At 51.2% G+C, this 69,373-nt stretch overlaps 2 protein-coding genes and 1 long non-coding RNA gene across 7 annotated transcripts; 1 reads left to right on the forward strand and 2 right to left on the reverse strand.

Annotated features, from left to right (window-relative positions):
• Positions 1–19,230: 19,230 nt before the first annotated feature.
• LOC118632159 lies at positions 19,231–22,801 on the reverse strand. 2 transcript variants are annotated; one of them, XR_004959975.1, is made up of 5 exons: positions 22,688–22,801; positions 21,763–21,916; positions 21,279–21,383; positions 20,892–21,020; positions 19,231–19,323 (listed from the first exon to the last, which is right to left on the reverse strand). It is a non-coding gene; the product is annotated as an uncharacterized LOC118632159 (long non-coding RNA). The 2 variants fall into 2 exon arrangements; XR_004959976.1 differs by lacking the exon at positions 21,763–21,916.
• Positions 22,802–24,759: 1,958 nt separating this feature from the next.
• EDRF1 (erythroid differentiation regulatory factor 1) lies at positions 24,760–58,060 on the forward strand. Of its 4 annotated transcripts, none has more exons than XM_036264954.1 (25): positions 24,760–24,879; positions 25,748–25,956; positions 27,820–27,886; positions 28,485–28,610; positions 29,419–29,543; positions 30,070–30,226; positions 33,421–33,522; positions 33,783–33,904; positions 34,593–34,704; positions 37,161–37,308; positions 37,398–37,506; positions 37,730–37,841; positions 39,621–39,881; positions 41,780–41,851; positions 42,136–42,286; positions 44,123–44,311; positions 44,618–44,818; positions 46,578–46,796; positions 48,295–48,518; positions 50,469–50,627; positions 50,777–50,926; positions 52,319–52,472; positions 55,106–55,221; positions 56,567–56,718; positions 57,367–58,060. In XM_036264954.1, the coding sequence occupies exons 1-25, from the start codon at positions 24,775–24,777 to the stop codon at positions 57,521–57,523; spliced, it is 3,699 nt and encodes a 1,232-aa protein (XP_036120847.1). In that variant the 5' UTR covers positions 24,760–24,774; the 3' UTR covers positions 57,524–58,060. The 4 variants fall into 4 exon arrangements, with proteins under 4 accessions (XP_036120847.1, XP_036120848.1, XP_036120850.1 ...); XM_036264955.1 differs by having other exon boundaries at positions 46,578–46,784; XM_036264957.1 differs by lacking the exon at positions 33,421–33,522.
• A 1,599-nt stretch (positions 58,061–59,659) lies between these two features.
• Positions 59,660–65,488, reverse strand: MMP21 (matrix metallopeptidase 21). Its single transcript, XM_036265971.1, has 7 exons — positions 65,327–65,488; positions 64,464–65,040; positions 63,427–63,566; positions 63,082–63,223; positions 61,722–61,979; positions 60,403–60,575; positions 59,660–60,033 (listed from the first exon to the last, which is right to left on the reverse strand). Exons 1-7 carry the CDS (start codon positions 65,486–65,488, stop codon positions 59,734–59,736), a joined length of 1,752 nt encoding a protein of 583 aa, XP_036121864.1. The 3' UTR covers positions 59,660–59,733.
• Between the last annotated feature and the right edge of the window lie 3,885 nt (positions 65,489–69,373).

The raw sequence follows: 69,373 nt of genomic DNA on the forward strand, positions 1-69,373 counted from the left end.
ACACAGAGCGAGAGGCGCAATAGTGACCGATGTGGCTCGGAACAGGGTCGCCTGCACGGCAGGCGCCGGCCGCAGGCACCGGGAAGCAGGACGGAGGGGGGAGCAGGACGGAGGGGGGAGCAGGACGGAGGGGGGAGCAGGACGGGAGGGGGGAGCAGGACGGCAGAGGGGGGAGCAGGACGGAGGGGGGAGCAGGACAGGAGGGGGGAGCAGGACGGAGGGGGGAGCAGGACGGAGGGGGGAGCAGGACGGAGGGGGGAGCAGGACGGAGGGGGGAGCAGGACAGGAGGGGGGAGCAGGACGGCAGAGGGAACACGGTTTTCAGCTGAAGGGAAAACGGAGCAGCGTCTCGTCTCGGGACGTGATGGAAAGTTCACGCCACCCCACGCGGGGGGAGAGGCAGAGGGGGAGGGTCCCTGAAGGAAGAAGAAGGCTCGAAGCCGTATGAAGTCTCCCTTATCCTCTGGTTCGTTCTGTAAAACAGAGCGGAGGTTTCACCCACTGGGCAGGAGCCGGCAAAGCCAATGAAAGAGCCTCGTTACAAAGATAAGAAGAAGACACGTCGTAAAAGAGACTCGGGCTGCGTCCCGGCCTGGCTTCCTCTGGCTCTGCGGGGACCCAAGGTTCATCAACCCAGTTAATGGTGTGGATGACCACCAATTTGTCCTTCCTTGCTCCCTCCACGCTCCAGGGCAGTACTGCCGCAGGGACATCTGGAAAAGGCAAACAGAAAACACACACAGCGTCCAGTCTTGCTGGGTTGCTCGTGACACGTTTCCGCTGCCCCTTAGCTTGGCAACTGACACCCTGGCAGAAGAACCAGGTAGGACGCGGCACTGAAGCCAATCTCGGTGCCTCCCTTCGCTGGACCGAAGGCTGGCTGTTCCCTGGGGCCTCCAGCCCCCCCCCCCCCCCCCCCCCGGCTTCTAACTTACTTCTCACCAAACCCCCAGCTGTCTTCCCTGCCTACGCCCCTCTAATGTCTGCGCTGCGAGGTGAGGAACCCTCCCACCAGGGCCTCACTGCTCCAGGAGCTGTCCCTGGACCTGACCTCGGGCATCACTGGGGAGTTCATTAGAAATGCAGAGTCTCAGGCCCCCGCCCAAACCCTCTGGATCAGAACCAGCACCTTCACTCGCCTCCCAGGTGACTCAGTGCCCTGGAGAACCGGAGGCAGCGAGACCCACCTTGGCCCGGTTGCATACTTCCTCGGGGCGTCTAGGAAAGGACAGTGGACTCAGTGCCCTGTGGGCACTCTTGGCCTTGCACCTGCAGGTGACCACAGCAACCAAATCCTTGGAGAATGGTCGCAGTCCTACTAGACTGGTAAAGATTCGAAGCCAAAGTAGGAGGCTGAGTTCACACCGCACTCGCCTGGGAGGATTTTCCGCAGGGGCCCGAACCTTTCTGGACGGTGGGTCCCGCCCTCATGGGGAAGTGGGGAAGCGGGCGTTTCCCTGAGGGCCTGGACGCCTGCTGTTTCTCAGCACAGGTAGTAAACATGCTGCAGGGTAGGTGCTCAGAGCTGAATTCAGATTGCTGCCCCACGGATTCGGATTCGGGCAAATGGGAGGGAACCAAACCTGAGGTCCTGCAGGCCCACTGTCCATCCTCTCCCGGGAGGAGGAGGATGGCATTGGAGTGTGCACCTAATTATCACTTCGCCACCCACTCCCCAGGGCCAGGGCCAGGGCCACCGCATTATCACTGCGGGGAGCAGATCGAGCTGGGCAGTGAGTGTGAGTGATTCAAGCCGGGAGAACTCGCTTCAGGTGAGGGTGCATTGTGGGAACTGGGAGCTCAGAGTCGGTGAGGGACGTGGTGGTAGAGGGATGGGAACTGGGTCTCAGAGTCGGTGAGGGACGTGGTGGTAGGGGGATGGGAACTGGGGTGTCAGAGTCGGTGAGGGACGTGGTGGTAGAGGGATGGGAACTGGGGTGTCAGAGTCGGTGAGGGACGTGGTGGTAGAGGGATGGGAACTGGGGTGTCAGAGTCGGTGAGGGACGTGGTGGAGAAGGTGCTGTCCCTCCTTCCATGATCCCAATACCTTTCCAAAGGCCAGGCCAGGACTGAGTCTTTGGAGTCGGTGTAGAGCCAGCATCCCAGCACAGAAGTAGGTGCCTCCCCGAGGTGGGCTCAGCGATTTGGGGACAGACTCCGTCCTTGGTGTTCACACAGCTGGCCGCCGGCTGCGGCCGCTCCACCTTCTGTGCGGAGATGAGCACGGCTTCATCCGGAGTCTCAGGGCGGCGGGCTGCCGGCGGCCCTCACTGAGCCGCGCATCAGAGCTCTGTTAGGGGGATGTCGGCAGAGCCACCGGAGGGTGGAGAAACACGAAATCAAATGTCCCGCCTGACAATGGCTTGAAACTCTGATGGGTTTCTGCTTCCCCCGAGTGGGGCTGATAGGATCAGTGTGAGTCCAGCCAGCCTCCCCAGTGTGAACACATTTTAACATGTCGCCTGCTCCTCCTCCTCCAGAGAGAGGTCTGGCCCGGGCGGGTGCTTCCCTGAGCTCTCCAGCCTCTTCCCAGAGAAACCGTTTTCATAACATCCGAGCGTCCTAAGGCTTCAGATTGCGTTCTTTCATCAGCCATCTGCCAAAATGGATGCATTCGCAAGACATTTTCCTTCGCTGGCATAATTAAAAGAGATGCTCTCCTTCTGAACGTGGTGTTACATTTGCATTCAAAGTTGTTTTGCTCTCTCTTTGCCCTTGCCCTCAAGGAATTGTGGGAATTCAAGTTAATAGGCTTTTAATGGTTCTGTGATAACTGATTATAAACTGTGACTCAGATCAGGGAGCATGGAGGTTCAGCTGCATCTCAGGCAAAGACGCCACTGCTTTTGATCCTTGGTTAAAATTTGGTTTTCAGTTCAGATACTACCATCCTTAAAAAAAAAAAAAAAAAATGTAAAGGCATCTCATTTGCTTCACAATTACTTTGCGAACAATTTAAAAGCCTTTAACTATATATTTTCCTTTTGATATAGTAGGACTATTTAAAAACACATCCTGTTAAAAATTAAATTTCAAAGCCTGCGATTGTATTTCCTGCTTCCTTTTAGAGGGGAAGATGCTGGGTTTATTTAAAACACATGCAACATGTTGGACAGGCACGCGCGTGCACACACACCCGTGCACACACACACCCCACACATGTGCACACACACACGCGTGCACACGTGCACACACCTGCACCGCCTTCAACTTTTCACTGCCAAATATTTAGAAATAAATTTTTACTGGGTTTTCTGAACATATAATTACTGCTTGGAGGCTAGTTAATGAAAATACACTTTTCTTTGAAACATGTTGGCTCTATGAAATGAGCCCTTCCTTGTGAGTCCGTAGATGAACGGATCGTGAACCTCCTTGAAAACAGAGGCATTCTGGTCATTGTTGCCAGATGTCTCGAGCAAGCCTGCCAAACTGGGGCTAGAAACAGCCTTAAAATAGGCCCGGGATCACACCATCAGCCAATTAGGGACCTCAGAGCTAATTAGTTCTTGTTTCCCATTGGCCAGAGCAGCTGCGACCTGAGCATGGGCAGCCCGGGGACATTCCAGCGAACACCTCCTCCTCCGCTGATGGTTGCTGGCATCAGAAATGGCACGAGGAACGGCCAGCCTGCAGTTGCGACAGAAGGCCTGGCTGACACACCTCAGCTCGCTTTGCAGGAAAATCTCCTTGGTCACCCCCAGAGACCAGGGCAACCTCTAGGCAGATGCCCCCTGTGGTTGGAACCGTTCCGTAGGCAAAGCTCTCACTGAAGCTGGCCTCTAGAGAGGTCTTGTTCCCGGGTAGGGAGCCCCTACCTCCAGGCCCTGCTTGGAGGTGGGGTGTTCAGTGTGAAACCACGAGAATGAAAACTGAGTAGCTGAGCGACGGACGGCACAGCTCTACCCTTGAATAAGCACCATCTCGGTTTGGAGGTGACACTCAGCATCAATTTTAAAAGAGACATTTGGACAAGAAGCTGTGGGGAGCCTCGGACCCTGAAGCGCAGGTCACCCGTCAGGGACAAAGGGCCCCTGCAGGAGGAAGTCTCACCTCACAGCTCAGCTCTCGGCAGCTCGTGCCCCACTGGGCGGCCAGACACTGTCCAGGGGAGCTGCCGGGACTGGCGTCGGACCGAGAATCCAGAAATTACTATTGGCAGCAAAGAGTAATTTAATAGCAGTAGCTCCCCAAAAAGCCTTCAAAACAACCATATTTTATGACCCAGCAGTTCTACTTCTGAGAATTGACCCCAAGAAAATACCCATATATTTGCACAAAGATTTATCTCTAAGTAGGCTCATTACACAACTTAGCAGAGAAAAAAAATGGAAACAATATAAATGCAGTTGAATCCAATGCGGTCATGAGAAACATAGAACGATGCAGAAAAACACATGATATTGTTCAGCAAAAGAGGTAAATACATGTGTAGAATGATTCTTTTTTTTTTTAAATCCTCACCCGAGATATTTTGTTCAGATAGAGCGGGAGGGAGAGAGAGGGAGAGAGAGAGAGAAACATCGACGTGAAAGGGACACATCGAGTGGCTGCCACCCACACGACCCAACCAGGGCCGGGGACAAACTGCAACTGAGGTACATGCCCTTAGCGGGAACCGAACCCGGGTCTCTCTGGACCGCAGGCCGATGATCTAACCACTGAGACAAACTGGCCAGGGCTAGAATGAGTCTTTTAAAAATGTGTACACATGTTCACGGTAAAATGGAAGGTCACACCAAAACTTTAGAATTGCTCGAGTTTTTTTTTTTCCTTCTTCATTGGAATTTTCCAAACTTCCATAATGAGCATGTATGGCTGGTGTGGTCAGAAATAAAATAAAAAGATTTGTTTAAAAAGAAGGCATAACAACACAAGTAGCGTATGATCAGTGTCTTACCCCAGTTCGAGACCCAGGCAAGATGGAAGGCAGGGAGCTTAAGCTATCAAACCATCAGAATCAGTGATGGTCTGCAAAGAGCGTCTCTGCCTGGCATTGGGCACCGAAGGCGAAACGGCGCAGTGGGGGGCCCACTCCGGAGGCCACGGCCCGACGGAGGAACGAGTCCACACTCGGCGGAAGCTCTGCTGTGACCGGCAGAGACGGCCCCCGCCCTCCGGAAATCCACTTCAGTGAGCCCGTGTTCCGGAAGGTGGAATCCCATCCAGATGAAAGCCTGCTGAGGCACAACGCTTGGCCGTGACCCAGGCTTTCTAGACCTGAAGTCGAACAGTGAGGGATAACCCGGTTCCCAGTTCCAGCGGGATCCCTGCTGAGATCTGTAGGCAGAAAGGTTAGGACCTGCTCGCCTGGCCCCATGGGTGCCTCTGAACACGGTGGTGAAGCTCAAAGCTTCCAGCCTCGGGAATCAGCTGAGAAAAGGTAGATTGTGTTGATTTAGGGTACACACACTCTGCATTACTGGGAAGCTCTTGGCGTGACTTCTTTAATATCCAGTGCTACTTTTTACAATAAATAGACCATCTGGCAGAGTCAGCCTCAAAGGGATAAGGACAGGCCCCAAGGGCATTGGCCAAGTGATCAAGGCCAGGGTTCAGTCCTACCAGATCTTAATTTAAAGGGGTTGCTATGGGGGACTTGGGGACAGGAGGAACGGGGGGGCGGTACGGAGGGCACCTAAGGCTTGGCTTCCCAGCACCCCCTTCTTCCAGCAAAAACCCGATGTCTGTCTAACCCCCACTGTCATCCCACATGATTTCGGTGGGGTTGTTTCTGCCCTCTGCTCCAGCACTAGCCAATCAGAGCATCACGGTCCCTGGCAATACTGTTTGGGTCTGGAATGGGCACATGACCAAATCCGGCCAATCGGAGCGGAGAAAATCCAGTTCTAGGGCAGAGCAAGCACTGCCCTCTCCTGACAGATTGTAATGCGAGAGCGAGAGGCTGCCGCCCTGGCTGCCACCTTTCCACCCGCGGCCTCCGGACCGATGCCACCTCCTGGGAGACTGCGCAGAGGGGTGGAGGGGACCTGGGTCCTGGTCACACAGGCTGAACCTGCACCGGGAGCCAGCAGTAGCTCTGAACTTGTCCGCGCATGAGCCAATCAAGTGTGCGCTCTGTGAGAAGGGAATGGGGCTGAGGGAGAAGCTGGGAAAGAGAGGGGGCCTGGCCTCCCTGAGGGGAGGGAGGAGAAGAGACGGCCCCTGGCAGGTGGAGGGAGGGAGCCGAATCCACCCCCTCCAGGATCAGAGAGCCCTGCCGGAGGCCTGGCTGGTGCCCCAAAGCCTGGAAGCCTGCTGCCCAGACTGGGTCCCATTCCACTGGCCTCTCCCTCATCCACGCTCCTGGCCACTCCCCTCACCCGCGTGGCCACCGCCGCCCAGCATGTCTGTTCCCCACCACCCTCATCTTCTGGAAGACGTGGTCTCCGCACGGACTCTGCCCAGGAATGATACTGGTAGGAGGCTGAGCCCTGATGGGACGGGGGCAGGGAAAGAGGAATTCTAGCTCCCTAGTCTCTGTGGTCCCTCCGTGGACCTGATTCCAACCCCCTGCCCCCCTGTGTCTGAACTCACCCAAACCATCACCTTTCCGCAAATCCCAGTTCCAGGACCCACAGCTCGTCCTGTAACTAACTTCAGCCCTTCCAGCTGGCAGACACTCCTGGACACCCCCCTCCCAGGATCAAGTGCCCCCTTCTCACTCCAAGTGTGACTTCCTGCTTGGTAAAGGACCTGCTCACTTGGTACCCAAAGGGCCCAGTCTCTCCCTTTGGGTTAAGACAGCCAGGGAAGTCATCATGGAAACTGCAAAGGAGCCAAAGGCAGGAGGCCCACCAATTCAAGTCCACTGAATAAAGTTGGTGAGCTCCATATTTAATTCATTCCCTTAACGATCATATCAATCCATTAGTGGAAACATAGTTTTCTGTTAAAAAATGGGCATTTTCATGCCGCATCTTGGTCAACCATGTTTTCTGATTCAGTGCGGTTGGATTCTTTGGTCTGAAAAAAAAATCGCCAGCCTCTGTTTCAACCCAATTCAGTGGAGTCAACCAGAAGTTTTAAAAGTGTACCCGTAACAATCTGTTTTTCTGTTCTCTAGGTCATACTTGAAAGCAAAAGACACCTGGATGCTAATAACCCAATATTCCTCTGGACAGCAGGAATAATTCCCAACTTAGAGATGTATAAGCAGCTGCAAAAACCCTGGGAAAACCCCCTCGGGGTCGGGGAGGCTGTGGTCCCCTTTGGCAGTGGCCAGCTGGTCCGCACCCCTCACGGCCACCTACGAGATGTGTGATCTTGGGTAGGTTACCCACTCTCTGCATGTTTCCTCATCTATAAAATGGAGATGATAAAAGAATGCCTACATCTGTGGGCTGTTGTCAGGATGCAGCCACTGGTACAGGCAAAGTGCCTGGCATGTCGTTAGGTGAAGTGTTAGCTTTATTTACTGCAGATTATTACTGGTTCCCCAAAGTGCACCTACTCTGCCAAGGTGCCCGTGGGAACGCGGTGCTGGCTGAGAGCAGAAGGAAGGGGCTAGGACATCAGCTGGGCAGGACCAGAGCCGGGGACCTGCTCTGAGTCTCTGGAAGCCTATCCACAGAGCCAGGGACGTAAAGGAGGCTGGAGCAGAGGCGGACGCTCTCCACGCCAGTCCGGGGAGCCCCCGGGAGGGTGTCCTAAATCCCAAGGATGGCTCCTCCCAGACGCTGCCTCTCACGCTCATTCTCTGCTCTTCTCATCTCTTCTCTGCTCAGACACGTGGTCCCCTGCAGCTGTGTTGGCATCTGTCCTTATGACTTTGCAAGTGCGGGGTGGGTCTGGTGGGATGAGGACGAGGAGGAGGGGAGCCTCTAAGCACCAAACGGGGAGCCCGGCAGGCTCAGTGGCAACTGGGGATTCTGTGCAGCTTTGCTAAAGAAAAGCCTGGCTTCAGCCTGAATTCAGGTCTTCCGGAAAAATCCCCAGCAATGACAGGCTCTTCTGGGTTCTAGCCACAGGCCAGAAGGAGGAAAAGGATGACAGTCAAACATCTTTTTCCGCACAGACTGTCACCAGCTCTCCACAAGGTCATCCTGAACACCAAGGGCAGGCCAGACCCCTCCTGGCTCTCAGTAATGGACGGAGGCAATGGTGCAGATCATCCACCGAATGGTGGGCAATCCAAAAGCCATTTCCGTTTGGCCTTGGGAGAAGTGTCCACGCTCCTTCTGAGTGTGGGTGTACGCAGGCCTCCCTGCCAGACCTGGGGTGCGCGGGGGGCTCTGGGCACAGGCTGCACTCAGGGAAGGACCACTGGCGTGGCGTGGCTGCAGCAGAGCACGGACAACGGTGTGGGCCGTTCCGGAAGGGATGTGTGCAGAGCTTCTCCATTCATTTTCCCCCTGCCCTGGTCCACTCTCCATCCTTCTCAGCCGTGCCCTGGCTGGCCCCGCCCGTGGTTTCCCTGGGCTCCTTTGCTCTCTGACCTCCTGGCAGGTTTGAGCAATAGGAGACAGGAGCACAGGAAGGAGAGAAAACTAGGGTGTTTCTGCCCTGCTTCCTTCCTGCTCTGGCACTGTTTCTTCAGTGATCTCGGCTCCCCTCCACCTCCTCCCTGGACCCAGCTCTCGCCCCCTCGTCCCTCCGGTCCAGCGGTGGACACTGAGCCTCACTGTCCCACGTGGGCCCCCAACCTGCCCAAACCTCTACAGGCAGTGCCTTCATCAAGGCACCTTCATTAGACCGTCTTGGGCAAGCTCTGCTTTCCACCCAAACCCTGATGGATAGAGGTACGAGAGGATGGGCCTGAAGTTGAGGCTGGGGACCTAGAAGGGTTTAACCAGACAGGCAACTAGAGGCCAGCTCAGAGCATAGCCCCTCACTAGATCTGATGGAAGCCTGCCACCCCTATTCTGTTTCCCAGGCTGCGTGGCTCCGCCCCGCCTAGCCCCATTCCATACGGGTGGCATCAGGTACATCCACCTGGATCTTCAGCCAGAGTTGGAGGACATGTGGTCCTCTGGGATGATGGCATCCCCCAGAGATGGTCAGCTTCCCTTGGAAATGAAGATTTTATGTTTTAAAAGGAGTAGCTCACCCGACATCCTTGAATTTCCCTTCTCCTGGGCCCCCGTCTTCAATACTGTCTGCTTAGGACTGGGATTGGGATTTTACCAGAAGGACCTTTATTGATCGTTAGTTCCACGATCCTGACCCTGACCCCAGTTTGTAGAATCACGGCCCATGTTATTCCTCTTAGTCTGTTTGGCTTTCCGTTGGTTGAAGCCTTGGCTAATCCAACTCTGCCCCTGTAATAATCTGTGGGATCGTTCTTCTGCTGATGGAAGATTCGGTTGTTTCTGATAGTTCTGTTTTCAAGAATTTCCTGCCTTGTGATGGCACCACCATCCATCCAGTTCCACACACTAAAGACTTAGGTGTCATCCTTGTACCTTTCTCTCACCCTGTCCCAAAATCCAAGCCATCCCTCCTCCTGGCACATCCCTCACACCCAGTCATCTCTCTCCAACTCCCTTTCCAGCACCATCTAGTTCTCAACTGGATGACTGCCTCCTTCTGGGGATCCCTGCATCCACACTGCCCTCTCCACCCAAAGCGATTCTGCACCCCATAGTCTTTGATGGTGAGCATAAAGACACAACCCCTAGTGTGGGCCATAAACTCCTGGCTGCTCAGGCCCCTGCCTCTGTCTCTGGCTGCATCTAGAACTGTCTTTCCTCTCCCTTTCCACACTTTCTCCATGAACCACACTATGAGCTGCCCCACGGTCCTTGTACAGTGCTCTGCCCCACAATCCACCCTGCCCCTTTACCCACCCGACTCCTATTCATCCTTCAGATCTTAAACGTCACTTCCTCTGAAAACCCAGAATTCCTCCAGTAAGTGTAGAAACCTGAACCTTCCTGCAAAGCATCTGTCGCAGGAAAAAAGATTCTGAGTAGCATAAAAATCTCTGAGCAGCAACACTGAAAGCTAAAACCAAAAACAAGGCACCTGACCGGATATTAAGTAAAAGTGACTTGCAATCCAGATTTCTATTCCCAGCCAAACTGTCTACCAAGATAGCGAAGGTAGTAAAAATATATACATCTGTGCAAGAACTCAACACTTTTAACCTGTCATACACCTTTGCTGGGGAAGCAAGTGAAAGATGTGCTTTGAACAACAAAGGTGGGTGCAGGAAACAGCAGGAGGAAGAAGGGGAGTCTCAGGATGGTGGAAGAAGGAAGCCATGGGATTCAGGGGTACAAGGAGACACCCACTTTAGACTGGAGCAGGAGGAAAAAGAGAAACCATAGAAAAGGCTGAAACAAAACAAAAAAGAACTCCTGTGCCCGCTCACATGGAACTTATTGGTAAACATGCAGCAGAGCATTAAGGAAAATATAATGATGCACAGAAAACCTGCCAAACATAACTGAAGCCATTATTACCACCACCACCACCACCACCACCACCCACCCCCTGCAAATGACAAATATTCTAGAAAAGAGACAAGGGACTAGAACATATCTGGCTCAGCAGTTAACAATATTTGTAAAGTTACAATAAAAAAATGCTTTTTAAAAAAATTTAGCCAAAACTATGTGGCGGTGAGGGTGGGACATGTGTGTATAGAAAGGTAGGGAGTTGGTTATCATAAGCCCGCACCTGTTTCATTTACCATGTCTGGAAGGCAAAAAAAAAAAAAAAAATGTAAACAACTGATAACCCAAGAAAGATCTGCCCAAAGTGATTGAAAGCAGAGGCCCAGACAGACACCTGTGCACCCGTGTTCACAGCAGCATTGCTGACAAGAGCCAGGAGGTGAAAAACCCGCATGTCCACAGGTGAATGAGTAAACAGCATGTGGCATCCACATACAATGGAATATTATTCAGCGTTAAAAAAGGAAGGGAATTTTGACATATGCTACAACATGAATGAACCTTGAAGACGTTATGCACAGTGAGATGAGCCAGTCACAAAAGGACAAATGTTGTCATTCCAGTTATATGAGATACCTAGAATAGGCAAATCCTTAGAGGCAGAAAGGAGACTCGCGGTTACCAGGGCTGGGGAGCAGGAGTGGAGAGCTGTTGAACGTGCAGAGTTTCTGTCTGGGGCCATGAAAAGCTCCCGGAGATGCTGGGGATGGTGGGTGCACGGCACTGTGCCTGTGCCTAATGCCACCGAACAGTGCACCTCAAGGCGGATAGAATGGCTGGAAAGAAATGTCTGTGGATGAGCAATATCTAAAGTTATGGTGGTATATATACAATGGAATAGTATTCAGCCACAAAAAAGAAAGACATCCCGCCCTGGCTGATTTGGCTCAGAGGTTAGAGCGTCGGCCCGTGGACCAGAGAGTCCCGGGTTCAGTTCCCACTAAGGGCACTTACCTTGGTTGCAGTTTGTCCCCGGGTCCAGTGGGGGTCGTGTGGGTGGCAGCCAGTCAATGTGTCTCTCTCACAACAATGTTTGTCTCTCTCTCTTCCTTCCTCTCTTCCCTCCCACACTATCTGAAGATAAATGCAAAAATGTCTTCGGGTGAGGATAAAAAGTTTTAAAAAAAGAAGGACATCCTGCTATTTGGGACATGAATGGACCTTGAAGGTATTATGCTCCGTAAGTCAGACAAAGACGAAAACTGTGATATCACATATGTATGAAATCTAAATAAAAGCCTAATGTATGCAAAAAGAGAGCAAGAACTCACGGACATAGACAACAGCATGGTGGTTGCGGGGGGAAGAAAGTTACAGGGGGAATAAATGGGGAGGGATGGAGACTTGACTTGGGGTGGTGCACACACACTGCAGTGCACAGAGGATGAGTTGTGGACCTGTGCACCGAAAACCTGTATGCTTTTGTTAACCAGTGTCACCCCAGTACATTCAACAAAAAGGAAAACAAAATCAACTTATGGTGGCAACTAACAGGAGTTAGTGGTAACTGCCCCAGGAGGGGATACGGGGACATGGGAGGGACGTGGTGAGACGGCTGCTTTTTATTACAATCCTGTTTGCACTATTTCACTTTTTTTTTTTTAATTTTCACCCGAGGACATTTTTTTTTTTAAGCCTCACCTGAGGACATTTATCCATTTTTTGTTCAGATAGAGTGGAAGGAAGAGAGAGAGAGAAACATCGACGTGAAAGGGACACATCGAGTGGCTGCCACCCGTACAACCAACCAGGGCCGGGGACAAACTGCAACCGAGGTACATGCCCTTAGTGGGAACCAAACCCGGGTCTCTCTGGACCGCAGGCCGACGCTCTAACCACTGAGCCAAACCGGCCAGGGCTCACCTGAGGACATTTTCTCATTTTTTATTCAGATAGAGTGGGAGGAAGAGAGAGAGAGAGAGACATCGGTGTGAAAGGGACACATCGAGTGGCTGCCACCTGCACGACCCAACCAGGGCTGGGGACAAACTGCAACCAAGGTACGCGCCCTTAGCGGGAACCGAACCCGGGTCTCTCTGGACCGCAGGCCGATGCTCTAACCACTGAGCCAAACCGGCCAGGGCTCACTTTTTAAATGTAATTCACAGTCCCACAATGCTTACTGTGTGCCAGGCATTCTTTTTTTTTTTTTTTATCCTCACCCGAGGATATTTTTCTATTTTTTTGTACAGATAGAGTGGGAGGGAGAGAGAGAAACATTGACGTGAAGGGACACATCGAGTGGCTGCCACCCGCACGACCAACCAGGGCTGGGGACAAACTGCAACTGAAGTACGTGCCCTTAGCGGGAACCGAACCCAGGTCTCTCCGGACCGCAGGCCGACGCTCTAACCGCTGAGCCAAACTGGCCAGGGCCAGGCATTCTTTAAGTACCTCAGAGATGGCCATATTCCTTGTATCACTGTGAGGTGGGCGCCCATCAACTAGGGGCAAACAGGAGCAGGGAGGTGGGAAGGGCTGGCTGGCTGGCTGGCTGCAGAGCCCTATTCTCAGCCGCCTGTTTCTGCCTCTGCACGTGTTCTACAACGAATAAGGGAAACATTATTTTTTTAGAAAATGCCGTAGTGAATATCCATATGTGTGTGTGTGTATACATATATACGCTATATATCGTGTGCTGGTGTGAGATTATTGAGATCCCTAGGAGTGAAATACTCCCAACTCTTGGAAAAGACAAAACGCGACATGCAGTTCATCAGGTGGGCATGCACACTGGTAAAACAGTGTTGGCACCGTCACCACGCTCATTTTATTATGGAATCGAGGCACAGAAGCAAATGATTCTTCTTTGTTTGCATCAGTAACGGGTCTCCCAGTTTGGGTAGCCCCACCTCCTAATTTTCCTTCTCACCTCTCCTGTAACAATACTCTCCACAATGGTACCTGTGGAATGGAACATAAGGAAAATGAGCACTGAGCCCGGCTGGTGTGGTTCAGTGGTTGAGTGTTGACGCTGCACCAAGAGGTCGCTGGTTCGATTCCCGTTCAGGGCACACCACCGGGTTGTGGGCCCGATCTGCAGTGGGGGCCTGCAGGAGGCAGCCAATTGATGTTCTCTCTCATTGATGCCTCTCTCTCTCTCTCTCTCTCCCCCTCTCCCTTCCTCACTCTCTAAAATCAATACAGAAAATTTTTTAAAAAAGAAAAATGAGCACAGAGAGAATAGAGCTTCCCTTAGAAATAGAGAAAAATAATTTTGCAGCTGAGAAAACATGTTGAAATATTACTCTTACAGTGAAAATAGATACATCACAATTTTAAATTATATCTCCATTTGAAATGGAGTCAATTTGCACCACCTACTGGAATACACAGCTCTGTGTGGCCAGAGGTTCAAAGTCACGAAACCACTTCTGACGTTCGGGTTATGCTTCCCGTTCTTGATCAGAGGGCAGTCCCTTTGACGCGCTGAAAAGGCCAAATGCCCATTTACTTTAGGGACCTTTTTCTTATACAGACTCTCTTTTGAAGCCACATTTAATCATCTAGCTACATTAACAAATTGCACAACTGCTTATAAAAATAAAGCGATTAAGCCAGATACATCGACCAACGAGATAAAAATGTAAATTGGAAGCAAAACTGAAATCAATACACATTATCAGTTGCTAATTCACTATTAAAAAATGAAATTCAAGCAAACAACTGGAAAATGACAGGAAACATAAGCAAACAGAATCATAAACAGAATATAACTCAACATTAATTATGAAAGAACTCACCCAATGAAAATTTGATAGTGTTTATATCCAAAGTAATAACCATTGTCATGGCTTAATTACAGCTGAATATCAACACACAAAGTATTCATTTTTAAGTTCCTTGACATTTTTTAAGGAAACCTCAACAAAATTTTTCATTTTACATGACAAACTATGCCAAGCAATAAATTTCTGAATATATAGTAGCTACATTTATAATTGTGTAATTGACAGACTCAGAAAAAAATTGCTTCTACAATATCTACTATTCTAGATGAAATTGCTTTAGAAGAGAAGCCTAAATATATTACATTTTAATTTCTTGAAGCCTATTATAGCATTTCACTTATTTTATGGGTATTTTGTCTGAAAATTGATTTTATTTTTATATGTCAACTAAATTAGATGTCAACTAAATTAACTGAAGCATAAAATATGCCGGCAAGATGTATTTACAAACACACACTGTGCAAGTAGCAAGAACCTAATTTAAACTCACGAGCCCCAGAGGGCCTGTGGGACGGTGACCAACTCATCCGTAATCCTCTTTGTTGTCGCAGGTGAGGTGTGCGTCACAGGCCTGTTTGCAGTGACAAATGTCATATCCAAGGTTGCTGGGAGGTTTCCATTCTCATTCGAGTTCACTGCTCTGGTGATTTCATTCTTAGGGTTCTCGGCTGCACTGGGGGGGCTTGGGAGGTTTTGCTCCTGCCAGGTCAGTAGGTGGTCTTTCCCCAGGCACCGCACCCCTGATTTCTGGCTCACCACCTCATGGAGATGACTGTCACACGGAAATCTGTAGCCCCTGACCTCCATTGACAGCTAGAGTGGCCCATCCCCCTGCCTGCTGGCTTCCCTTTCAGACGTCCCAAAGGCACCTCGTGACCCACCACCCCTCCAACCTCACCCTCTCAGTGTTCCAACCTCACCCGTCCCCTGACCTCTAAGTCCCTTCCCACCCTCCTCAGGCTCCACGGGCCCTTCCTGGCCCCCCACCACCTTCACGCGTCCCGGCCCTGTGTGTTTGTCACCCCTGGGGACGTCCGCCACACCTAGTACTTTCCCTTTCTCGGTGATCGAATTCCGCTTTTATTACTGGGCACTTGCTGCGGCCCCTGTGCTGCTGACATCTGGAACCCAGCCCTGTGGCCAGGACTCAGGAAGAGTCTGTTGAGGCACTGAATGAAGACACTGCTTGGTCAATCCCAACATTCCTCCCAGAATCACTTCTGCCGAGAAATGAGTCTTTCCGTCGCCAACCCAGCAGACTGCCTCAGATGGTGATCGACAGGGCCGAGGGAAATGGCCAGAAACATGCGACAGGGAGGACTAAATTAAACACGATTAAGGATGAGCTGATTTCAAGAATAATACGAGGAAGGGGAGGAGGGGGAAGCAGACTGGATGGGAGCCGACTGTTCTGGGCGGTTGACGCGATGGTTGATGGAGTCTGTTTCACCGTTCTCTCTACTTAGGAATGCATTGCAGACTCTTGTGATGACAAGATCTGAGGAGGAAGGCAACGGAGGAGGAGCAGCAGCGGGTTTGCAAACCCAGAGGAGACCCAGGTAGAGGTATGAGGGCAGGGGCTGGGAGGTGGGTCTCCCTCCACTCGGGGGCCATCCTTCTCTGGGGCAGCCCTCCTGCCCGCCTCCCCCTTCTCCCCCTGCATCTGTACGCCCCGCTCACTGCTATGGCCCCGACCCCTGTTCCACAACATCCCAGACGGGAATGGAAGCTCCCCAGAACTCTACTTGAACTGATCGTCACACGTGCATGTTGGCAACCCCTCACCGCACATGTGACAAGGCACAGCGGAGATCTTCCGGGGCAGAGAGTCCTTGATGTTCCTGCAATCACACCAAGCAGGGGCCCTACAAGAAAGGATGTGCCCAGGTCACAGCCGCCGTCCTGGTGGAAGTTCCTCCACTCGGGGGTTCTTCCTGGGGGCAGTGGAGGCTGGGGCAGACCGCCCTCTGCCAGTCGGTCAATGATTCCTTACGACCCTCCCTACCACTTCGATTCTCCCGTGCGTCCCAGTGACCAGATAAACACTCACTGAAGCCAAGGTGCACAAGGCACTGTACTGACTTCATACTCAGGTCTTTCCAAAAAAAAACTCTAAACACCTACACAGGCTACGTCCAAGCAGTTTTAGGGAGAAACAAAGGAAGAGTTGAAGTTTCTCCCTCCACTCCTGGGCCCGCCCCTCCTTCCAGGCCATGAAAATAAGGGTCTTTGTAACGGAGACGAGGCCAGTCCTTTGGCACCACGGTGACAGACGAGGAAGATTCCAGAGAGACACCCCACAAGCAGCACGTGCGAAGGCGTGGCGCGTGTCCGCTTTCCGCCGGTGGCGTGCCGTGGGTTCCCGCAGCCCCAGGCTCTCCGGGAAGCAAGGGTTTGCCTGCACTGTCACTCAGGGCAAACGCCAGGGGCCAGAGCTCCTCAAGCCCTTTGTGATAAGAAGGAGCAAAAGTCCAGACACTCAGAAAATGCATTGCTCTTGCCTTCGGGGTGGGACACAAAAGTGTACACAGGGATAATGACATGTGTGGATTCTGTCTCCATTTCTTAGGCAGAAAAATAAATAAGTAAACAAATATGTAAAAGATGGTCCTGTGTGGATAAGACCCACAGTTCATCCGGCAGTTGTCATTCTGCCCAACGTTCGCACGCAATGGATTCTGTCACCAGGACCCTCGTGACTGCAGGACACTGAGAACTAGAGGTCTTCGATGCCCACGAGGAAGACGGACGTACAGAAATGTCTGGTAAAGAGGTGCAGGCCGTGGCCAGGACGCGACCCGCACGCAATCAGCGTCTCACGGGAACCCTCCTCTCGTAAATGCTCCATAGCTCAGTGGTTCATTCGGGTCTGCAAAGGCCGAGCCCTTGAGCGGAAAGGCAGAGGGAACCCACCAGCCGCACCTGCCTGGCATGGGCTGAAAGGTTCGCCTGGGAATCCCTCCCTCCGCAGGCTCCGCCAAAGGTGCTGGCACAGCAGGGGGCACCAACGGGGTACCTGAAGAGCTGCCGACTTTGAACCTTTCCTGGAATTCCTGTAGGGTAATTGTCAGCTTCGGAGGAGGCACCCCGTGAAAGGGACGCTCCACAGAGGTGACCTGTCCCTGCCCTCCTTGCGTCCTGTTCTGAAAGCCAATGCTAACAGCCAGCAAAGGCATTTTAGTTCATCCAGGTATCTAGAAAGGAAGCCCTTCCAACGCTGCCCAGATCATTTCCACATAGTTCCAAATACTTGACTTAAATGTTGTCAGTCTACCGAACAGCAATTACGTAACGATCACCTACTAATAAAACGAGACATCATGTGCCTGCAACCGAGAGTATCTTGCTATTGCCAGGTAAACTGAACATCAAGGTCTGTGTTGCCTTATACTTTAAAAGTCTTCCACTCTTATCGAATCAAAGTGTAAAAAGAAAAATAGAGATCCTTAACTTGATGGCTGTTCTTGACTGAGAGTAGCTAGCATTTGGTTTTTGATGCTGCGGTGTGTCCAAAGTAGTTCTTCTAAAAGCAATGGTTTATAAACCTTTTTTTTTAATCACACCATTATTAGGTTTAAAAAAATTCTGAACATGCAGCCCCAGTATATGGATATTTCTTTCTTTTTTTTTTTGGTACGTGCCCCTAGCGGGAACCGAACCCGGGACTCTCTGGTCCGCAGGCCGACACTCCAACCGCTGAGCCAAACCAGCTAGGGCTGGATATTTATTTCTTTATTAATGATATACTAGCAGTAATGCAGTCACATAAAATAGAAATGTAGAACATTTTAAAAGTCAAAGCAGCCCTGGCCGGTTTGGCTCAGCAGTTAGAGCATCGGCCTGCGATCCGGAGGGACCCGGGTTCGGTTCCCGCTAAGGGCATGTACCTCGGTTGCGGTTTGGCCCCGGCCCTGGTTGGTCGTGCGGGTGGCAGCCACTCGATGTGTCCCTTTCACATCGATGTTTCTCTCTCTCTCTCTTCCTCTCTCTCCCTCCCGCTCTATCTGAACAAAAAGTGGAAAAATGTCCTCGGGTGAGGATGATAAAAATAAATAAACAAAAGTCAAAGCAATCAATGTTTATAATATTTTAAGTGTGACTGCAAACTAGATCTGCTCTAACATTTTTAAAAAGAGATTAAAATGGTCAAATAGGTTTCTTTTATTTTTGAGACCCCGGTTGAAAACTTTGTGATATAACAATCCGAAGTGTCCTTTTAAGTTCAGTTTATTTTCAAACTTGTTTTTAATGGCTGTCACTGCTTAAAATATCTCAAAAGATAAGGACCTGCGGGAGAATCACATGGTCCTCAGAGCTCACCAAGTCCCACGACTCGTGTCCATTATACCCACAAACTATGCAAAGGTTTTCACCGAAATTTGGCTAAATTTCCATCTTCTTTGCAGCCCATCCGTCTTTCTTCCCAACCCATTAAATGGTGTTGAGGAATCATCCAGAGATTTAGCTTGTTGCTTGACATGCAACTTGTTTACTCTGTGCATGAGGAAGAAGGGCCAGTTGGCAGCTGTCACGGAACGAAATTTAAAAACAGGATGTATGAGAGAGAGGGGAGAGGAAGACCCTGCAGGCAGCCTGGGAACGGCGACTCTTGCAGACACATTTTTTGGGTAAACAAATCAGGTAGCAGCTGACAGAGATCAGTCTGGGCTCTGAGCAGGCCAGCGAGCAGATCAAAGGAAAAGTTACGGCGTGGACAGACGTTTCCAAAGCCCTGCGAGTGTGGCCGAGAGGCGCGGAGGCTGGCAGTCACGGGGTGCTGTCTGCTGAGCACCCCGCCTTAGGTGAGCTGATCTGCACCACCGGCCTCCTTGCGTTCCCCGGCATACGTAACGTGCAGACTCTCCATTGGGGAGGTTTGGAAACGTGGTTAGAAACTTCTGTTTCTAAGAGAAGTGTGCAAATAATGACTTTTTTTCCCCTTAAAATAAGCAATACACATCATTTTTAGCCACAAAATCACAATAACATTGGAGAAATGTCCAAACATATATTTTCAAAAATGCTCTTCCTAGTATAAGATTCTTCTGAAAACAAATGACTTTCTCGTTCATTGTTAAACCATCACCTTCATCTTGAAGGAACAGATTGAGTCTGTTTTTGTGAAGCTCCGTAAGTAGCATCCTAATGACAACTTCCATATCACAGCAAAGATGACAAGATGTGGAACACGTCTGAAAGAGAAAATACGGTAACTTGTTTTTTTTATCCTCACCCGAGGACATTTTTTCCATTTTTTTGTTCAGATAGAGTGGGAGGGAGAGAGAGGAAGAGAGAGAGAGAGAGAGAGAGAGAGAGAGAGAGAGAAACATTGATGTGAAAGGGACACAACCCAACCAGGGCTGGGGACAAACTGCAACCGAGGTACGTGCCCTTAGTGGGAACCGAACCTGGGTCTCTCTGGACCGCAGGCCAATGCTCTAACCGCTGAGCCAAATCAGCCAGGGCAAAGCTTGACATTTCTATAAAGTGCTTTGTTCCAAGATGATCTGTGATCTCTGTCGTACATGAGATTTTCAAGGTCACCACGCATCTTATCACAAAAGTCTGAAACCATTCCCCAAAGGCTTTGTCTTGTCACCAAATGTAACCACGTGGATGGCATCCAATAGCCCATCTATGCCACCGTGTGCTGTGGAAGACTCGGCGATGGTCCAGAGCCACGCAGTGCCCCTCCGGGGGGAGCACTGCTCTTCCCTGTCACACGTGCGCGAAGCTTGACCACACGTCTCATTGCAGACGAAAGTGTGCGGCAGGGGTGGTGTCATTCTGATCGGAAGCACTAGGCTCCAGTCCGCAGTCCCTCCGTCCTGTTCTCCACCCGCCGCTCCAGCTGGCAACACGCCCGATCAGGCTTCTGCGTCCGCTGGGTCCAGAGCAAAGACAGCAGGGACACACTTACACTGAATATCTCCGACTTTCTTATCCGGAACTTTTTTTACAGTTTATCAAAAGTTTCAGTTTACCAGAGCGTCCTGTATCTTGCCTGGCAACCCTAGTTGTGATGGCCTGGACACTTGGGGATTGTTTCAGCCACGTAACCCAGTCTATTTTTGTTTTAATTCTCACCTGAGGATACTTTTCCATTTGTCTTAGAGTGGGAGGGAGGGAGAGACAGAGAGAAACACTGATGTGAGAGAGACACACATCACATAGTATTGCCTCCCTCACGACCCCAAAGAGGGCTGGGGATCGAACCACAACATAGGTATGTGCCCTTGACTGGAATCGAACCTGCGACTACTTGGTCCATGGGCCAACACTCTAACTGCTGAGCCAAACCAGCCAGGGCCACATAACCCAATCTTATTTGACTAATACATCAGCTGACCGTGGCCCAAGGTCAATGTATACATTAAGTCTTAGCAAGGCTTAATTTTGCCCTTACTTTTCAGATTAAAAAAAAAAAGTTACAGTTCTATCTGCACCCTAGAAGATTGTCTTTGGAGATCACTGTCCCAAGGTGACCTCACTAAAAATAGACATTCCTTAACACTACCCCCAGGGATACTGATTTAGAATCTGGGGGTGGCTGGAGGTCTCCTCACTTAAGCTCCTCAGGTGATTCTGAAAGAAATGGAACTTCCACTAGCCTGTGTCTGCCACTTCCACTAGCCTGTGTCTGCCACTTCCACTAGCCTGTGTCTGCAATCCGACTTTTTAGGAGGCTACCTGGGAGCCCCGCCTGCGAGAGCGGGTTCTAGTCCTGCCTCTGTGCTCACTAGCTTCGTATGGTACTCACGCCAGTTCCGTTCTCTTCGCCGGACTGCGCGGCTCTCGCCTAAAGAAGGATGGCGTTGGCTCAGACGACCTCCAATCTCTCTTCCAGCTCTAAAAGTCCAGGAGTCAGGAACTCAGGGCCTTTCGAGGTCTAGCAAGCAGAGTAAACAAGTAAGGCTGTATGGGTGTAAGACGCTAGGTCCTAGAGGGGACTGTGGCAAACTGAAGGGCACAAGCCCCGGTCGAATTGTTCCCCGGCTGTCCCCCTCTCTGCCCACCGGGCTGTTTAGAAACTCCGAGGGCCCCGGGCACATCTGTCTTATAGATAACTGTCTTCCTGTACAGGTTTCTGAAAGGGTTTCTACTTGTGCTTTGGAAAATACTATGTGCTATGAAAAAATAAACTCACAATTACTGGGATTTCTCTGAAACTGTCATGCATGCTGGGAAGGTTTTTGTCATCAACGAAAGCCCAACCTGCACATTCTAGAAAGGAACGAACTGTGATACTAACCTGAAGAAAGATATCAACACTGAAATAATTGGAAGATACTTCATTAAACATTTTTAGCTTTGATTTTGCAGACTGAAAAAATATTTCAGAGCCAACAACATTGTTTTTATGTCTTGAACGTTTTGATGAGCATTTTAAAAGCCTGTTGGCACTAGTCATTTTCCCCACCTTGCCCAAAGGCTAACGCAGTGCCTGGTGCGGGGAAACAGAGGTGTGATCAGACAGGACACTATCCCTGAGGAGCGCAGTCCGCAAGGGAGGCAGATACAAACAGGTAGCTTTTCTATCAAGTAACAAGTGCAGGATGAAGCTACACACAAGCTTTGGAAACAAAGAAACAAAGAAAGGGACCCTAAGGGGGAAGGAGCGGGGCTGATACCTGAGACGCATCTAGACAACTTGTTCCATAAGCAGAAAACTATTAAGCAGTTTATTTATCCAACAAACATTTCGTAAGTAGTAAGGGCATCAGGCACTGGGGAGGCAGGTAACTGCGGACAGCGCAGATCGGTGACAAGAACCAGGATAACCACCTACAACGCAGAGCAGGCCACGGATGATCAAGTGCATCCTGAGGGGGCCTGGGAGCTGGGGGACGGGGAAGGAGGGGAGAGGCAGACACTGGTACAGTACAAACATGAACATAAATGTCTTAAAATGTGGAATTCTGGAAGTAATGATCCATGTTTCCCCACATTATATTTCAATCACTTACGTTAGAAGCAATGATAACTCTTTGAAAAACCCACAGCACATAAAGATTTTTGAATAAGGAAAAGAAACATTAATAAGAACTCAGAACAAAAAGGATTTATACACTTTCTGTAGCTCAGATGTGCCCAGTTTCTCCTGTTCTCGGGGATCACCCTCCTCTACTACCCAAATCTCCCTTGTCCGAGCCCTGTGCATGGCCCCAGGAAACCCAGCCCTTCTTAGGTTTCCCTCAACCTGAGAGCCCCTGAACCCCCAGCCTGACAAGCCCCTCTGCTCCCAGGATCCTCCCTGCTGCTGAATCCCCTTTTCCGTGCGGAGTTCCTGCCTCTCTGTTTCAGTCTTCCCTGCCTTTTTGGAGGCAGCCTCTAGCACACGTTCCCACTAAGCAGCATCAACAAGAGTTCAGGCACTTACTTCTCAAGAAGCCTGCAATCTATTTGAAAAAAGAAGTACTGCTAACTCAGGAAACCCTTCTCACAAAGAATGGTACAATAAAATAACAGAATTTAAAGATTAGAAGCTAAATTTTATATATGTATATGTTTAAACATGTAATAAAACTTACAGTTTACTATAAAATGCAGGCATACCTTGGAGAGATGGCGGGGTCCGTTCCAGACCACCATCACGATGCAAGAACAGCAATAAAGCGAGCTGTCATCATTGTGCCGGTGGAGGGTTTTGTCTTTAGTTTGTAAAAAATGCAACACCTGTGAAGTGCAATAAAGTTAAGCACAATAAAATGAGGTGCATCTGTAATGCATAACCAGAAAGAAAAAAATAGAAAAAAAGGGAAGCTTAAAAGAATAAAGTTTAAATCCCTCCATCTTACCACTCATGTTTTTATGGACATAAACACAGCAGTAGACACGTTTTTAAAATTAGGATCATGCCCTGATCGGTTTGGCTCAGCAGTTAGAGGGTTGGCTTGTGGATCAAAGAGTTGCAGGTTTGATTCTAGCCAAGGGCATGCACCTCGATTGCAATTCGATCCCCAGCCCTGGTTGGGGTCGTGTGGGAGGCAATCAATCGATGGGTTTCTCTCACATTGATGTTTCTCTCTGTCTCCCTCCCTCCCACTCTACCTGAAAATCAATGAAAAAATATCCTCAAGTGAGGATTAAAAAAATAGTAATAAAATTAAGATTATATTGCATATTTGCTTTTTAAAATATTTAACATCATGTCATGTACATGTTAAATGTTCTTGAAAAACAAGCTAATGGCATTATGTACCAAAAACAGACTCAACCAACCTCCTAATGTTGGCTACTATAGTTGTGTTCATTTTTTTACTATAACAATATATTCCTTGCCCCCCCCAAAAGAATTGACTACAAAATACAAACAAAATGATATCAAAATCAATACACGTTGATGTGTCTACAAAATGTACTATTGTATCAAATTCCTTGTTAACTATAACTCATAAAAATGTTTTGTTACACTTCAAAACAATTAGCTAGTTGAGCGTGTTGGCACAAGGACTTCTGAATATGCACACAATGAGCTACCAGAGCCTAATGAAGATAAAGTCACATACTGCAAGACAAATTATTTTAAACATTTTTATTGTTGAAAGTATTACAGATGTCCCCCTTTTTATAAATTATCTCTCTAAAAAAACTCTCCATGTTTTACGCAAAGCACAACACATTTTTATGAAGGACGTGGCTGCGTTTCACTACGCTGGAGAAGACACTGGGTGCACAGTCCGCGGATAAGAGAGCCTGGCACCTGCCAAGCTGAAGACCGCCAGCTGTTGCGCTACCTCCGGCTCCTCACTGCACTGGCTCCCCTCCTGGGAGTCTGTTGGAAATGCAGACGCTCAGGCTCAGGCCAGACCTAAATCAGACCCTGCCTGTCAACCAGACGCCCGGGTGTCTCCCAGGCACCACAGCGCCGAGCCGCTGCACCAGCTGGACCGCCCTCGGCCAGCTCCTTCCCCGGGGCCTGGCGGGCAGCGGGCTTTCCCACGACGCTCCGAGCCTCCACGCTGCCATCGCGGCACCTTGCAAACCCTGCTGAGCTGCCACCGCCTCTGAAGCCCTTCCCCTCGAGGCGCAGGACGCCCTCTGCGCACGGGGCGCCGCTCCCAGCCTCGGGCCTGCGGCCCACCCGCGCATTGTGATGTGGGGCGGGCTGGAGCTCAGCGCCCCTCACCTGGGCACGTCTTCGCGTGCCCGTTGGTGAACCGAGGCGGCACTGGAGGCTGGGGACCGGGGCCTGCTACGCTGCACTGCCTTACACCACGGGACCGCTGGTCACGAGGACAGCACGCCTCCCTCCCACGCAGCAAGGACCTCGGCGACACCGACTGTCCCCCGAGCCCAGGTGCCAAGAACTATTGGCCAACAGACGAGCATCTTGCAAGGGGTGGAGCCTGGAAGTCAGATACCGCGAGAAGTGGTCTTCGCTGAGGCTCGGACAGGCGCATGCGTACAACAGCTCCCGCCCCGCCGCGAAGGTGGCTACCCGCGGGGGGGCGGGGCCAGGCCTCCGCCGCAAACCTCGCGAGAGTTGGACGCGCTCCCGCAAGTTTTTCCTGTAGGAGAACGGAAGTGTGTGTGCGGGGCGTCTCTGGCGCCTGTTGGGCTGCACCGCAGTGTTGCTGGGCCCGGGCTCCTGTCACGGCTCCTCGGGGCCTGCTTCGCCTCGCCTGCGCTGGACCGAGGTGATGGGGGACCCCAAGGAGGCGGGGGCCGAGGCTCCGCCGGCCGGGGCCACTGCGCCCGGAGGACTCAGCCTGCTGTCCCAGGGAGAGGCCGAGGAACCCGCGCAGGTGAGCCGCCGCGGGCGGGCCGCTCCGCCGAGGAGGCTGTCGCGGTCCCCGGCGCCTCCCCGGCGCCTCCCCGGCCGCCCCCAGAGCGAGCGCAGGCCCGAGTGCCCGCCGTCGGCCGTTCAGGCGTTTGTTTACCTGCCCGCCGTCCGTGTGCGGAGCAGCCCTGCGGCCCTCTCGGTGGTAACCGCCGGGTGCGCCCCTCGCCGCCGCCAAGGCGCGCGCACGTCAGCCTGTGGCTGCAAAGTGACACCGCCCTGCACAGCTGGAGGGAAGAGGGGTGTCGGGAAGGAGCTCCCCGAGGTGCGACGCAGGCCCTCCCGGGAGGGCCAGGTGTGGCCCCGAGCTTGTGTGCAGGCTGGCTGCGAGGGGCCAGGGCCGGGCCGCAGGGCGACAGGTTCGGAGCATTAATGGGCCGACTCAGCAGGTCCTGACCCTTTGCTTGAAAACGAAGAAGCCCCAGGTTCTCACCACAGACGACTTTCCCAAGGGGGGGGGGAGGAGCTCACTGAGGTTAAAATACATCTTTGATGCCGAACAGAGGTTTGATCCAACGTTGTGTTTCGGGAACATGGTAGCATTGCCTTTCCTTGGTTTCCTGAATAAAATACGAAAGGTGGATTGGCTGGCCTGGTGCCCAGCGGGTAACCGTCGGCATCCTGTTCCTCCTCTCGTGTTCTTTTCTTTGAAATTATGTCAAGAAAGAGTTATTAAGTGTGTCAGGTTAGGCTCACATTTATTAAGAGCCCTTAGTAACATGTAACATACATTCTGATGGAGCCTGATGTGCTTTGCTTTTGTTTTTGTAAGAAGGTGGGTTTTTTTTCATTCCTAGTCTGCTCACTAAAGTGCCGTTCAATGTGCTCTTCAGGGGTCGGCTCTGTTTCTGGGAGGCAGCGAGGTGAAGAGCCGGGCCGTGGTGAAGTACTCCTCTGCCCCTCCCCGGGCAGCCTTCGCGCGCCTCGAAGAGAAAACAGACTTGAAACTCCCACCTGCCAACTGGTTACGAGAGAGCGCCAGACTCGGGCCGGCGGGGACCACCATTCTTGGCAACAGTAAGAAAAGCAAGCCCTTTTCAAGGTAAATATCAATCAGTGGTTTTGGGGGGAGGAGGGAAGTTAATCCTCACCTGGGGATATCTCTCTATTGATCTTTTTAGATAAAGCGGAAAGGAGGGAGGGAAGGAGAGAGAGTGAGAAAGAGAATCATTGATGTGAGAGAGGTACATTGGTTGGTAGCCTCCCACACAACCCCAACTGGGACTGGGGATTGAACCTGCAACCCAGGTACGTGCCCTTGACCAGCAATCGAACCCAAGACCCTTTGGTCCTGTGGCTGACGCTTCAACAGCTGAGCCAAACTGGCCAGGGCAAGCAGTGGTATTTTTACTGATGCCTCAAACTCTGCTCCATCACTGAATTCTGATCCTTGCTTTTCAGTTTAATTTGTAATGCTCATCAGCTTGGTGCAATTTATCTCTAGGAAAAGATCTATTTGACTTTCAGAGTCCTGTTTTTCCTCTGCAAGTAGCACTAGATTATAATAGGAAGATATCAATTGCATATGCTTCTTTCGGGTCTGCATCATGTTACTAACAAAGCTGAATTTTGACCCCTAAAATTCAGTCCCATGTTTTATTTTTAGCCAGTTTACATGTCTTGCATATGTGAACACAGAGCGTGAGGGTGATACCTGAGGAGGAAAACCCTTAACTCTGCCTAGTCTGTCCTGTGGAGCTTTTCATTAAATGGTGGTAGATTGTCTGGTCTGAAAACGCCTGATTTGGAAATCCAGCGTGCTGGCAACTTGTACCCTTGACTTGGACACTTGCTGGAATTCTGCTGGTGGTGGTTCAAGTCGAGAGAGTAGCCTAGGGTCTTACTGAAAATAATGTATGAATGTCCATATTCTTACAGACCATTTAATGTGTGGGGTTCTCTTTTTTCTCTCCGCAATTGAACCTAAAATATTTCCCCGTAACATATGGCAAGAGCCATAAATACATTAATGCGTTATGAGCCAATGGTTTGGAAATTATCCTAATGCCACTCAAGGTAAAAGTTATATTTGCAAAATGTTTGTTTGTAGCAATAGTTCTACTAGCAAAAGTTGGAAGTAGTCCATGTATCTTCCTTTAGAAGAATGGCTTAATAAATTATGATATGTGAACACAATGAAATGTTACGAGGTGATTTAAATGGTAATCATTGACTGTACACACATCGTGTCAAGTACTTTATATGTTGAAGGCATTTAATTCTCACAACACCCTCTTGGGTTAGGTACTGTTAACTAATATTCACATGGAAAAACTGAAGCTTAGGAAGGCTAAGTAATTTGCCCAGACCACATAGTTCATGGTCAGAGCGTGCTTTGAAGTGAGGTGGTCCTAGCTGAGCATCCTGGCTCTCTGCCACTCACTGACAGAGATGCTGGCACCAGGCACGTTGCAGGCTTGTCGGTTACGGATGCGCCTCGTGTGGTATCTGGCACAGCGTGTTGTTTTTTCCATATATGTTATAGAAGAGTAGTGTTGTATCGCTAGGAACACAGTCCCAGAGACTAAAATAAATGTTTCTATTTTTCTTACCTTACCACCTAAAAAGAGTAACATCTTGAACTGTTTTCTCTTGGAGATTTTTTGGGCTTTGTGATTAGAAACAAATTCATTATTTTTATCCTAGATGTTTCCTATTGCTTCTAGTGATTATTACTATATTTTATTAAATCTAAGATGCCATTAAGTTTAAGTAGCCCCATTATTTTATATACCACTAAGAAGGAAAAACCAACCAGCTGTACAGGTGACAGGCATGCTGATTTGAGATGTCAGACGGGGGGAGATGTGTGTGCTAGAAGTGATGAACTACAAGCAGTGTTCTATGATAAACTCTACCTGCATCATTATGAACGTGACCTTTGTGGCCTTTGTTCCCTCGTTAGCTTTGGAATGGCGTATGACTTCATTGATTCCGTGGGAAACGATGTCGACGTTGTTTCTGACTCTGAGGTAAGTGTCCTTATTGGGGAATGGAATGGGAACGTTTGTGCTAGGCATTTATAGCATGCTTTTTTCAGTAGTCTTGAAAAACTATTGATGAAATAAGACAGCTATCTGATGATTGAATACCTTTGTTGTTATTAAAGTAACCTCTTTAACACATCTCCTTTCTTCAGAGAGGAAGGAACCCCACAAACAATGGCAGTGGTAATAATACTAATATTGATGGTTGTATTTTAAAATTAGCAATTACAAGTGATTAGAATGTTTGGGATGATTTTGTACATTGCCAGTTGAGAATTAGCAATGATGTTTCTGACAAAATCTGTTGCTCCTTAGTTGGTTAGTTTTATCTGATAAGCTGAAAGCCTATGTCAGTACAACAGCATGACCACCAGTTCCGTTAACATAGTCTGACTTGTAAAGTGCGGGTGATGGCAGTTTTAAAGTTCTGTCTTTCGTGTGCTCGTAGTTCTTCGTGTACAGTTTGTGTAACCTTAGCGAAATAAGATTTCTTTCGCTTTAAAACTGAAGTTAAAAATGGAAAGATCCTGAATCACACTAAAAGGGTCTTCCTAAACTCTCTTTCCTCTGAATTACTTCTAAGAACATAAAGAAGCTCCTGAAGATCCCCTACAGCAAGTCCCACGTGAGCATGGCGGTGCACCGCGTCGGGAGGACGCTCCTGCTGGACGAGCTGGACATTCAGGAGCTCTTCATGAGGTCGTCGCAGGTAGTACTTCCTGCGGAAACAACCTTGTGTTTCTCTCTGTGAGATAAAAGCATTGTTTGAACAACTTTGTTTCAAAGAAAGACCAAAGTGGAAACATAGTTGACATGGTGGCAACATGGTGCTTCAGCAACCAAGAAACAATGAGTTTGACTGATCATAAAAAAAGCTTTAATAAAAAAATAGAAAAGGAAGAGGATTGGCAAGAAACTTATTGGTGTGGATGCTTTTGTAAAAAATAACCATGTTGCTGTTTCCCAAGGCTTACTCTCCATTTCTATATACTTAAATCATGGACTGTTTGGAAATAGTTAATGGCCCAGCAGTCTCATAAACTATTCTTTATAGATCATTCCTGCAATGCTTTGGTAAAGAAAGATAAGTTATGGTGATTTAAATTGACATTTAAAATAAATCTTTTTCCTTTCGAAAAGACCACAGTTCTATTGAGTCTATTATATGTGCTAGGTCTTGGATGATGGTGGATAAACCAGTCCTTGCTTCTTAGCAGCGTACAGTTTGAGGGTTATAAACACAGACACAGATCCTCTCAATACGGTGTCATAGGAGAGCTTATCCAGGAACTAGGGAACATTATGGAGAGGGCCACCTCCCCTATCCTGGCTGAGGGAGGGGTGGAGACGGAGATTTTCTAGAAGAGGTGATAGGAATTGAATCTAGAAAGACAAGTGTTTGAATATGTATTTAAGAAACAGTATTCAAAAAATTAAGAGTATTTCCTGTAAAAGAGTAATAAGTAACATTGTTTTGACTACAGGTTTGTTGTATTAATCAGTTTCTTGTTCTTCAGACTGGTGATTGGACGTGGCTGAAAGAGTTTTATCAGAGACTTATTGATCAGAAGTGGCAGAGGAAGAAAAAGAGCAAAGAGCACTGGTATCAGAAGGCGATTCTCTCCAAGTTTTTATATTACAGGTACTTGGCTACTTGCTTCTTTTATCTTACGAGGAAAAAGTACATTCTGATCTGAAATTTAACTTAAAGCCAGTAAAAATAATAATTTAAGGTTTGCCTCTGTGGTAATGTTGACATTTTAACATCATATATATATATATATATATTTTTTTTTTTTTGATGAGATTTATGCCTGATTATAGAGTCTAGTTTTTATTATTTTTAATCCTCACCTGAGGATACTTTTCCATTTATCATCAGATAGAGTGGGAAGGAAGAGAGAGGGGGAAGAGAGAGAGAAACATCGACATGAGAAAGACACATTGACTGGTTCCCTGCCGCAGGACCCCGACCAGGGCTGGGGATGAACTGCAACCGAGTTTGTGCACTTGGCCGGAATTGAACCCACGACTCATTGGTCCATGGGCCAGTGCTCTACTGCTGAGCCAAACCAGCCAGGACTGGAGTCTAATTTTTAAAAAGTAGTAGACTTACATGAGCTTAATTTTGGTAACAACGTGATATTTTTTATTTCTGATTTGGCCAGTATCAATGGCGACGGAGCCGCCCAACCTGTCCCATCCGCTGCAGAACAGCAGGAGTCATCCAGTTCAGACCAGACCAGCGACTCGGGTGGGGCCTCCTGGCCCGCCCCCTTCGAAATGCCTGCTTCAGTTTCTGAAGATCCCAGTGCTTCCAGTCAGGTAAGTGAGTACTCAGATGCTCATTCAGGACACTCACGTAAAAAGACAAAACCAGTTATCTTGTTAATAAAAATAGGTGAACAGGAGTAAAAAATACTTTATCAATTCCTGTTTCACAATTAGAAAGAAATCTTTCTTTTTTTTTCAAGATAGAACTTACAAAAGATATTGTGAATGGCTCGATCAGATTTTTAAAATTAAGTAATTCAAAATACTAAATTTTTATCGGCATTTAACATAGCTCACCAATATGTTTGTTAACACATTATCTCCTTAAAGTCATGAGTATTATATAATAAATATAGTGATATAGTATATTTTAAACTTTATAGTAAATGCTTATCAAACTTGTTTGTAATTTATTTTTTAAATATTTTTTATTGATATTTTTTTTTGAGAGCGAGAGAGAGAGAGAGAAACATCCATGTCAGAGCGAAACATCTGTTGGCTGCCTCCGGCACGCCAACTCCTAGAGATCAGGCATATGGCCTGGTCAAACTGGCAACCCTTTGAGCCACACCGGCTAGGCTTGTTTGTAATTTAAATACTGACCTTTTTAGTCAGCTTGTTAGGCCTAAAATCACCCTTAAGATTTTCTGGATGAAGTTCCTGAGACTAACCGACAGTAACGTTACAAAGCTTTTAGAAAGGAAGACAGTAGAATACGTCTGTTTTGTCCCTTATATTCTTAGTTTCTTCTTATTGCTTATTTAGTTTTGTCATTGTTTCTGTCAAAGAAAACTAACTCCACCGGTGTAAATTGTACATGTCTGTTTTCAGGAAAATATATTGACAAACTCGAAGAAGAAAAAAATATGGTCTTTAACTTGGTAAATAGTTTTTCCTCTTGCTGTGTGTTCTCACATGTTGATAGTGACTCATCAGATTATTGCTGTCTTTACAAATTATAGAATTGCAAGGAGGCAAATACAGTTAACTTGATTTTAGTTTTATTAGGTGTTAAGATGGAGAAACCTCATTAAACTGTAATAAATTCAAATTTTTCCCACGTTGGGAAAAACTGAGGAAAAGGGAGGAAATAATTACCGTACAAGTCGACAGTGGGAACCACGGAGAGGGTGATGTGCGTGAATGAAGGGGGATGTGGGGCTGGGCACTAGCCAGATGCAGGTCAGGACTTGGGGGCTAGTTACACTGGTCCTTTGCTTTGTACTTAGTCATTGTGTTGTATTATTTGTTTATACACTTTGCTGTACATGATTATATTTCACCAAAGGAGTTTTTAAAAATTCTTTTAGCATTCCTTGACTTCAAAACCCACACATTGCAAAAGACATATGACAGAAATGCCAGTCTCCTGCCACCCAGCTCCCCTCTCCCTTTCTGTCCCTACCTGGTTTAGGGGTCATTGTGAAAGGTCAGGAGGTGTTGAGACGACTTGCACGTGGAGGAAGTGAACTGGCATCCAGGTAGTGCCTCTCACGCCATGCACTTTGTGCTGTGTGTGCATATGGACACATGCTTCCATCCTCGGAGCTACATATGCATTGAGTGTTGAAGGGACCCTTTTATAAGCATAAGCTGAAGCTCACAAAGGGCAGGTGTTGTCCGCGGTCTCACCGCCGGAAGCCCGAGCTCGGGTTTAACCCTGACCCTCGTGGCTTCAGAGGCCTGTTCTAGGGCCGAGCTCCGCTGTGTCCACGGACTCCACACTCGTGTAGCAGGGCCTCAAAGCAGTCAGATCGTCTGAGCAATGGCATGTGCCCAGAACTAGCCTGCCATAAAAATAATCTCGATAACATGTTATACAGCCTAAATTTCAGCATTTAGACATTTGTTTTGTTTACAAGCCACCGCCTCATGAATTCTTGTTCCCCAAACCTGAACTGCTAGTTTGAGGCCTGGCTTGAGCAGCAATAGAGTTGGAACAGGTGTTTTCGGTACGGCCTTAGAGCCAGACCTTTATTTGGAACATTCTAACTAGGGCCCAAACTCTCACTAAAGCAACTACCTGGCAAAAATGGTTTGGGGAGTTGGTCCATAGGTCATTGATGTGTCTGTATAAATACATAATAAAACAGCTTGAAGCTCCGTTAGGGTGCTTTAAGGCAGCGGTCCTCAACCTTCCTGATGCCGCGGCCCTTCAATCCAGTTCCTCACGTTGTGGTGACCCCCAGCCATAAAATTATTTTCATTGCTACTTCATAACTGTAATTTTGCTACTGTTATGTCCTAGGTGACCCCTGTGAAAGGGTCGTTCGAACCCCAAAGGGGTCGCGACCCACAGGTTGAGAACCGCTGCTTTAAGGAGAAGTCAGGACACAGGAAAGTGCTGGAGATTGACACACGCGCACACACACACGCGCGCACACACGTGCACACACACGCACACTTGCAGTCACGTGTGCTTCCTTCGCAGGCAGGTGCCAAGCCCGTAGCATATACCCCGGGTGAGAAGTGCGCTAAGCAGTGTGTGTGCACACGTGTGTGTGTCCCTGGGGACTGTCGCAGTGTTGATGTTAAGGTTAAAGCGATGTTTCTTAATGGCAGCTGCCCCAGTGACTGGAAAACAGTGGTGGACTGAGCTTACTTGTCAAAAGTTCCCCTTTCTAAAAATGTTTCCCAGAGGATATTCCACAGAACGTAGTAAGAATAAGAAGTGTTCTGAGACTAAGAGGGCACTGGATTGCACAGAGGTGAAGTAGATATTCCTGCTGCAGGGACTCTCAGAAGCTTCGTGACGACAACAAGGTTGTTAGGCCCCGAAAGCAAGTCCGCGTGAGGAGCGTGTGTCACAGCGGGCTCTGGGGGTCCCACCGAGTGTCCCCAGGACTGGTGCTCTGTGCAACACGCTAAGAAACGCAAACTAGAGGCTTTTATGATGGGTGTCTCAAACATGTGGCTGGGGGTTCTCAGAATTTTTTAATTTCATAGAGATGAGGTAGGCTAAAGAGTACTGGTATTGAAATTCACCCAAAAGAGAGAAAAATTTAAAATTTTGAAAGCTAAAATAATCTTTATCTTTCTTGTGTACGAGCCAGATGTGATCAGCCTTTCCAGCGGCGGTATAGTTAGGAGGTCATGTCAGTCTCCGCGAGAGCTCGTGGTGTGCCTGAGCCCAAGTCACAGCCGTGGGTGGAGGGTCTGCTGGGAATGCGCAGGTGATACTCTAGAAGTAGGCCATTGGTGAGAAATTCTGGCACCAATCACTCCTGTCCTTGCACTTTTCACAGGGAAGTGAGCCTCTTGAACCCTTATACATAGTGGGGCATGTGGCCTCAGCCCCCAAAGAACAAAACCTGACTCCTTTATTCAGTGACGGGGAGAACAGTCAGGTATGCTTTCCGGGTGCTCGCCTGGAGACACCCATCCCAAGTCTACTTCGTCATTCAAAACCAGTCTCCATTGGATTCACAGGGGAAATCTACTTGATTCTGAAAATGCTCTCTGAACGTCTCTGATCTGACAGCTCTGTCACTTTAATGCTTTATCTCCTTTGTCTTTTCCTTTTTCAAGTCTTTCTGTGGATCGGGGGGAGATTATGGCTTCCCTGTTTATTGTACCATAACCTTTCCTGTTTTGTTTTATATCAAAGGGTCTTAAAAATGATTTTGTTCGGAATATTCTGTGGACATTTGAAGACATACACATGTTGGTGGGCTCCAACATGCCCATATTTGGAGGCGGCCGGTACCCAGCAGTCAGCTTGCGTCTCAGGTAACCGCACTGCGTCCTTCAGAATCCCTGTCCTGTCTGCTTGCACTTACCCATTGGGCCTCACCACCTTATTCTAGTTTAGCTCACCGTCACCCTCCTTTGCCGCTTAAAATGGCACAATAAGGAAGGAGCAAGTACCAGCGGATGCTGGAGCCCTGTAGCTGGGTGTGTGTGCAGTCCTTGAGGAGTGGAGTCAGACATCTGCTGCACTGGCCTAGTCTTATATCTGAATCTGCACTGGTGAAAATATGTAGAATTTATTTAATTAGTGAAGGAGGTGGTTTTCCAGCTTCCTGTTAACTAATCGTGACCTATTTCTTAATACTCAGGTGTGTTTGTTCATGTTAGCCAATGTGAATTCCGACTTGGTGTGGTCATGCGTGGTGGTTAGTCCTTCCCTTCAGGGTGTTGGAGGAGCATGCAGTAGGCCCCCAGTCATCTGCCAGCATCTTTCTATTCCTATTGAAGCCTCCCACGGATATCAGAAATGCAAGCAGGCTTATGAAAAGTGTAAATATAACCCACCACGTGAGCTGGGTGCACATGTCTCATCAGCAGAGAAAGCTCATGTGGCATTTTTCATCCAAGGTGCACAGATTAAAATAGTTAAATGGGAGAAATAAGTCTCAGGCGATTCATTATGAAACATCTTAATTAAACCAAATAACATAGAATTGTTTATTTTTAGGGATAACAACAAACCAATTAACGTGCTAACTGGAATTGACTACTGGTTGGACAACTTGATATGCAATGTACCAGAGCTTGTGATGTGTTTTCATGTAAATGGAATTGTACAGGTAAGATACAGTACGAGTTTTCTAATCTCTCAAGAGCAAATTGGTGCAGAGAGTGCTTCACCAGAGTGTGTAAGACCCTTAAAATCTAAGGTGTATTTTTTTGGCAAGGAAGGTAGCTGTGAATAAACTAAAATTTGAGTATTTTCACATTTGAGTTATTGATAGAATTCTAAATGTTACAGGAGTATAATTTTACAGGTAATTTGTGAGGAGGTCATAAATACACTGACCTTACATTTGTAGCCATAGAACTCTAATCTCATTGCCAGGCACCCATAGAAGCTACATGACAGTGTTTGCACAGTGGAAGTGTTTATTCAGTGCACAGATACCTACTCAGTGCGTGCAGAGTGTAGGGAAAGGCTCAGTCATCACTGCATAGAGCAGATAGCTTATATAGCACATTGTTGTTGAGCGTGTTCTGTTATGAGGCACTTTGTCCCCATTATAAATGTGGGGGAAGAACAAAGAATAAATGTGGTCATTACTCAGATAGATATAATCTAATGGGAAGTAACAGTGTGCAAAGAGAAAATAGGAGACTGCAGATTACGCATTGGAAGTGTGATACACAGAGGTCTGGGTGTGATACACGGAAGTCTGGGTTTCAGATCACGTCTCTTGATCTGAAAGACAGACTTCCTGAAAGAAGTGGCATCTTAACTGAATCTTGAATGACAGATAGCATCCCCAAAAATAAGAGATGGATTTTAAAAGACTGATGTTAGTAAATGAGGGATTGATGATAGACCCAGCTGAGGAACATAGGCTTCTGTAGCAAAATAGCAGAAGGATTGGAAAAGTTGTGGCCGAATAATAGAGCCTTGAATGCTAAGCTAAGGCGCGTGGACTTGGTTCAGGTGGCAGTCTGGAATCAGTGAGAACTTTGCATCTGGGTGTGAAATCCATGTGTTGGAATATTCATCTGGAGGCGGCATGAAGGACAGCAGAGGATTTGGAGACGAGAAGGCGGGTTAGGCATGTACTACTTTTAGAAGGAATGTAATGTCCTCACACTACGTAATCTCATCTTGGTAAATACTAAGAAATGACAGTGATCATAATGGCTAGCATTTATTGAGTGCATCTTTGTTCTAAGCACTTTGCTAAGTGCTTTATAGGCATTATCTTATTTGATGCTCGTTTCAGCTCTTAGCTGACCGTGTACTATTAATTCCCTTTTGATGGGGAGGGAAACTTGAGAATCAAAGAGCTCAGGTGAGTCCCCCAGAGCCACAATGCTAGTGAGTGGTGGTGTCGGTATTTGAACCTCTCTCAGACCGAGGCGACGCTCTAGCCCATTGTACTGCAGCCCAGGGATTCTTAACCTGTGTGGAAGCGTGCATCAGAATCCCTCGTGCTTGGGCCGCAGCATTTCAGGACGGGCGGGAGCTTTTTCGATGATTCTATTTGCACCCGTGGTTGAGAACCACCGTTACACCATCATCCTAAAGGCAGCTTTGAATGAGAGGCTGTGAGCGGAGAGGGAGGAGTGAAAGGGAACTGCAGGGGTCGGGCTCAGGAGCTTGGGGGGCTAGAATTGCGGTGGTACCATTGCCTGAGGGGGGATGTGTGTGTGTGTGTCACGTGTGCAGTGTGAGGAAAGCGTTAGATGCCAGGGGAGTGTTTTGAAGAGCAGGTGTTGGAGAAGATAGGGCTAGACACAGACTGCAGCGCCTCCTGCCTGGGTCCTGTTGGAGTTCGTCACCGGGGGACCCACTGAACTCAAACACCGGGCTTCCCCAGGCAGGTGAAAGGGAGGGGCTTTCAGCGCAGGGCGGTGCCGTGGGAAATCCGAGGGCGCTTTCCGTGACCCAGGAGGAAACCAGCCTTAGGGGACTGTTTGGTCCAGCTTCCCAGTTGATTTGCAGTTTCAGTCTGAGAATACTCCAGAAAACGTGGTAAGAGGAGTTTAGGGAAGTGTGAACAGAAGACAAGCAAAAAAATGTGGAGGTGCTTTAAAAATAGTGTAGTAATGTCAGTGCAGCCTCTACTGTGAATTGCTGCCTCCTCCCTTCCCCACTGTGCTCCATCTCTGTAAGGGAACAGAGCCCATAGCTCGGAGACAGAGTCGTGTCTCCTGGAGAAACTTCCCAGGCTGTTCTAGTGTCTAGGGGTGAAGTCTCCCTGCATTAACCATCTCCCAGTTGAAAGCCATTGGGGTAGAATAGAAGAAAGTGTTCTGAGAGGGTTGTTCCGTGTGAGAACAGAAATGAGATCATGCCTAAATTTGTGGTTCAGAATCGGGTGATGAGTCTCCCTTGAGAATTACTCCTGTGGTAAATGAACAGCAGTGCTGACGGGGTGGGTCAGATTCCTTTGGAATGTTGGGGCAGCAAAAAGATGGAAACCACTGGTTACGTCTCGTTCGTGCTGCAGGATTTACATATTTGCTTTTTAATAAGAGAAGTGTTGCTGCCGAGGCTTTCTCTCAGACGACTTTCTGTGCTTTATAGAAGTATGAAATGATAAAGACAGAAGAGATTCCCAACTTGGAAAACTCTAATTTTTCTACTAAAGTCATAAAAGACATTGCACAGAATATTTTGTCATTTCTGAAATCGAATTGTACCAAAGAAGGACATACCTATTGGCTATTTAAAGGTGAGCTAATTCTTGAATGAATGATAATTGATTTGAGTGACTACTGTAAAGTGAGGTTTGTTTGTTTGTTTGTTTGTTTGCTTTTCCAGCGAGTGGCAGTGACATAGTGAAGCTCTATGATCTCACTACCCTTTGTGAAGAAACAGAAGACAAGTACCAAAATCCATTCACCATGCCCGTGGCCATTCTCTTGTATAAGTGAGTGCTGCCAGAGTGCAGATGCAGGAGCAGCCTTTGTAAGGTTTTAAAGGGTGCAGCCACATCACCCAAGCCAAGGCTTTTAGATACCTTTTAGGGTTTCATCGTTTAGAAAACAAAGTGTGTGTGTGTGCGTGTGGGGGAGGAAAGAGGAGCAGCCTACACGTGAATCTTGTAGGGAACGATGAATGGGGAGTCAAGCTGATACAAACTTTTTTTTTAGGGTTGCTTGCAACATGATGATGAAGAAGAATCAAAATAAGAAACACTACGGAACTATCAGAACGTTGCTTCTTAATTGTGTTAAATTGTTGGATAAAAGCAGACATCCTCAAGTAAGATAGACATTTGTATACTCTGTACACAGTCTACTTTCTGATGGAGAAGTGTCGCTTGGACACTCAGTCTTAACTCCACCTAACTCCCTGTGGGGCAGCCGGGAACCAAGCCCACGTGGCTGCTGAGCACGGAAGCATGCCCGTTCTGAACTGAGGGGTGCCTTAGGTCAAGACACACTGAATTCCAAGATGGTGTGGTGCACATTGCGTGTTCATTGAATCAAATATAATATCGAAATTAAGTAAAACAGATTTTTTAATATGGCCACTGGAATATTTAAAGTTTTATGTGTGGCTCATGTCACCTTCCTCTTGAACAGCACCGTCCTGTGAGTGGAGGGAGGTGGAAACCTGTTTGTAGTGTTTAACACCTGCTTACACACGTGGGTCTTGTTCATCACGGTTAGTGTAAATACGGTTCCCAGTCCACACTCAGTGTATGATAAAAGCGTCTCTGAAAATAATCTCTGTCATGGGCCCCCCGCTTTTACACCACCTGTACCCTCAGTGGTCTTTATTTTTTGGTGTAAGATTAGTTGTACCCAATTTAAATCAGAGAAGGTCTCTACGATGTACAATTATTTTTTACAGTCCAAGTTAATGTTTGTTGTAGCCACATCCAGGTTAGAGATAAAGATCATCATAGAGACCACACCAGAGAAAACCAAGTGGCAAAACAGCTTCTGACTTAAGTATCTAATTGCTGATTGCAGTGGTGGTGTTTAGTGGCTGTTGAATAGTTGGTGTGACAGTTATGAAATGTCACAGCTGTTATGTGGCTGTGATTAAGAATCACTTAATAGCAGCACTGGCCGGTTGCTCCGTGGTTAGAGCATCGGCCCGTGGACCAGAGAGTCCCAGGTTCGGTTCCCAATAAGGGCATGTATCTCAGTTGCGGTTTGTCCCCGGCCCTGGTTGGGGTTGTGTGGGTGGCAGCCACTCGATGTGTCTCTCTCACATCGTTGTTTCTATCTCTCTTCCTCTCTCTCTCCCTCCCGCTCTATCTGAAGATAAATGCAAAAAAAAAAAAAAAGTCCTCCGGTGAGAATTAAAAAAAAAAACTTTAAAAAATGAATCACTGCCCTGGCCGGTTTGGCTCAGCGGTTAGAGCATCGGCCTGTGGTCCTAAGAGACCCAGGTTCGGTTCCCGCTAAGGGCGCGTACCTCGGTTGCAGTTTGTCCCCGGCCCTGGTTGGTCATGTGGGTGGCAGCCACTCGATGTGTCCCTTTCGCATCTATGTTTCTCTTTCTCTGTTCCTCTCTCTCCCTCCCACTCTACCTGAACAAAGAATAGAAAAATGTCCTCAGGTGAGGATAAAAAAAAAAAAACGAATCACTTAGTAACAAGTAATAATAATGTCTACATGCCCATTTCAAGAGCTACCAGGATGGACTTTTCCCTCATTAAGCCAGTGGGGTGTTTTCCCCCGGGACCATAGATCGTGTAGTAAATATTAGTTGCCTATTAAAGATAGAATCTTACTAGTTTATAGTGTGTGAAAAGAAATTCTGGTTCTCAGTCGATAGGGAGGATCCTTGCTGGTACAGCGAGGACACTACGCATGGAAGAGGGCTGGGGACGGGACGGGACCGTCCCAGGAAGTGAACATGCCGCGGGAGTCTCCGTCCGTTCAGAGTCGGCAGCTCTGCGGCAGGAGTGCTCTGTGTGGCCATCTGGTGGGGCAGCCCGTTTGAGAAATTGGCCAGCGTAGTAACCCTCATTCCACGTCGAGTGCTCACCTTTGATGACCATCACATGTTTTTTCTTTTTATAAGATTATTGCTTCAGCCAATTACATGCTTTCAGAACTTTTTCAACTGGATGAACCTAAAAAAGAAGAAAGTTCAGAGTCACCTTTAAATGAGAATTCTGATGAAAGTTACAGCGAAGAGGAGGAGGAGATGGCAGACAGCGACGAAAATGGATCCTACTGCCCCCACTCTGACCCTCCAGATGATAACAAAGCAGTAGCTATAATTAAGTCTGTTGGAGAATTGTCAGTTCCAGAAAAGTACAAATCCATTCATCAAATCAGAGTAAGCATGCTTGCATTGTAGCACAGTGGTGGCATGGGAAACAGCAGCTGTGGATTAGTAGATCAGCCCTCAGGAGATGGCAGTGCAGCCTTCGCATAGTCATGAGCTTCGGTCGAGAACTTGGTTTATAGTCGTCCCAGGTGACTGACCACATGCAGACTTGTGGTGGACGGACATGTCAGCCACACTTCAGCGTACTAATGTTTATGTGGGAGAGTTCCCTTTCCAGTGACCAGTCACAGCAGACGGGTAGCTTGTTGATCTGTGTGGTGAGAGACCTGGGCCTTATCCCTGTGCCACAGGGCGGTACTGTCTCAGTGCCCGGGGCACTAGACGGAGCGTCTAGATGGGCACGTCTCTGGCCTGCTCAAGGCCAGACAGACCCTAACAACTTCCTACCCTTCAGGTTCCTGTTGGTGGAATGTGCCATGTTTCAGTTTTCTAAATTATACTTACTCCCCTGCCTCCCTGTGGCCAGACCCAGGCCAGCCTTAAAGGAGTTCTGGCTGACCCTTGAACTGTAATACAGTCATATTTACAGATGACCTCTTAATTTATTCTCAGTTTAACTTCCAGATGGAACTTTATATCCCAGTAGGTTTTTAGAGGACCCTCTCTGTACCCTAAAACATTGCCTGTCTTTCTGACCGCTCACTTCCCTCGTCCCCTCGCCACTGCCTTTTCCTGTCCCCAGACACATCAGGCCCGACTGCTCCTGCTCCTGCTCACACTTCCTCCCCAGCTCTCTTCCCGGCTGCTCTTGCCAAGCCTCCGTCTTGACTGACTCACCTCTGCCGGGCACCTTCCCTGGCACTCCAGCCCAAGCCTGCTTAGTTTTCATTCCTTTCTAGCAGAGATGCTCTGTGCCGGAAGTGCTTGTGTGTGTCCCTCTCCTGCACTGGAACATGAGCTCTTGCAGGTGTGGACTTGTATCCCCCGCGTCTCCAGCACACAGTGGGTGCTCAGTGAATACTGACTGAATGGCTGCAGGACAAAGCGATCTGTCCGCCTGACTGCAGTGCACTCCCAGCGAGCCCTGCAGTGCCTCTGTTAGAATTGCTGGTTGTGAACAACTGGTTGCAGCAGTGACATGTACTGTGAAAACTGCACTGTAACAACACTCTGTTTATGAAGCAGTGGGATGATCATTAGATGTGGTGATATGTTTATAGCTTTTTACAGAGGCAACACGTTTTTATCAGTCTCCAAAGTACTCAAACTGCAGTCGTGGTGTTCATGTAAATGTTCCTCACTTGGCTTTGCCTTCTCGGTGTCCCTTCTGAGACGTGGAGTCAGCATGGCCCAGCCCCAGCCCCGACTCACTGTGCCCTTGAACAGACTGCTCACTCTGCTTCTCTGTCAGCCGCAGTAAAATCCCAGGCTCACGGGCTCGCCAGTGCAGGGCTTGGCAGAGGCCCTGCTGTGCAACACCGCTGGGTAGAGGGAGGCTGCTAACTGAGGCATATGTGTTATGTGGTGAGACCATCGGTGACCCTGGTCAAACTGTTGCTAAGTTCATGCTATTGTTAACCATACTACCAAGATCAGTGCTAATTAAAAGTTGAGCTGACCTATAAGATTAGGTGTCCATTTATCTAAAACATTACTACTCACATTCTCTTTTTTGTAGTAATAGAATAATTCTTTAAATTTTAAGTACTTAAAGCAACATGTATGCCAGAAGATCTTTTTGTTAAGCAGGATGTGTGTTGATGATGCTTATTATATCAGTGTTATCTTCAGTTAAAGCAGTCTGTTAGCCTTAGTACCGCGCTAAGCTGAATGCACAGCACGTTTTGGAACTACTGATTTGCAGAGATGTAGTCGTTCCCAGGAGCTGGGAGCTGTAGAGTCTCGCGCTAGGAGCGTGTTAATCATTGCCGTGCTCGCTTCTGCAGCCCAGCTGTGCGTTCCCAGTTTGCCACGACACAGAGGAACGCTGCAGGCTTGTGCTCAGCTATGTTCTGGAGGTGAGTTTGGGTTTAATCTTCACTATTTCAGTAAATGTACTTGATGTGCAAATAATACTTGTTTGTTGGTGTCTGACTGATACTCTGCTATGATTTTTTTCTCCTTGAAGCATAAAGTGAAAATTAGTTTTTCCCAGCATCTTCAGGTCAAATGTAGTTTTAAACATCTGTTTTCAAAATATCCGTTCCCCTAAATGTATTCAGTAGTACGGGTATTGCCTTATATTTAGTTTCTAGTTGACCCTCAGTTACTCAAACAGTAAATGTTTCTCCTTTTTTAAAAGGGTTTAAAATCCGTGGATAGCAGCATTAAGAAAGAAAGCGACCTCCCTGCAGCTGACCCCAACACCCCAATCCCATTAAAATATGAAGATGAATCCTCAAGGGGGGGTCCTGAGGGTCTGGAGAAGCAAATGGCCTTGTTTCTGGACAAAAGTGAGTAGAATTGATGTGCACATAAGCCTTCTCCCTGGAAGAACACCGGCCCTTCTCAGCAGCGTGTCAGTCAGGGCGCTCATCGGCGGACTGCAGCTAAGGGAAGTAGGGGATCCTTCCGTGCAGGCGCAGAGCAGGGCCGGGCCCTTTGATCCTGGACAGGTGTCTGAGCCAGCAGAAGGGTTTTCCCGGGAAACCCTGCTTCGGGGAGAGCCGCAGGTGTCTCTGAGCGGACTGGGTGGGACCAGGCTCCTGGCCCCAGTCCTGGATTTGCTGGAGCCTTTTTCTCTCCAAATGGACCGTGACTGCCGACTTTGAAGGGTTGTTCATGAACTAAGTGAACATGTAAAGTACTTCGAACAGTGTGCTGATAAGCACCACCGGTGTTAGCTCTTGTTGCCTCGTGATGGTGCTCAGATGAGCTAGAAACGTCAGCTCACCTGTGGTTCCGCGGGAACTTCATGGAGCACGTGTGGACTTGAAGTAAAAGTCTGAGTTTCTTCATTTTAATCTAAATTACATTTTTTTTCAACCTTATTTCCTCCCCCCCTTTTAAATGTGTTCTGGTGTTTAAAAAATGTTCTGAAAGCCTGTATGTTTGAAACAACAGCAAGTGCTTTGGAATCTTCTCTTCATGAACGTAGATCCCCCGCATGTAGGTAGCACTGCCTGTGTGCCAGGTTCGAACCCAGACACAGTGAGGAGGACCACCCAGGACGGTAGAAACTCGTGTGCCTGTTTCATGGCGTTTGTTTTCTGAAATGCCTTTTCTGCTCTTCCTGCCTCCCTCCCCATCTCAGCTGTTGAAAAGCTTGCTCACGATCAGGGTCTCCATCTCACTTCTGTCCCCAGCAGTACTGGATCCCCTTACCAAAGCCCGCCTTGTCCCACAGTTAGCTGTGCTGACACACGGACACAGTTGTGAGCCAGAGCTGTTTCTTAGTCAGCTTTGGTCTGCTCACAATTCCTCGCACACAGAATATGTGCCCAGTAGGCGGGAAAAGAAATACTTGCACAAATAAGAGCATAACAGACTGTTAGTTGCTTTAAAGACTCGTGTGTTGTAGCTGATCAGAAATCTTGAGTCTGGGAGATGGGGGAGGGTGGTTCCCACAGCACTTTGCTCTTATCTCTGAAATTACACTTATGTTTTGTTGTGGTTTATGTCATCAGCCTGTCTCCAACTCTAATCTGTGAGGTCTTCAAGGATAGAGGCCATATGACTTCATGTCGTCGTTTGTGGTGCCAGCAGAGTGAAGAGGTGGTATAGGTTGGACTTTAAGTGAAGAATATTCCTACTAGAGGAAACAGCGCACTAAGACCGGAGATGGGAAAACGCATCTATGTAGGCAGCCAGCAGTCACTTAACTCTGACTGATGGATAGTAGGGGAGGAGCACTGGGAAGTAAGACTGGAAAACTAGCTCAGGAAGGGGGCTGAGATGCTTATCCATGACTTAACAAGTGGCGAGAAGCCATTTGAGTGGTTTAGATCAGGGGCTCTCCTGTGGTTAAGGCTTGCTTTGGGAAGGTAAACGTTTGGGCAGATTGACACGCAGGCTGGAGAAAGGAGGCGGCTGTCAGTCGTGAGTTCAGTTATGGCAGTGACTCCGAAAGGGACAGCCGGCAGCTGCAGGGAAGCCGAGGCCTTGCGAAACCTCCGTAGCCCGTCTGCTGAAACACTGCTCTCTCCGCTGTCGCTAAAGAGTGAAGTGTGGTGTTTGCCACTACAGTAGGGCCCGAGCCTGGAGTATTTCTAGTAAGAAACAGAAATTACTTTTTTATAGTGACTTATGTTCAAATATAATGTGCTACCTTCTTTCCTCCTGTCTCATAGTGGGCTCCCTTCAGAAGGGTAATTATTCCAGCCAGTCTGGAATGATCCCTGGCTCTTGGCAACATAAAATGAAACTCCAGCTGATTCTCAAGTCATCAAAGGCCTATTATGTTTTGTCTGACGCTGCCATGAGTCTTCAGAAGTATGGAAGAGCATTACGATACATTAAGTTAGCTTTGCAGAGCCACGGTGAGTCACTGTATCGACCAGGCGACCAGGCGTGGTGGGAGGGCATGGAGAAGACGTCTAAGCCAGGGAAATTTGCTCCTGTTTCTGTTCTAAAATTTCATTTTGAAACAACTTTTTTGCATCTTGTGTGTTACATAGTATTCTGTTTTCTGCTCGGAGTGGTTTAATGTGTCTTCATTAGAAATACATGAAGCCACGTTTGCTCTGTGACTGGATGGACTAAAGTGGATACAGTCGGTAACAGTGGTCTTCATACTCACTGCTTACAGTGCGCACCTTTTTCTCCCTCCCACTCTTTCCACGTAGACACTTACTGCTGCCTCTGCACCAACATGCTTTCCGAAGTGCTGCTCTTTCTTTCTCAGTACCTGACGCTCTGCGGCGACATCCAGCTGATGCTGGCCCAGAACGCCAGCAACAGAGCAGCGCACCTGGAGGAGTTCAACTACCAGACCAAAGAAGACCAGGAGATACTGCACAGCCTCCACCGGGAGTCCAGCTGCCAAGGTAGGCCGGCGAGGCCGGGCTCCCGCCGGGGCTGTCCGGTCCAGCTGCCGAGGTAGGCCAGTGAGGCCGGGCTCCCGCCGGGGCTGTCCGGTCCAGCTGCCGAGGTAGGCCGGCGAGGGCGGGCTCCCGCCGGGGCTGTCCAGTCCGGCTGCCGAGGTAGGCCGGCGAGGCCGGGCTCCCGCCGGGGCTGTCCGGTCCAGCTGCCGAGGTAGGCCGGCGAGGGCGGGCTCCCACCGGGGCTGTCCAGTCCGGCTGAGCTGAGTGGGATCCAGGGGCAGAAATGTGGCATTTGCTAGTGCTCTGTTTGTTTTGCTTATTTTTAATTTTAATGTCGAGCATGATCCTGTGTATTTGCAGATAAAATGCTTGGAAGTATTCTAGAGTTGATTGCACAACTAGAACTAGCTCTGAAACAAGCTCTCAGACAAGCGTGTTGACTTTCTCCACTTGTCCTTTTATGAGGTTTTTCCAGTCGGGCAGCTGACCCGCCGTGATTCCTTCAGAAAAGGAATAGCAGTTGGTAAAAGTGGACGAATTCCCTTCTGAATAATTCCTGGGGCTCAGATACAGAGGTCATTTTTAGACTTAGCTTAGGGTTTGCAGTCTTACTGAGCATATCACTCCTTCTGGAGTCGTCAGATCTGTAGGCTGGGGAAGAGCAGAGCAGCCCACGGGGGCAGGCCCCCAGCTCAGGGCAGCGCTGAGGGGCAAGGTCGTGGTCGGCAGCGTGCCGTGAATTTTCTTTTTTTTTTAATCCTCACCTGAGGACATTTTTCCATTTTTTGTTCAGATAGAGTGGGAGGGAGAGAGGAGGAGAGAGAGAGAGAGAAACATCGACGTGAAAGGGACACATCGAGTGGCTGCCACCCGCACAACCCAACCAGGGCCGGGGACAAACTGCAGCCGAGGTACATGCCCTTAGCGGGAACCGAACCCGGGACTCTGGACCACAGGCCGACGCCCTAACCGCTGAGCCAAACTGGCCAGGGCATGAATTGTTTTCTTACATTTGTGTGTTGTTTGTGCCATTGGCTGTCTACCTCCCAGGAAGTGTCGGACAGTGAACATCTAGAGAAGTACATTGGGGGAAATGTAGTATTTTCTCATTTCCCCCCTTTCTTCCCCTTTTTCTCTTCAGTGTCTATCACTTTGTTTTAATAGGGTGAGAAAACCTCCGTGTGTTTTCGCCACTCCTGTCACATTCATTGATTTAAAGCTCGTCTTTGTGAGGTTGGTGGTGCCTTGTGGGTCTGAAGCTGTCGGCAGGAGTGCTCGCCTTTTCCCCCTGAGTTCACTCCGGTCCCCACTAGATGGCACGTGTGAGTCTCCGAGAGCCTATCAGCAACTTCTCTGGGGAGTCAGGCGCGTTGGCAAGCTGGTGCCCATGACCCTCTGGTAGCCCAGAGCTTGACTGCGAGAGCCCTTCGCACTGAGGAAAGGGAGCCGTGGTCCACCTGTGCCCGCAGGCGGTCAGGCCCGGCCGGAGAGCAAGTGGGCCCGGAAAGTCTGGGTCGTGGGAATTGTTTGGTATTCTTAGGCAGGAAAGTACTTATTTTAATCAAACATGAATGTCCCAAGGAAATATGGTTTTGTAAATAAAGAGATCTGTATGTTGAGACTTAAATTTTTAGCTTTGCTTAAATATAAGTGTGTTTACGTTGTGTTACATTTACTTAGTTAAAAGTGGCAGATGACTTGGATGCTGAGGGCGCGGGAGTCACGTGACTCGCTTGGTGACGCTCCCTTTTTCTCTTTTCAGGATTTGCGTGGGCGACTGATTTGTCTACAGACTTGGAAAGTCAGCTTTCAGTCAGTTGTAAATGTTATGAGGCTGCTAACGAAATCTTGCAATTTAGTGACTTAAAAAGCCAAAACCCAGAACACTACGTACAAGTCCTGAAGAGAATGGGCAACATCAGAAATGAGATCGGTGTGTTCTACATGAATCAGGCCGCTGCGCTGCAGGGTGAGAGAGTGGGTGAGTCTCCATCGCCTTTCCGGTGAGAAAGTCACGCTGACTGCGGCGCGAGCAGGAACTGCGGCACTTGTGTTTCTGTCCTGGGCGCTCTGCTGAAAAGTCTATTCCTAAATTTTCAAGAAATGAAATTAGGAGAAAACATGATTTCCCCTTGGAGTTCATGCTCCGTCTGATCAGTCAGAAGTGAGCTGGACGGCCAGCCTGTGCCAGGCCAGGTGCTGGGGCACAGAGGCTGGCACGGCCCCGCCGAGCGAGGAGACAGGCGAGCACGCGTGTCTGAGCAGCGCCACGGGTGTCAGCAGGCGGGTGCGGGGAGGCTGTCCAGACGGGCGGCAGCCTCGGGACGTGCCGGAGCCGTAGGGCCCGCGGGCGTTCAGAGCGGGGCAGGACCGTGCAGCTCCTAGGGGAGAGGGCGGAGAGGTTCTGCCGAAGGAGTTGTGTGCTGTTGCCCTACGAGCTGTGCTTGACCTCGGGGCTACGAGAGTTCGTTGTTAGTGGAGACCCTGTGCCTTTTTTTTAAATTGTTTTTAAAAAAATATATACAGTTGTCCCTCGCCACTTCGCACTTCGACTTGCACAGTTTTTTTCAAATATATTCATTAAAATATATTCGTTTCAAATATATTCATTTCATTCGGTGAAAATGATACAGCGCGTACTCGGTTGTCTGAGTCCGTTATACACCTCTGCATTACAATTACAATTAAAATCACTGCACGTACGGACTTAGGCCTATGTACTGGAGCACCCCCAAATCCTTCAACGCCAGGTGCAGCCGCTGGAGTCTGGAACAGACTAACCGCGATGAACGAGGGACGACTGTATATCGAGATATAAGAATCCGTGCTCTTTAAGTCAGTGAAGGAGTATGTAAAGTGGATGTCAGAACCCTGCGAAAATGAGATGAACACGGACTACCTCTTCAAATGAATGGGACCACGTGTTTTGAATCTTTATAGAGTGGTGCTTTGCTCAAGTGTTTTGGCTGGCTTGTGGTGTTATCAGCCAGTTCTCCCTGAAGAGGGCAGTGTCTGAGTGTGGTGTGAGTCTGCCACGACTCACACCACAGACACTTGTTTCTCTCTCCGGAAGCTGGAAGTCTGAGACCAAGGCGCCAGCCAGGCGGGGTCCTCTGAGGCTTCTCTTCTCAGCTTCCCACCTTGGCCACCTGTTGGTTGCGTCTTTTCTCTGTGGGTGTCCCTGGTGTCTGTCTTATAAGAACACCGCCCCACGTTGTGACCTCATTTAACCTTAATGGCCTCTCTAAAGGCCCTGTCTCCAAGTACTGTCACATTCAGAGGTAGGGCCTCAGCGTGAACTTGAGGGTCGGGGCGCAGGGCTTGGCCCCGGACGGGTGTGCTGAGAGCAGTGCACTGCGGCTGACCAGGCGGCTGTCCCCAGACGTGCTGTCACTACCTCGTCCTCTCGTGGTCGCCTCGAGAGGCGCGGTAGGGTCTATGGGGTGCCTGCTTACACGTCTTCTTTCTTTTCCATGAAGTGAGCAAAAGCGTGTCTACTGCAGAGCAGCAGTTGTGGAAAAAAAGCTTTTCTTGCTTTGAAAAAGGAATTCACAACTTTGAGTCCATTGATGATGCTACAAACGCTGCCCTTTTGCTGTGTAACACGGGGAGACTCATGCGGATTTGTGCGCAGGCGCACTGCGGCGCAGGGGATGAGTTTAAACGCGAGTTTTCACCAGAAGAAGGCTTGTATTATAACAAGGTAACGTCTGCCTACATCATCCCTAATTGTCGTTTACCTTTACCATTGCTTCACTAAATACTATAAAACCAAAATAACGAAAACCGTGGTGATGGCCCAGGACAGACCGACCATTCAGAGACTTAGAAACAGGCCCGAGCGCAGTGAGCACTCAGAACGGAAGTGACGCTGACTGGGCAGGTGGAAGGTGAGGCTCGGGGCAGTGTGGGGGTGTGACCAGAGTAAGTGCTGAATGGGTCAGAGGTCGACGTGGACACGTGAGACTGTGAAGTCCCAGAAGAACATGTGGGAAGAAGAATGACTTCATGGGATGGGCAAGGATAATACAGAAATCATGAAGTACAAGGTTTTTAAGTGCACGACATTGAAAGCAAAGTTGAAAAGCAAACCTCAGCCTGGGGGAATGTTCACAGCACACAGGGCAGCTCCGAGGCTAAGAAGCCCTTGGTGTGTAACAGGGATCGTTGAAATAAACCATCTCGCCCTGGCCGGTTTGGCTCAGCGGTTAGAGCATCAGCCTGCGGTCCCGAGAGACCCGGGTTCGGTTCCCGCTAAGGGCACGTACCTTGGTTGCAGTTTGTCCCCAGCCCTGGTCGGTCGTGCGGGTGGCAGCCACTCGATGTGTCCCTTTCACGTCGGTGTTTCTCTCTCTCTCTTCCTCTCTCTTCCTCCCACTCTACCTGAACAAAAAATGTCCTTGGGTGAGGATAAAAAAAAAAAAAAGAAAGAAAGAAACCATCTCGACAGAAGACAGGGCAGATAACCTGGAACAAAAAATTCGTGTATATGAGCAAAGTAAATGGTTAACAAGTTATAAAAATTACAAAATTTAAAGTTTTATAGAATTTAAAAATTGAGTCTCTCTCACTTAACACATTACCAGGTACCTTCTGCAGCGATAGCTCGGGGTGGGAAAAGGAGCGCGTCACTGGCCTGCGGGCCTCTGCGCAGACCTGCGCGTGCACCTGTCTCCGCGGCCCGGGGGGGAGGGGGGGGACCGCTGCAGAGGGTTTGGCTTTTAGAAAGAAAAAATAGCATCCAGCCTTTGTTTTGCAGTGAGCTGTTAGAGGGGCAGCAGGCACTCCAAACAGCGAGAGTGCCCCCACCAAGTTCCTCCCCGGGGACCACCGCATCGCAGCACGCAGTCCAGAGCAGGAGCTGGGTCTGAGCATCTCGGCTCCACCTTCATGGATCCTGGGCGTCCATTAGCGAGCCGTGCCCTGAAGTACCAGAGAAGCCTAACAGAGCTCATTAAGAGTGTTACACTTCATGTAAATCTGTACATGATTAAGCATTTTGATTGTAGTGAATGAAATAACACGTGTGCACTCAATTTTGGGTCCGAGCACTCAGAAAAGTTTCCATGTTAATGGTGGTTGCTTCTCCACGTCCCGCCATCCTGGCTCGCAGGTTTCCTGGGGACGCGCTGCTTCAGAGCTGCGTAAGGGACTCTAGGGAAGAAGGGCCATGGCAGGTGCACTTTAGCACAGAAGGCCTGGCTTTGTGTTTGCACGCACACTGAAAGAGCAGGTGGATGCACACAGGAAGTGTAGAAGTCACTGCTGGCGACAGGGTTAGTGTGATTTGATTTACCTGAACATGACCACCCACTTCGGGGGGGGGGGGGTGGGAAGCGTGGGAGGAGCTGCTGGTCACGTCTGGCAAATTGTTTATCCTTGGACTCGCCTATTCTTGTTGTTGTTGGGTAAGCTGTAGTTTTCACTCAGAAAGAACAGGAGGACAGTGATCGTCACGCTCGGCGCGAGTCAGGAGCGCTGCCCCTCACGGTGGACGCGGGGTGGGCTGGGCGTCCCGAGGTGCGCCCGCCGTGACTGTCCTCGCCGGCATTGCTGTGCAGTCCCCCCAGAGCTCCTTCCGTCTCCCCGGGCGAGTTCGCCTCCGGGGACTGGGGGACGTTTCACTGTAACGTGGTGACGTCTCTCCCCGCAGGCCGCCGACTACTACCTGAGAGCCCTGCGGTCCCTGGGGGCCCGCGACCGGCACCCTGCGGTGTGGGACTCCGTGAGCTGGGAGCTGTCCACCACCTACTTCACCGCGGCCACGCTGCAGCAGGACCACGCCCCGCTGTCCAGGAAGGCGCAGGAGCAGGTGACCGCTGGGCTGAGCAGGACGGCTGCCGCCTGTGTCCTTAGACAGCTTTTCCCTGGCAGGCAGCACTTCAGTGTTTTTAAACTTTTTATGTAAAATTATAGGCTTGTCTCTCTTTCTTTTTGGTTCCCCCTTAAAAAATGAAACAGATTGAAAAAGAAGTCAGTGAGGCCATGATGAAATCCCTGAAGTACTGTGACGTGGACTCGGTGTCTGCGCGCCAGCCCCTCTGTCAGTACCGCGCCGCCACCATCCATCACAGGCTGGCGTCCATGTACCACAGCTGCCTGAGGAACCAGGTACTGCCTCCCGACACGCCGGGCCCGGCCCCTCGGTTCCGGTGCTTTCCTCCTCCGCACACGTTTCACATGCCGTCGTTCTGGTGGCCGCGTAGAGAGACCTGGGGTGTAGGCAGCTCCCCCTCTCGCCTCATGCCGTCTCTTTCTCTCTACTACCATTGATTGGGTCTTAGTTTGCAAAACCATATATGTGCCTGGGTGTATTGTTTTGATTTTCTAAAATACAGTTAGGCTTCATGAGAATAGTTTTGTGTAAATCTTGAAGTATGCCCTTTTCCCATCTCTAAACTTTTTATTGTGAAATGGGCCTGCATACAGAGGCACATCGAAACCTGTGCGGGAGGCATGTGTCCAGTTCAGAGGATACAGACAGCCCGCCCTGCGTGCCTCGCCCTGAGGTTGAGGAGGGAAGGGTGCCGTGGGGTCCCCTGTGCACCCTCCCGGTCGAGTCTCCCTCCAGACCCCCGGGCTGCCACTGTCCTGCATTTTCGGATGTGCCCGTGCCATCTGTGTGTCTTACCTGCTCGGGAACTTTGTAGAACAGACCGTGCTATACGAACTCTCTGGCTTAGTGCCTTTTACTTAGCATTCTGTTGTTGAGATTCTCCCTGGGTAGTGCGTGTAGCTGTTCATTTTCTCAGCTCAGCAGTATTCATGCGATGATTATGAATCATTTCATCCATGATCACCGAGCCTTCTGGGTTATTTCTTTCCGCTTGAGTCTGTTAGAAACAATCTGCTGCGAAGAGTCTTGTCCCTGAATCCTGTGTTCAGATGTACGTGCTCCTAAGGGTACTGGGAGGCCGAGGTGGAAGGTGCTCCCTGCAGAGAGGGCGCCTTGCCCCTGCCAGGGCCGCACACCGTTTCCCAGGGTGCATTTTGTCTTGTCGGTTCCCGCTCTCGGCTCGGCGCCAAGGCCGCTCTTGCGCTCCCTTGGGCGGGGTCTGTGTCCAAGTTGCCTTCATCCTGAGATCATTGACCTTTGAGGTCCAACTCAGTCAGAGAAGATTCAGTTCACCAGCTGGCCCTCAACTCTCCCTTGGCCCACAGGAGGCACCCAACCAAAGTTCAGGCTGGCCGGGCCGCTGAGAGCCTCGAGGCAGACGAAGCTCAAGAGCTTCCAGGACAGTTCAGCTGGGGAAGCGCTGTCTTTTCTGCAAGCAGAGCTGAGGCGCGTGGGCGTCCGCGTGCAGAGCGGGCTGACTCCGGCCTCACGTCCCGTCCTGAGTCCACGCAAAGTGGGTTAAGACCTGGAAGTGAAAGCTACACTGTGAGACTTGCACAGAAACAGCACTGCCCCAGAAAGCATTCAGTGAGCCAGGTGGACCTCAGTTGACAGTCACTGTGCAGCCCGAGCCTCCGACTCCCTTTTCCTTGCGCCTGTGGTTGCAGGTTGGCGACGAGCATCTCCGGAAGCAGCACCGGGTGCTGGCCGACCTCCACTACAGCAAGGCGGTGGCGCTGTTCCAGCTCCTGAAGGACACGCCGTGTGAGCTGCTGCGCGTGCAGCTGGAGCGGGTGGCCTTCGCCGAGTTCCAGATGAGCAGTGAGTCGGTCCCCGCGGCCTGTGCGCTGTCCTGCAGTCGGGCAGGCCTGCGGTCCCTCTTGGGCATAAGGAATGTTGTTTTCTTTTCGTCCAGTCAGTGACTTTGGGTAGAGACTAGAAGTCTCTGTACTTTTTGAAGTGCTTTTTAAAACTTAGAGAAATGGATTAGATTGTGTTTGATGACTAGAAATGTTGAAATACAGCCCACAAGCCCTTATTTGGAAAACAAAAATCGTGACAAGTCAGTTTAGACAGAGCGGTGGTAAAGGAGGGTGGTCCCACTGGGCCCCTTTCCCATGCAGCCGGTACTGCAGCTGTGGGTTGGGGTCTGGGCCGGCCGTGCCTGCAGAGGCTGAGCAAGGTGAGGGAGCGGAGGGAGGAGGACGAGCAGGAGAGGCTCCTTCAGGGTGTTTCCACGGCTGGGAAGGTGGACCTGCAGCACAGAATGCCCTTCCTGGGTCTCCTCGCTCGGCGTCACCTGCTCCTGCAGGGAAATGCTTCTGTGTGTAAAGAACAAGAAGTTCAAGTTACAGCAGCTCATTTGGTTTCACTGTGCTGGTTTCTCCTATAAAGTTAGAACACGTGTAGCACCTGACGTCCACGGGACTGCAAGGCCCGGGGGAGGCACAAGAGGCCCTGAATAGCACCCCTGCTCTGGAGAGGGGCTGGGCCCGCAGGGGGCCCCCACCCGTGTGCTGACCAGGCCGTGTGCATCCATGTGAGACGCAGGCCCTGCTCTGGAGAGGGGGCTGGGCCAGCAGGGGGCCCTCACCCGTGTGCTGACCAGGCCGTGTGCATCCATGTGAGAACGTAGGGCCTGCTCAGAACACTTTTTTTTTTTTCTCTTAATTGAGTTTAGAGAGAAAGAAAGGGAGAGAAAGAGAGAGAGAAACATCGATGAGAGAGAACATCCATTGGCCGCCTCCTGCATGCCCCCCACTGGGGATCGGGCCCACAACCTGGGCATGTGCCCTGACTGGGAATCGAACCGGTGACCTCTTGGTGCAGGGTCGACGCTCAGCCACTGAGCCACACCAACTGGACTCGGAACACCTTTTAAAAACACTTTTCACTAAAAGTATTTTTGTTAACTTTTGGCCAGTGTAGAATGCCTTGCTGGTGTGTGGGGTTCCCTCTCTTTGGGGGTAGGGTTGGGGTAGTCTACTTTTTGCATTTCCATCTTTGAATTTCCTGCATGTTTTAATTTCTTAGAATGAGCAGGCATCAATTCTATAAGAAACAGTAGTTGCTGGGAACTAATTTGTTAAGGTGATATATGGTTAGTTCCCTTTAAAAAATTATTTAATACTACAAGTACTTGAGAAAAGTAAAGTAAATATTTGGGGCGTTTTGTGAGCCAGTTTAATAAATGCTATAGTTTACAACACCCTTTATTCTATCTCATTTTACCCAATATTTTTTTCTCTAGTACATAGGATACAAGTTTAGCTTCCTGATGTATTTATTATCTTTCTTCTGCCCCCTAGTAGCAGCATTTCCATACGTACTCAAGAGCTAGCCTTCCAGATGCCAAGACCTACACTGAAATCACATTTATCTGTTGATTTTTAAGATAATAGGTGATTTATGCCGTAAAGGAAGAAGGCGACAGTTATTTCATTTATAGAGTTGAGCGTCCCCAAGACCAGTTCGCACCAACTGCAACTCGGGGTGCGAACAAGCACAGGTTGTGCGTTTACTAGAAGGGCTCACAGGTGCGCCAAAGGCTCATGTACTCGTGGCTGCTGCTGTGACAGAGAACGAACAGGATCAGCCGAGGGCGGAGGCACCGGGGCCGAGTCGGGGAGAGCTGAGGGCCGAAGCTGCTCGAGAAGCTCCTGGTTGTCCCTCCCCGTGGAGTCGGACGGTGGGAAACGCCCAGGGGTGACGTGTGCCGGTGCACAGAGCGTTCCCACAGGGAAGCTCTCCCAGGCCTTGGGGTCCAGAGTTTCTGTTGGGGCACCAGCCTGCATAGTTGACTGCCGCACACTGACCTTCACTCCAGACCCCCCGGGGTCGTTAGCCCCTAAGCCCCCACAGTACAGCAGATGGGCTCTCTGCTGTGGCGCAGCGTCCCCCAGGTCAGCAGAGACCCTTCGCAGATAGGGCATTCCAGGGGCTTATAGGTCACCCCTGGAGCTGAGGGCAGAGGCCGGGTCTGTTTGAACAAGGCTGATTCCCGGCTGCACACCACTGCACACGGCCGCATATAAGCCCAAGCGCCGGGCGGGGCTTTGCAGTGTCTGAGAGCGGGAGAACCCTGTCCGGGCCCTGGGGTGATGGGTCGGCTCAGCTGCTCTGATGGCCACGACAGCAAGTCCATGCCTCACAGGAGACAGCTGACCCTCCAGAGGCCTGAGCAGCACCACACAGCATCCACACACTCCTCCTGGCTGGTCCCGACACTCCAGAGAGCCGTGCCCCCCTCCCCCCCCCCCACACACACACAGGCAGGGAGACTCCTGCTTTTCCTTCGGGAGACCGACTGAAGGACGCGGGTTGAGAAGACGTGTTGAGACTCTCCTGTGCTCCCTTCCAGCTCTGAGAGTCAGGGCTTCTACTGACAGGTGGACGTGGGGTAGGCTTCTAGATTTATGTTTACAGCAATGGTCGTTTTCTGTTTGACCCTCTAGGTCAGAACAGCAACGTTGGGAAGCTGAAGACACTGTCCGGGGCTCTTGACGTGATGGTGAGAACTAGGCATGCATTCCAGCTCATCCGAAAGGAACTGGGCGAGGAGCGGGGGCAGGTGAGCGGGGTGCACACGTGGGCCTGTGGGGTGCACCGTGCGTGCGCGCGTGTGTGCACAGGCTGAGGCGAAAGTAGATTTATAGTCGGTCGTGTGGAAAACACAACAAATAATGTAAGAACTACTTCCAGTACACACAACTGTGAACCTACTTTTGCCCCGCCCTGTGTATACAAGCTTGTGTTAGCTGTATTAGCTCTGGATAAAAACAGTAACACTGATTTATTATATTTTCTTGATGGAGTTATTATCAACTCTTTTTTAATTTTGCAAGTGTACCTTTTACGTTTTAAAATACCCACATAGCTCTGGCTAGTTTGGCTCAGTGTTTAGAGTGTTGGCCCACAGACCAAGGGATCACGGGTTCGATTCCTGGTCAAGGGCAGGTTGCAGATTCAATCCCTGATCCCAGTCGGGGTCATTTGGGAGGCAACCAATCGATGTATCTCTCTCACATCAATGTTTCTCTCTCTCTCTCTCTCTCATTCATCCTCCTCCCATTCTATCTAGAAGTCAGTGGAAGAATATTCTTGGGTGAGGACTAACAAAAATAATAATAATAAAAAATAAAAAATGCCCTGGCCGGTGTGGCTCAGTGGTAGAGCATTGGACCGCAGGACCAAAGAGTTGTGGGTTGGATTCCAGCCAAGAGCACGTACCTTGGTTGCAGTTCGTCCCCAGCCCTGATCAGGGTCGTGCGGGAGGCAACCAGTTGATGTGTCCCTCTCATGTCGAAGTTTCTCTCTCTCCCTTTCTCGCCCTCTCTCTCTACCTGAAGATAAACAGAAAAATATCCTCAGGTGAGGAGTAAAGAAATAGTGACCACACAGACCTTGGTTGGTGAGGCCCTGGGAGTACAGTCTCTGTTGCGTTTGCTTTGCGTGTGGGTTTTGTGTTTTAAGAGAAAGGCTATGTCTTCTCGTAATTTCCACTGCGCTGTCGGGAGAGCTGGACGGGAGGGGCTAAGCAGGCTCCTTGGGAAGCCTCTCGAGTCTGCTGGCATCCCAGCGTCCCTGCCGCCGCTGCCCTTGCCCCAATGCCCACGTCCCCCGGCCTTGCGCGCCCTGGTCTGTCAGACCGTTTCCATCTTGTTCCTTTGGCATGTCACGTTGGAAAGTTAGGAGGTCTCTGTCCAGGATTAATTTCTTCTTCGTAAGTGTCTGCTTGGTGTGAGACATTTTTATGTTTTGTTTTAGCTCATTAAAATGACCTGGGAGGGAGGAGGAGGAGGTGGCCTGGTCACAGCCGCTGCCAACAGGGCTGTCCCTGGAAAAAAAGACCTCGGGTTTGCTGGCCATTGGTTTTTGGTTGAAAGCTTACTGGATTCGTGAAACTGTGTTTGCAGCCTGCCGGTGCCGACACACCTCCAGCTGCCGAGTCTGCTCCGGGTCTGAACCGGGAAGAGGTGCTGAAGCTCCTGGGGATCTTTGAGTCCCGGCTGTCGTTCCTGCTCCTCCAGTCCATCAAGCTGCTGTCTCCAGCCAAGAAGAAAGCCAGGTAGACACGTGGCTGTGTGTGGGCTTCTCCCCGCGCTGGCGGTGGAAGGCGCAGGTGACCGCCCTGACGCCGGGCAGGGCCGTGTGCTCTTCTCCTGTCTCGTGGTCGCAGGACTTCAGGCGCATGTTCAGCGGAGAGTGCTGGACCCAGCCCCGGAGGGCGCCCTTCACACAGGAGGCGCCGACGTCTCAGAGGGGCAGACGTGCTGTGCTCCTGTGGGGCCCCGGGCCCCGGGCCCAGGCAATCCCAGCTCCAGCAAGGGCAGCCCCACCGCCACTTCAACCGTGCTCGGCACAGTGGCTGAGGGGTGCAGGCGGGGCCTGGGCCTGGGCGTGGAGGAAGTGCTAGGACCCCGCCAGTCTGTCTTCACTGCAGCTTCCTCGCTGCCCCCTCCCCTCGGAGGCCCAGAGGGCAGGGCGGGGCCTGTTCCGCCCCCTGCCAGGGGCAGCCCGGTGCACGGCGGGCACTCGGGTGCGGGTGGAAGAATGCCGTCGGTTTCCGTGACAGGTGGGACGGCTGCTGGGACAGGCCCCCAGCAGCGCGAGGCGGCATGTGAGCCGCGGTGGCTGCGCCGTCGCTGTCGGGTCGCCCTGAACGGTGGGTGCATCCCTGTTTATGTCACTTCTTCGTTTTGTTTTGTTCGCCCAGCAATAACATAGAAGAAGACGTAGCCCTCAAAACCAACAAGCAGATTTACTCCCAGCTTCTGAGAGCCACCGCGAACAGGAACACGAGTCTCCCGGAAAGAGTCGACGTCCTCATCCGCCTGCTCGACCAGCTGGCTCGGGGCAGCGCCGCCCCGTGACCCGGCCAGGGCTGTGTCCGCACAGATGCCATCCCTCCGTGCCTTCTGCACTCCGGCCACGCTGTCCACTCGGTGCTCCGTTCAGTAAACCCTTGGGAAGTGCCCCTGCGACCGGCCCGGCGGAAGTGCAGCCTCTTTCCCCGGCACATGGCCGAGCTCTCCGGCTCCATCGAGGGTGCGAGATCGGACGCGCGAGACCGGCGCCCCTCTGTGGGGAGCGTGTGGCGCGGCGCAGTTACACTTCACGTGTTTTGAGTGTGTTAAGCTACATGGGCTAAGACAATTATTTTGGATTAATGTTACGTTAGGACAAGGGGGCGGTCATCCAGGGCACTTGGGTGGCTCACGGGGGTTGAATCACCCCGCTCCCTTCCGAGAGGCGCAGAACGCGGTCCCTCGGCTTCCGTGCGGACTTCTGGCAGGAGCTGCTGTGCGGGCCTCGTGTTCAGTGCATGTCGGGGTCCCGTCTCGGACTCGGGGTGCAGTTCCCCAGTAATAGGGTCTACCCCCATTTTTATTTTAAACTTGAAACTGTGAATAAGGTCAGAAAACTATTTTGAATAAATAAGTTATTTATTTAAAATGTCTTTGTCTTTTTTCATTTCACATTCTTTACATCGTTCAATTTGAACTGGTTTCCTTAATAAATTTTACAAAGTAAACATTAAGACGTTGAAAATAAAATTCTGCCATCCACTGAAGTCTCACTAGAACGTTACACTTAGACTTCGCCGTGGCTCCCATCCGGCTGCAGCCCCGTCCCCCTCGTTCCCAGTGCCTACTTGTCCCTCGAGGGTGACAGTGGAGACGCCGCTGGGGACGGGCCCCTCCGCTGCCCCTCTGCAGGGACCCGGACTGCGCCTGGGAGGCCGGGGCGGCGTGTTCTGAGCCGACTCCAAGCCGCTTCCTCGCACAGGGAGGTTTTCCAGTGCTTCCCTTGCCAGGGAGCTGACCTCGCCGTTGGGCCACGTCCTTGTTGATTTGAATTGTCCTTGGGCCCAGTTCGCATCAGTTTCAGAAAGTCATGGAAGCATTTGGTGTGTAGACGACACGGAAGCAGCTGCCCAAAGTCAGCGACGTCTCCCATCTGTCCGCACGCACGGCGCGGAGTCACAGTCCTCGCTCCGCTAGTCAGACCCGACTCGAGGACTACCTCTGCCCTGCGTGCGAGGGCTCAGACGGGTTTTCCGTCTGCGCGAGAAGCTGGAGTCAGGCGAGCGGCGCTCGTCTCGGCCGGTGGCCTCTCCTTAGCTGAACCCCTTTCAGTCCAGAGAATTGTTTTCCAACAAGAAGACGCAAGTTCTGGCTGTCTTCCCTGGTCAAAGCAATAGCACGAAGTTCCTGTGGGGCTGGGAGGTGCTTTTCACACGTTTTGATGATTTATTTAAATGAAAACTGCTTAAGAGTGTGTTGTTTTAGCCGTTCCTTTAAAAGAATTGTGGTGTCGGGGGCCTCATCGCTGGGACTGCCGAGGCTTTTCCAGTTAGTTCCGTGCCCAGATGTCGCCATCACCACCCTCGACATCGGGTTTCATTTGTGTTAAGGGGCTGTGTGCGCGAGAGGTGCGCAGGGCCTGTCCCAGAGGTGACAGCCGGGGAACCTGAATATCCAGTGAACTCAGGAGTCTTACTTGGGGAGCCTGGCCCTCAGAGCGTAAGTCACTTGCCACGTGTTTCCCGCTTTGAGGGGATGAGCCAGTGACCTGTCTGTCCAGGGCTGTTTGGGACCCAGACCTGTATTCAAACAGCACCGGGAATGAACAGTAGGCGCACAGGCTGGGTGAGGATGAGGGTCAAGAGCCACCACTGTGGTTGACCTTTGGCGGGACATCCCTGCGCCCTCGGGGCGTGGCATCCATCCCCTGTGACTGGACCCCAGGGCAATGGCTGTGTTCCCATTTACCCTGGAAATGGGGGGGGGGGGGCAGGTGTGCTGGGAACGTGGCTGTAGAACCCTAGCAACGGGGGAAAACAAAGATGAATTCTTCAGCATTTTCTTTTAAGCTTTCCTAAAAAAAACTTGTCATTTGGTAAAGTTTTGTAGTAGTTGTTTTGCCTAAGAAATTGAGTTTTAAATCAAGTATTTTAAAAGTCCAGTAGTACTTTCTCCGTCGGTTTTAACTCGAGGAGCTCCAGTCGGTGAAAATCTGCGGGTTTTCCTCGTACGGTGGTTTCCCCAGGAGCCCTCCGGCTCCGCACTGGCTGTTTTCCTCACATGCTCAGGGTGGAGGCATGGACGTCACACACGTCAAACCACGTCTCGGGGATAGACCGCTTCGGGAACACGCCGTTCGGAGGGAGCCAGGGGCGCTGCCGCCGGTCCCCGTCGCTCACCACCTTCCAGTACGCGTTGCCTTTGAGGAAGAAGACGGACTTGTGCGCGTAGGAGTAGTAGGCGGAGTCCAGGTTTCTGAACGGGTGGTCCCGAGGCTCTATCGCCGGGAAGACTTCAGTCATCTTCTTCGGACGGGAACCCAGGACGTGATTTCTGGCGACATCAAACTCAAACACCTGCAGAGCAAAGAGCGAGGCTGGCTTTCCGAGGTCACGGATGTACGGGGTGAAGCCCCCGATTCCTTGGGCTCGGTTCTTAGTCTCCACGTGATGGGGGGTCTGTCGTTGCCATGCAGGCCTGTGGTGATAGCTTTTTACAATCCTCACCCGAGGGTGCGTTTATTTACTTAGAGAGAGACACTGATTGGTCGCCTCCCGTGTGCACCCCGATGGGGAACTGAACCTGCCACCTTACGGTGTACAGGACCATGAGCCACCTGCCCCTGGCCAGGGCCGCGACAGCACAGCTTCACTGAGAACTCGGTCACCGGACACACTTCAACCGGGATGGTAAAAGCAACACCAGGCTGCAAAGCCTCCACTTACGAAGGATCCTCTGAAGAAGTAAATTAACTGCTTCCCTCGGTCATAAAAGGCAGTGTCCAGGGGACTGGGGATGCCGGGGAACCCTTCTGAAATCAGTCTGGGGTAGCGTTTTCCTTGTTCATCTTCGGTGTGGGCCTGATCCCTGTCACTGTCGTATCTCCAGTACCGGTTTCCTGAGGGCCAGACAGAGAGAGGACGCCACGCTTCATTGCTGCCACGTCCCAGGGAGCAGGAGCAGGCAGCTTTCCACACAGGTGCCGCCAGCCGCGTCCTGCCCGGACTGCAGGAGGAAGCGGGGCTCCTCCCCTCGCTCAGCACGCTCCCCGGCCCCGCTGGCTCTAGACTGGACCCCAGGGAGCTGAGTGCTGCCAGACAGTGTCCATCCCAGTTCAGGCCTCGGGACTTGAACCACGGGCGGGCGTGCTCCCAACCCTGAACTATCCAAACTAGAGAAGTCTACCCGAGACCATCTCTTTGTGTCACCGCACAGGAGGAACGCTCTGGGTGATGTGCAGGAAAATGCAGGCTGAGTTTGTGCGCGGATTTCTGACGGCACAACTCGCCAAGTCCTCTCGGTCTGCCTCTTGCCTCGTTAACTCGCTTGAGCCGTTTAAAGCAACACGGATCTAGGACTAGGATTCAGGCAGCAAGGGGAGGTGAAAGCAGCCACCACAACACCCGTGTTTGGGGCTGGACTCCGTGAGCTTGGTGTGCAAAGGCAGCCTGACCCGGCTCCCCCTCAGTTCCGCCTCCCCAGGACCCGATCCCCTTCACCGGGAGCTGCCCTGGGTCCCTCACTTCCTGGCCGCCTGGTGTTTCTCTGAGGCACTCGGTGCTGGGCTGACCTTTCCAGCCTGGTCCCCTCGACCTGCACGCCCTGTCACCGGGGGCTTAGCTGTCTCACTGACACACTGTTCACTCCCAGCTCCAGGGCTGTAGTCTGACCCCCCCCAGCACCCCCCCCCACCACACCACTCCAGGTCGTACCCATCCTTCTGGTCTGGGCTGAGCCTGACCTCCCCCTCTGCTCATTCCGCCCCTCAGACATACTTCTGAACGGGAAGGGGGGTCCTTGGTGACCTCAGAGCCCTTCCCAGTTCCTTCACGCATCCAAGCATTTGTTCACTGATGCGTCATTCAGTGTCTGCTTCAGAGATCAGGCTACAGCACTATCCCTGTGCTCAGAGCTCACGGTCGAATGGAACCGACAGAAATTAAGTCATTTCAAGAGCATCACACAAGGTTCCCCAGGAAGGGCTCAAAACGTTCGTCCTGAAGGCGTGTGGTGGGAGAAACAGGGCCGTCCATCGGGCGTCTACCTTTAAAAAAATAACGTTCGTCTCTCCCCCAAGTCCAGACGTGGACGAAGGCGTCTATGTTCTGTGCGGGGACCCCGTGCCAGCCGGTGAGGATGAGGGCGGGGTCCCCGTAACGGGTCCGGTTGTTCCGATTCTCGTACAGCCAGTACCAGCCGCTGCGGAAGAAATAGGTGCTGAATCTGGCCGTCCCTTGGCCGGCGTGGCTCCTGTCCTTGCGGATCCAGTCAAAGGCGGTGTCAAAGGCGCCTTCGCAGGAACCTGAAGAGAAAAGGTCCGGCTGCTTGCCACCTGGCACAAACCCACCTGTGTGACCTGGTCCGAGACCAGTGCCGCGCTGGAGCCGTCCGTTAAGACACCGCAAAGCCAGACGCCCTGTGGGATGGGAAGTAGACCTCCCCCGGCGGAGTGGAGGGAGCAGGAGGGACCCGGGGCCTGCAGCAGCGCAGGCCACACGACTCATCCTGGCTGCCTTGTTGGTGCTCCGAGCACGCCCTGGAGTGTCCCTGTTTGGATGCAGGGACACACGTAAGGGTGGCTGGTGCCTCTTTTGATGGCTGATCTGACTTCACTGGAGGGAAGACGCCCGGTTCTGGGCTCACACAAGGGTCAGGTTTCCGTGGAGGGAAATAAATGTGTCCCACATCGGTCATCTCCACAGATGCTGCGAGCCCAGAACAGGAGGGTTCGAGCAGCACGGAAATGGGCGTGGTCTGTTTCCCGTGGAAACGTGGAGGGCAGTGTTCCTTCCCTGCAGCCTCTCATTAGATCACTGACCCCGGGCCCGGGGCCTGAACAGTCAGATATGGAAGCCAGGCCAGGCCACGCTGCGCTTCACCTTCAGTCTACAGACGGCTCCTCCAGCGGCTCCCTGCTGTCCTCTCGTGGGAGGCCATGGCCCGAGGGGCCCACCCGTGCCCTCCCGCCTCCCAGGGAAGACAGCTGCATCATGCGAAAGAGAGGACACGGGAGGAACAAACCCAAGGGGGTGTGCTCTGCTCTCCGTGTGTCCAGTCTGGGTATGGCCGCCTGTCACTGAGAACCCACAGCCCAGGGCAGCTGCTCTCGGCTCAGAAATGACACGTGTCCTGGGTCCCTTCCGAGGCTGATCTCTCCCAGGGCAGTCTTTTTTTTATCCTCACCCAAGGACATTTTTCCATTTATATTCAGGAGGGAGAGAGGGAAACATCGATGTGAGAGAGACACATGGAGTGGTCGCCACCCACGTGACCCCAACCAGGGCCGGGGACAAACTGCAACCGAGGTACGTGCCCTTAGCGGGAACCGAACCCGGGACTCTCTGGTCCGCAGGCCGACACTCTAACCGCTGAGCCAAACCTGCCAGGGCCCAGGGCAGCCTTACCATACAGCTTTTGAATGGCTTTTCTGTCTGACCAGTCCAACTCAAACGCAGGCCCCTGGGGAATATAATTTGGCTGCATTATGGATCCCGCCCTGTAGGTGTGAGGCAAGCCGAGGACATGGCCGATTTCATGGACGGCCACCTAGAAGGGAACACAGAGCACCGGTGCAGTGCCAGCCCTGGGTGTCTGGGACCCACCCCACCCCACCCCAGAGGGGCAGGCTGTGCCTGGAGCTGTGCTTGGGAAGGAGAAGGGAACTTTCTCAGGAGGAAGCAAACACCGAGCTCCCACCCACGCGGCACGGCCCTTGGCCTCGTCACCAAGACCAGCCTGAGCTCACGTACCTTGAGGAGGCTGATGCCCACGCTGCTGGTGGGCGGGGTGAAGTGCTCGTCATCATCAAAGTGAATATCGCCCAGGTGCCAGGCGTGTGCAAACTCCTGCCCAATCCCATCAAAAACCCGAGGGCAGCCCAGGTGCCGGCCTGGCCAGAGGAGAGGGGGTGGTCCAGGTGAGTTAGGAATGCCCCCTGCACAGACTCCTTACCTGGCGGGACCTGGGAACACAGACACCTGTAGGGGTCGCAGGCTCAGGGCTTGCGGTCCAATACCAGAAGCAGCAACTCCTGGACTAACTCGTGAGACATGGTTGTTGATAAACTTATAAAGTCTAAAGACAAACAGAGCTACGTACTAAGTGCTGTGGGAACCGGGAGGAGGGACTGTTCCCCTCTGCTGGCAAGCTGGGGGGTTGGGGGGGGGGACTGCTGCAGGCTGATGGAGGACACACGGTCTGAGCTGGACCCCAACAGCTGAGTGGTCAGGAAGTAAGGCAGGTGCGGCCCAGTGGTCACGTCCTCACGTTTGTACTGTTTACAACCAACAGCGCCCTATGTGTGCTTCTTGCATTAGGAAGCTACTCCCACGAGACCAGGGGGACCGTTAGGACCCAAGTTCCCAGATGAGGCTGCACAGAAGTGACTTTGCCCAAACCCCCAGCTAGGGTGGTGGGGCCAGGGGGAGCACCCTGTCTGCCTTGTGCCCGAGCCGTGCTCACTGGCCGACCTGCGCTGATGTCCCCATGAGACCCTCGGCTCTGCAGGGTGACCCGCCCGTGTTCCTCCCAGTGAGCTGTGATAAGGCAGCACCTGCCGAGGGCTTAGAATAGCCCATGCCTGGACAGGTGCCATCTCAGAGCTCAGGAGGCCAGGGTGGGGTTCCCCAAGTGCTCCTGCTGAGCCTACGCTCCCATTATGCTCACTGGTCCCTCCCTCCGCTGTGCGGAGGCAGAGGGGCCGCGTGTGCAGAGAGGGCCGCTGCGCGGAGGCAGAGGGGCCGCGTGTGCAGAGAGGCCGGGTGGGCGCAGTCTCCAGGCTTCTCACCTCGGCCAAAGCCCAGCTTTATGTCAATCGTGGCTCCAGGGCCCGTGAGGTCCTCCAGGAAGTTCAGGGGTATCACCTCGCTCCACATCCTGAAGGCCAGGCGGAAGATGTACCGCTGCTCCTCCAGGGACAGCTGGCTGCTGTAGCCCTCCCTGACCAGCCTCCAGGTCAGGGTCCGCTTGGCAAAGGCCCGGGTGCCCCCACCCTGGGGGGAGCCCCGGGGCTGCCAGTCGGGCCCTGGGAGCGGCGTCTGCAGGGAGCGCCTGGGGCGGGCCCTGGGGCGTGGGCCGGGCGGGGCGGGCCGGGGCCGGGGTGCGGTGCTCGGGGCCTGGGCCTGCAGCTGGGGCCGCGTGTCCGGGACGCCACAGCGCGGCCGGTTCATGGCCGCCAGCGTGGCCGCGTCCAGCTTCCCGCTCGCCGGCAGCGCATTGACCTCCTGGAACCGGCGCAGGGACTGGGCCAGGGCGGCGCCCCGGGCCCCCGCAGGCGGCGGGTCGCGGCGGGGACTCCGGTGCCCTGGGGGGGCGAACCCCGCCCCCGGGCGGCCCTCCGCCCAGCCGTATTTGGACAGGAACCGCTGCGGGAGAGAAATGCGCCGGTGGGCGGGGCGGCGGGCCACGGAGCGTCGCGCACACGCGGCTCTGCCCGTTCGGGCGCTGACAGGCCGGGCACTCGCGTGGTTATGAGACTGATCACGGGCGTGCCGGCTGGTGCCGGGCAGCCTTCTACGCGTGTCGTCGGCGGTTTGCGCAGGTCTAGCACCTGGTGCGCGTGCGCGTGTGCACCTGCAAGTGCGCGCACAACTCTGCGCGTGCGCGCGCGTGGGGTGCGCGCGCGTGGGCCTGCTCCCCGGCTTCCCCTACCTGCGCGGCGCGGAGGTCGGCGATGGGCGTGGCCCGGCGCAGCGGGGACGGAGCCAGGTCCGAGCGGTCCCGGCTGTGGAAGAGGGTCTCCGGGCCGGCGGGCCGGGGGGCCGCGAGCCAGCAGAGCAGCAGGGTCGGACGGAGGATGGAGGCCGCGAGCATGGCCCGTCTGAGCCCGCCGCCCGCCTCTGCCGCGCGGCCGCCCTGGAGGGGAGCCCGGGGCGCTTCTTATACCGCGGGCCCAGCCCTTCTCACCCAGGCCCCAAGTGTGCCCACCGGCGCCCGCAGGCCCTTTGAAGCCCAGGCCCGCCCCTCCCGCGGGCGTGAGAACACGCCCCCCTCGCGGCCTGCGCGCTGGCCGGGGGCCGGGTAACTAAGAGGCCAGCCTGCAGCCGCCTGTGACTGCGTCTCCATGGTGATGTGCCCGCGGGCAAGTTAGCGGCCCACGTGTGCAGTCGGCGGGCGGGGCGGGGCGGGGTGGGGGGCGGGGTCCCTCAGGCCTGGAGTGGAGGCGCCAGACCCGCCCAACAGCCTGTCTCAGAAGCTGCACCTGCGGTGGACCCGCCAGGGTCATTTAGTTTGCTCCTGGTTTGGGTCTATTCTTTTTAGGGGGAGTGGAAGTGACTTTGAAATTTTTCTCACCTTTGATTTTATTCTTGTCAATTACAGTTGACATTCAATGTTATTTTATATTAGTTTCGGGTGTACAGCATTGTGGTTAGACATTTATATAAATTACAAAATGATTCCTCCCTCCCCCCCATAAGTCTAGTACCCACCTGGCACCTTACATAATCTCTATGCTGTACTTTATATCCCCAGAGTTTGGGTCCTTTTTTTTGTGGGGGGGGGGACGTAGTTGATCAATTTTTTTCTTATTGCTTTTGTTTTTCTTTATAAAAGGAATGTTTAATCAGTACAGGAAAGTGTAAATTTTGAAAGCACTGAGACTAAAGGAGGAATTCCTGATTCAGAGGGTAAGGGTTTCGTGAACATTCTTGCAGACGTATTGTGTACATGCATAGGGCCGTATCTGTGCGCGCACAATGTTACATAAACCACTATTCTCTACTTTATTGTATGATTTTAACTCAGTGAGTCTCCTGTGTTCATGAACACAGGTGTTGACCATCCCACCAATGGTTACACGGTGTGGGTCAGGGGTTTCTTTTAATCCTCACTTGAGGATTTTTTTTTTTTTTTGTAAATTGATTTTAGAGAGAGAGGAAGGAAAGAGAGAGAAACTTTGGTGTGAGAGAGACACAGCAATCAATTGCCCCCTGTACGAACCCCGACTGGGCATCAGACCCACAACCTTTTGGTGTGTGTGACGACACTCCAACCAATCGAGCTACTTAGCCAATGGTCTTTTTTTAAAAGTTTTATGCTTTATTTATTTATTTATAATGGAATTAATTGGGTGACATTGGTTTTCAAAACCATGCAGGTTTCAAGTGATCTCTGCAGCTTGTGATCAACAACACTGCACCTGCGCACAGCATCAAGTGCCCATCACCCCAGGCAAAGTCTTTCCCCATTTTCCCTCCTTCGCCCCCCTCCACCCTGCCCCGCCTCCCTCCATGGCCATCGCCACTGTCGTCCATAGATTATGCATCTATGTTCGATGGCTAATCCCTTCACCTTCTTTCATCCAGCCCCCACAGCCCCTCCTCTGACAGCAGTCAGTCTGCTTCATGTATCCATGTCTCTGTTTCTATTTTGTTCCTGAGTTTGTTTTGTTCACTAGATTCCACGTGTAAGTGAGAGCAAATGGTACTTGTCTTTCTCTGCCCGGCTGATTCCACCCAGCATGATCATCTCCAGGTCTGTGGCCTCATTCTTCACATTTTAAATTAGCTTCTGAATGGAGGGTGTACCCTAAAAAGCGTTCTATGCTACAGAAACTGAGAGGACGAGAGGCGGAACAAACTCACTCGGAGTGGCGGGCGGAGTGTACTTCCCAGTTACAGGTCCGAGAGAGACCGGCCCTGAGCCTGTGGGCTGCCTGGCCCCACGCCTGTGCTGAGGGGCCAGCTCCGCTCCATCCTGTCCCTGGACGCCGGAGAAGCTCCGTGTAGCTGCATCAACCCCCTTGTCGCACGGAACTGGCTCCGCAGGCTCTCTGCACCTTGTGCTCGGAGAGTCCAGTCCAGACCCGGTCCCCACTCTGACTTCTCACTGTCCCGTGTGTTACAGACGTCAGTGTGCATCTCCCAACTGTGTGTGTCTGTTACTGTCATTTGTATAAATACATAACTCTATGCATAACTATGACACATATCGATTACTCGTCAGGCATATGTTTTATATATATAGCTATTAATAAAACTGTATAGTTATATACGTCAACTGCATAGGTCAGTATATTTATCAGTTTACTTAACCGTATTAACATGTCAGCGCACTTACGTCTGACTGCGGCCAATGGCTTGCACCACCTTGCTGCTCCGTGTGGCTAAAACGAAGCTAATTCTCGGGTGCGACGGCAGTGTTCACCTCCCCACTTAGCTGGGTTTTCTTTCTTTTTTTGATTGAAATCTCAAACTGTTTTGATTAGCAGACAAACCCTAAATGTTTTCTCTGGGGAAACAGAAATCTGAAAAAGTGCAAGACTTAGGACAGTTATTCCGAACAGTATCTAGCTGTTGGCTCTTCCTGGGACCTAGAACTCTGAACGCGGGACGGAATTGAGAACTCTGACGGGAGCTGGCGTCCTGAGGACTGATGTCACACAGCCTGGTCCCGGCCAGTGGAACCGGTTCGATGGTGCCCCCGCCTGAGGACCGCTCCGGAGTCAGGTCTGAGCACGGGGCCCGGTGGTGACCGCCAGACCCCTCGCAGGGGTCGGAGGTGTGAGGCGTTGGCTGCTGAAGGGTCCTGTTCGCTACAGTTATTTCTTCTCTCCCTGAATCGTGCAGTGGGCCCCATGCAGGTCCGGGCGACTGGGCTCTGTGAAGTGTGCCTGTCTCCGGGGTCGTCTGCTGGTCTGGGAGTGCTCGGCCCCCGCTCCTGCTCAGCCTGTGTGGACTGGCTCCCAGGTTCAGTGTTTGATTAGCCGGAGTGCTGAACCAGGTACATTGGGTTTTGAGATCGGCTGGGTTAGGGGGAGACGGCAGAGGAATTGTGTGACCTGCAGGAGAGCCAGGCTCCCGGAGAAACGCTTCCTGGTCTGGGCGGACACTCACTGTCTCAGAGCCCACAGGAGGTCTGACCGGCAGCTTCTCGAACCCCCTACACATGGAGATGGCTTCACCCGGGGGTCAGTGGGAGAACCGAAAACTTTTTTCCTATAACACGTATTATTTACAAAATAGTTTTGCATATTCTCAGCAATGCTCAGCATAACATTGTAGACATTCCCTGACTCACTCCCACAGATGTTTAAGTCTGCTGTACAGTGAGGGGTCACTTTTGACTCTGAAAATGAACATATTTCAGGATTTGGGAGGAAAACCATTTGCTCACGTGCCGGCCTGTGTGGCCCACAGCCTGGGAGAGGGAGAGGCTGTCCCACCCTCTGTCCCGAATCCCTTCTCTGACTTGGATCCCAGCCCCTTTCCGTCCACGAACAGCCCTTCACCCTGCTGGGCCTCCCGGGAGACCCCTCGTGTCCTCCACGCAGGAGGCTCCGTGCTGTGGGCTCCTCCTTCCTCCACTGGAGGAGGCGTGTTGAGGCTGCCGCCTGGCTGTGCGGGGCGGGCGCCGAGTTCACTGCCTGCTGCCCTCTGCCCAGGTTCATGCCGTACTTTCCGGCCGTGGTAGAGAAGGTCGACTTGGAGATTATGATTGGCATTGGCGGTGGCTTGTTGCTCGCCTGTTTTTTTCTCCTGTGCTGTTTCATCTGTCTTTACTGCAAGTTGGCCAGTGTCTTGAAGTAAGTGACGTGGGGAAGAGTGAACGGCCCTCACGGGGCACCTGGGGCTGCCTGAGCAGGTCGCTCCTTGCCCGGGGCCCCACCCTGGGTGAGGTCGGGAACAGCAGGTTGAAAAGGCCAAGGCAGGTGAGGACGGGACCTGGGCTGCTTCCCCCCCCCCCCCCGGGTCGCGG

Source organism: Molossus molossus, unplaced genomic scaffold, assembly GCF_014108415.1.
Source record: "Molossus molossus isolate mMolMol1 unplaced genomic scaffold, mMolMol1.p scaffold_m16_p_17, whole genome shotgun sequence".
In the NCBI taxonomy this organism is placed as follows: Eukaryota; Metazoa; Chordata; class Mammalia; order Chiroptera; family Molossidae; genus Molossus; species Molossus molossus.

What these genes read in the sequence shown, in the direction of transcription:
- EDRF1 (XM_036264954.1), top strand. Translation starts at nt 24,775, where the DNA reads ATGGGGGACCCCAAGGAGGCGGGGGCCGAGGCTCCGCCGGCCGGGGCC. An exon ending in ATGTAAATGGAATTGTACAG is followed by an intron (nt 34,705 to 37,160) that starts GTAAGATACAGT and finishes TGTGCTTTATAG; the next exon opens with AAGTATGAAATGATAAAGAC. An exon ending in TGCTCAGCTATGTTCTGGAG is followed by an intron (nt 41,852 to 42,135) that starts GTGAGTTTGGGT and finishes CTTTTTTAAAAG; the next exon opens with GGTTTAAAATCCGTGGATAG.
- MMP21 (XM_036265971.1), bottom strand. Translation starts at nt 65,488, where the DNA reads ATGCTCGCGGCCTCCATCCTCCGTCCGACCCTGCTGCTCTGCTGGCTC. An exon ending in TGGGCATCAGCCTCCTCAAG is followed by an intron (nt 63,224 to 63,426) that starts GTACGTGAGCTC and finishes GTTCCCTTCTAG; the next exon opens with GTGGCCGTCCATGAAATCGG. An exon ending in ACTTCTTCAGAGGATCCTTC is followed by an intron (nt 60,034 to 60,402) that starts GTAAGTGGAGGC and finishes TTTGCTCTGCAG; the next exon opens with GTGTTTGAGTTTGATGTCGC.